Source organism: Thermobia domestica, chromosome 4 (assembly GCF_964235325.1).
Source record: "Thermobia domestica chromosome 4, izTheDome1.hap1.1, whole genome shotgun sequence".
Classification (NCBI taxonomy): Eukaryota; Metazoa; Arthropoda; class Insecta; order Zygentoma; family Lepismatidae; genus Thermobia; species Thermobia domestica.
Genome location: NC_137457.1, coordinates 77,637,773 through 77,709,861, shown reverse-complemented (window position 1 = coordinate 77,709,861; position 72,089 = coordinate 77,637,773).

Sequence of the window (72,089 nt, the reverse complement as noted above, 5' to 3'; positions counted from 1 at the left end):
TGCCCGAGTGTATCCATCACAGTACTCACATTATTACAATATACTAAATCATTTTCTTGAGAACAGTAGTTTTGAAACTCTATATGACGGTTTCGAAAAATTCACACTTTAGTATGACGATGGAGCAGATTCCAGCCTTTAAGGCTAGAAGCAAGAAGTTCTGCCTGTATATTGGAAAGTTTTAAATAACGTACGAAGTAATTTACTTCACCCTGAGTTATCAGATTGGGAATCAATGTAAATGTGCTTCCTACGTAAGTAGGATCATCTTCTTCATTTGAAACTTCAGTAGTTGCTTACACTAGAACGGCGGTGTGTTTGATACTCTCTAGAACGGCGGGAGTGGGTCAAAAATGAATTATTTATATTCTAAACCACTAATATTTATTGTATAATAAAACGTGACTTTCATTCAATAAAGCAAACAACTTCTTTGAACTCCAGCTTAATATTTATTGATCAATGTATTTTTTGTCAACAATACAAATTTAAGAAACACTATATTTTTATGAATATAATATTGTTGGAACGATATTATTAAATGTATTATATAAAATGTCAGTTTATTATATAGAAATATTATATATCATTCTAATTCCTTGATAGTTATTATTCTTAGGTACTTTGTACAAGCGCGTTACCTAACTGAACTAAACTAACCTAATGTACACACATCTAAACTTGCAGTCTTACACAGAACGAAGTTTAGTCAATCCTCTACGAGGAGAAGGGTCATACAAAAACATTGTTCACAAATAAAAACGTGACGTATTACACAAAATTTTTTTTACTAATATGGTTGTAATACGCACCTGTGCATTTCTATTACTTTCCTCTCCCTATTTAGAATTGTGGAAAAACATAACCTGACATAACCTAAAATAGCATACACAGTCGTAAACTTGCAGTAGTTCATACCAAAAAGGTCATTATAGAGTGATTGTTTTCTAAATAAGATATGCTATGTTCTAATCATGAAAGCTCTGACATAAAAAGAATGGTAAACTACCTGTTTTTCGAACAACTTCTTTAGAATTTCTGAAATATAAGTCATTCAAACATACGAGATAATAAGCTGTCTCCAATTTAGACCACTATACTTTTTGGTTTCAGTAGCTTTGAAATTTCTGGTTACGCCACAGGCTAGTAGTCTAAGAGTTCTTGGCAGAGCCGGAAATCGAAGCCGGGATCCCTTAATCCGTAGTCAGCCACGTTGACCACTAGACCAGCAGGGCGGTCACATAGTGACGGTCACAGTCAGGGATTCGGCTTTCCTCTTCCAAGCCGTCTGGTATATAGAAACCTTGTTCCAAACCGTTTGGTCAGCGTGGGAGCAGTAGACCCATTCCTTCCTGCAAGGAGAGGCCTCATCCAATATTGGATCGAATATGGCTGTGATTTATTTATTATTATTTATTTGTGCTATAGAGGACTTCTCATGAAACATTTCAACACAGTGATACCAACAAAAAAAAAAAAACAAAAAAAACACTAGCTATATATTTTCACAATATTGCTATATATTTGCAAATTGTTTGCAATTTTTTTCTTAAAATGATTGAAATTATTATGAATATTTTGTTACGATGTAAGACATATAATTTGTGTTTAATAATAATAATAATAATAATAATAATAATAATAATAATAATAATAATAATAGTAGTAGTAGTAGTCTTACCTATTTTAAGATGCTTATTTGCAGAAGTATGGTTTTCGGTTCTTATATCTTCCGATATTTCATCCGAATCATCATACTTGTTGCTGTTCGGCAGGTATTCTTCATCTGAAGAAATATCGGCGCATTTAGCGTCAGACTCGACCTCACTTATTGAAATTTGCAACTAGTTCATCCGGTGTTATCAGTCACTTGCTCATAACGAGTGTTTGAAGTAGCACATCAGTCCGAAAATAATGAGATTCTCCTAATCAACAAACTCTCTAAAGTATTACTAACTCCAACTACATTGACAAAATTGCTGAGAAGCTGGTCTTGAACAGAGCTGAAATGGGAGAGTATTATGAGAAAGAACGGTCGCAAGATAAAGACGCAGCCAGCAGTGTTGCTACAATGCAACAAAATATCACTAACGAAAGAGTTGGGTCAAAATTGACCCACGCCGCCGTTCTAGTATAATTGTTTCGTATTTCGAAAGGCAAAATATGGATAACAGTAAAACTTAGTACAAATATTTCTTCCAGAGAATGAGAAAAGTCACAATAACTCGATCCGATTCGTAAGAAAATAGAGAAGGTGTTAAAACGTAAAGTTGGAAATGGGTCAAAAATGACCCAGCCGCCGTTCTAGTGTTAAAGTACGTAATCCTCATTTACCGTCAGATGAGCAGGAGGTACTGGTACAAGTAATTCTGCACTGTGTGGAACTGGCCTAATATCTGATCGCAAATTAGGTTACTGTACTGTTTGCTTAGATTTACTGGTTATTCATTTTGTATGTGCCATACAAAAGTAGCAGTCTGAAAAATGATCTTTCGGTTCCCTGCAGATCATCGATACTGGGAAGTTCATGTTTCGTTCACCATTTGCCCACCCAGTCAGACGTTTCACGTAATCTAACTAAGTGAATCACCACACAACACAATCTGTTCGAACTCCACAATGCACAAACACTTCAACTTACACGTGGCCACATCTAAAACACGTCCAGGTTGTACCGTCACTCAACGCTACTAAAAATCATCAGGCTACGTGAGTCATCAAATTTTTATGCATTGTTGCCAGATCAAAATAGTGAAAAGTGAATTATTTTCCACAGAAAGCATGCGTGTATTTTTGCTTGTATTTTAGTATCCGTCTATGTGCCAACAATAATACGTCAACTTTAGGTTTTTGTGTTTGTAAAAAGTGTTGCATAGTATATTCCTTACTACCTATAAATAGACACAATAGTTTATACCTCTAGACAAAATAATGAGATTCACTCAATGAAGTCCACAAATGTAAATTAATGCAGGATTTATTCAAAAAGAAGAAAATGACTACTACGATGGGAAGTTCCTTTCTTTTAAAGTTGAGCCCTCTTTTGTTAAGGAATAATAGAGTATGATTGTAAACGCAATACTATAGGTCATGGAAATAGCTAATTGATTTCTTAGAAATCCGTTATGCCTGTACAATTAAACGTTTTCAAATTATGTTAATACTCTTAATTGACCATTTAAGTTCCTGTTCGGTTACAAGTTTTTCCTTTTAATGAAAAGATGGATTGCGTTGCTTACATTTCGAAAGTATGAGTTTTAAGTTATAACCGTTAGATCAGCTTTGCTATTTCAAACCTGATTCTTTTATATAACATTTTCTTGTAACCTACTACGACATGGAGCTATTCGATTCGGATTCCATTTCCAGGAGATTAGGATTACATTGGAGGAGAAATTGCATGAAAATACATGCAATCTGTATTGTCTGTGAAGAGTTTTCATCACACTTCAAGATCGACCAAAAAAAAAAAAAAACAACGTTATTATGGATTTGTAACTATGAATGTGCGTATATGTTATGCATCAATTCAATTCGTCATGTTAAATATACTATTACTAGCTAGTGGATTAAATCACAGTGCATTATTCAGAAACCATTTTAAGAGGGTTCTTGCTTGAAAATGATTACATTTGCATATTTTCCTTCTTCTGGAAATCGTTGTGAATACAGATCCATTCAGAATTAAATACATTGGGTTGAAATGTATGTTAGTGACGAATGCTACGGATAAAATTTTGATATTTAGTCTTCCTACGCACTACCACATCATGTTCTATTGTTAAAACTTCGTTGTATTCCTTATAAATATATCAATTGAGGGTATTGAAATACAAACTTTTCCCTCATATCAAATCCCTTTCCAATACAAATCTTGGTATACACATTTCTTATTTTACCCCAATACTATTTTTGAAACACCTTTTAATTGTGTGTGTTTACCGGGGACCACTCTAGAGGGTTCCAAAGTTGATGGGAGGGATTTCTGGAGGGAATTTTCCGACATTCTGCAATTGTTTGTTTTCAAATTCTTTATGGGCCCAATACGTAGAACCTCTGGAAAGCTTGTTTAATTCTAAAGATAATGAACTATAATCCATGACTTTCCAATGAACAGTGCTGATGCAAAAGCTATTTCACTCCGATTCTACGATTTTATTTATACTAACAGGAGTAGAGTGGGGACACTTGGGGGCATTTTTTTCCTACTGCGCATGCGCAAACCCTTGACGCTGATTGGCTGGCGCACGTCACGTGACCCCGCCACGCCCCTTGACGCTGATTGGCTGTCCACGCCCCCTTGACGCAGATTGGTCGGTTCCGGCCACGCCCCCTGGCCACGCCCCTTCACGCTGATTGGTCGGTTCCGGCCACGCCCCCTGCCAAGCCCCTTAACGGCAATTGGTCACGCTCTTTTATGACCGCCATTTTAGGAGTACCGCGCTGATTGGTCGGCGCCGGGCCCCACCCACTGGACTCACGTACCGCGCACATGCCACATTGCGGTAGAGAATACGAACACATAGCATAGCAGATAATACATAAGATTCGTTCCCTTTTATGAGCACTTTACGAACACATAGCAGAGCAGATATCACATTCTTCATTAGCCTATATAACATAGTGCATATTCGAACTAATAAAAGAGTCTGTCATATTTTCCAACCCAAATTTAAACATAGCAGAATTAATAAAAGAGTATGGCTTATTTTCCAGCCCATTCATTCAACATGAGCAGTGGAACCCCTTTAAGCTGTGTTAAAAATTGCGATTTTCGAAAAAAAAGTTGAAAGTTGGCTGATGTTTACCAAACGTAGGCAGATGATCCTAAGTCGAATGCCGTTAAAATTTTATTTCTATCTCTCACCGTTTTTGAGATATGACGATCCAAAGTTTTTTTTGGCAACTTGGCCCACCCTTGTCGTACAAGTTTGAAACATGGTTCCATGGGTTCTTCATGTGTAAAATCGGCAAAGGGATTTATAAAGGGGAGATTTTTTTCGATTATTTTTTCGATATTTTTGACCGTTTTCGAGATATGGGCCATTTTATGATTTTTGGACACCCAAAAATGGACTTAGACGATTTGTCTGGAGTATTTCTAGCAACGACGCCATGAAAGACGAGAAACAGTGCTTCAATATGTTATGTTTTTTTTTTTGGCTCACCGTGGCTCCCCACTCTTGTCTTACAAGATTGAAACATGGTTCCATGGGTTCTTCATGTCTAAAAACGACAAGGGATGAGGTACGGGGGGATTTTTTCGATTATTTTTTCGATATTTTTGACCGTTATCGAGATATGAGCCATTTTATGAATTTTGGCTACCCAAAATGGACTTAGAAAATATTTAGCACATATCTTAGTCGTTTGGCTGATGTTTACCAAACGTGGCCGGATGATCCTAAATCGAATGCCGTTAAAATTTTATTTCTATCTCTCACTGTTTTCCCGATATAACGATTCGAATTTTTTTCAAAATTTCGACCCGTTTGGTTTCTGAGTTTTTGAAACTCTGTATATGTGTACTCCGCTGGAAAGACCGCTCAAAAATGTGGCTCTATCTCTTACCGCTTTCGAGATATGACGGTTTAGAGGCAAAAAATTTCGATTTTCGAAAAAAAACGTTGAAAGTTGGGCGATGTTTACCAAACTTGGGTAGATTATACATTTGATGATCCTAAATCGAACGCCGTTAAAATTTTATTTCTATCTCTCACCGTTTTCGAGATATGACGATCCGAAGTTTTTTTTGGCAACTTGGCCCACCCTTGTCGTACAGGTTTGAAACATGGTTCCATGGGTTCTTCATGTGTAAAATCGGCAAAGAGGTTCATAAAGGGGAGATTTTTTCGATTATTTTTTCGATATTTTTGACCGTTTTCGAGATATGAGCCATTTTATGATTTTTGGACATCAAAAATGGACGTAGAAAATATTTAGCACATATCTTAGTCGTTTTTGTTCGGAGCCAATAGTAATTATTTTTGTTTTAGCCAATGAGATACTTGACTTGTAGATTTTGCTCCAATGAAAATGAGTTTTATTTTAGCCAATCAGAGGAAATCAGAACACTATATAAGGGGTGAGGTTCGAAGCAATTCTCAGTCAGTTATTCGGTGGAGTGCAAAAAGATAACATCGTGTGCAGTGTGTGAGAACATTGAACTGAATTTTAAGTGTGAATTAAGGGTAAGTATTTTTTGAACTTTGTCAAAACTTTCGGTGGTGATATTTAAGTGTTCCTCATAACCTCACCCCGGACCAATTATTTTTTGAAATATATGTTGTGTTGAGTACGTTCGTGAAAACCCGGTGTCACAGCGGTCAAAAATAAGCCAATTATAGATTTTTTTAAAAACAAGCATTTTTTGAACTTTGTGAAAATTTTCGGTGCAGATTTTAAGTGTTCCTCATATCCTCACCGCGGGCCAATTATTTTTTGAAATATACGTTGTGTTGAATACGATCGTGAAAACCCGGTGTCACAGCGGTCAAAAATAAGCCGAATATAGATTTTTTTAAAAATAAGCATTTTTTGAACTCAAAATTTTCGGTGCAGATTTTAAGTGTTCCTCATAACCTCACCCCGGACCAATTATTTTTTGAAGAATATGTTGTGTTGAATACGATCGTGGAAACCCGCTGTCACAGCGGTCAAAAATAAGCCGAATATAGATTTTTTTAAAAATAAGCATTTTTTGAAATTTGTCAAAAATTTTCGGTGCAGATTTTAAGTGTTCCTCATAACCTCACCCAAAACCAATTATTTTTTGAAGAATATGTTGTGTTGAATACGATCGTGGAAACCCGCTATCACAGCGGTCAAAAATAAGCCGAATATAGATTTTTTAAAAAATAAGCATTTTTTGAACTTTGTCAAAATTTTCGGTGGTGGATTTTAAGTGTTCCTCATAACCTCACCCCGGACCAATTATTTTTTGAAATATACGTTGTGTTGAATACGATCGTGAAAACCCGGTGTCACTTACCATGAAAGACGAGAAACAGTGCTTCAATATGTTATGTTTTTTTGGACCCGCCGTGGCCCCCCACTCTTGTCGTACAAGATTGAAACATGGTTCCATGGGTTCTTCATGTCCAAAAACGGGAAGGGGTGAGGTACGGGGGGAATTTTTTCGATTATTTTTTCGATATTTTTGACCGTTTTCGAGATATGGGCCATTTTATGAATTTTGGCTACCCAAAATGAACTTAGAAAATATTTACCATGAAAGACGAGAAACAGTGCTTCAATATGTTATGTTTTTTTGGACCCGCCGTGGCCCCCCACTCTTGTCGTAAAAGATTGAAACATGGTTCCATGGGTTCTTCATGTCTAAAAACGGCAAGGGGTGAGGTACGGGGGGATTTTTTCGATTATTTATTCGATATTTTTGACCGTTTTCGAGATATGGGCCATTTTATGAATTTTGGCTACCCAAAATGAACTTAGAAAAGATTTACCATGAAAAACCAAGCGCTTCAACGTGTTATGTTCTCTTTCAGTTTTCAAGAGAAGTTTTTGTCGTACAAGATTGAAACATGGTTCCATGGGTTCTTCATGTCTAAAAACGGCAAGGGGTGAGGTACGAAGCAATTCTCGGTCAGTTATTCGCCGGATTGCAAAAAGATAACATCGTGTGCAGTGTGTGAGAACATTGAAGTGAATTTTGTGTGAATTAATGATAAGTATTTTTTGAACTTTGTCAAAATTTTCGGTGCGGATTTTAAGTGTTCCTCATAAGAGCACCAAAGACCGATTATTTTTTGAAGAATACGTTGTGTTGAATACGATCGTGAAAACCCGCTGTCACAGCGTCCAAAAATAAGCCGAATATATATTTTTTTTAAAAAATAAGCATTTTTTTACCTTTGTCAAAATTTTCGGTGGTGGTTTTGCAAAGTAAAATTCCGTTTTTTTTTCTTTTTACAGGTTTAGAAAGAATACGTTATTGGGAAAAACACTAATTGGTGTTCTATAGTTGGAACAGCCCCAATTACTTTTTTCTTGCAAACACCTGATTTTTCCGAGAAGAATTTTGCAAAAAAAAAATATATATATATATATATATATATATATATATATATATAAGCATTGCTTTACAGTGAATAATTGTTGATCGTTAAGAATAATAGGTTATTAGGAAAAACACTAATTGGTGTTCTATAGTTGGAACAGCCCCAATTACTTTTTTCTTGCAAACACCTGATTTTTCCGAGAAGAATTTTGCAAAAAAAAAATATATATATAAGCATTGCTTTACAGTGAATAATTGTTGAACGTTAAGAATAATAGGCTATTAGAAAAAACACTAATCGGTGTTCTATAGTTGGAAGACCACAATTAAGATAAAACAGCAAGCATTAACGATTTTACAATATTCTAAAAGTTAGATAAACAGCAAAAAAATGGAGCGATTTACTATAATATCCGAATCTCAGCAATATTATAGACAGTTTAAAGATAATGGGAATTTACTGACAATTGAATTAACTCCTCCCCAGAGGGAGAAAACCCCTTGAATGGTTAGAAAACGGTATTAATGATCTGGCACGGTATGTAATGAGAGGTGTGCTCCCTTATCATCGTGTAGGGTTGACTTTTATAAACCAAAATCACCCAGATAAACCATTCTATTTGTCGTTTCGAACTGCTAATAATATGACTGCTGAAAATGTGTGGGGTGCGTTAGAAAAAGTAATTCAATCCAATACTTCATTCTTATATCAAGATCGCTTTATTCTCTATTTTCACCACGTCGAATTACCTATTGCTATGGGACGAGTGAAACAGAATTTTTCTGACATGAACGAGTACATAAAACATAACAGAGGTATTATAGTCATTAAAAACCCTGAATACTGTTGTTTGGGTCAAGCTCTGGTGGTGGCTATAGGGCTTATTGAACATAAAAATGATAAAAAAGAAAGAGATAGATATCGAAATCAACGCCCAAAAAATATGTTTCAAAAGGTATCCGAGTTAAGTGAAAAGGCTGGTGTTAGCCTAGAGAACGGCGGGGGGATACCGGAATTTAAAAAATTTCAGGCATATTTAGCGGACTATAAAATCACCGTGTATGATTATCGGGGGTAAAATATTTTTTGAGGGTCACGGTCATGGCAAACAGATTAACTTGTTATATATTAACAATCATTATAACGTGATCACTAGTCTGACAGCAGCCTTTTCATGCGGATACTTCTGCGAAGAATGCCACAAAAAATTTCAGACTAAAGACAGGCACGTAGGGAAGTGTAAAGCTTTATGCAATAAATGCCAGAACAGACCACCATGCAAAATTACGAAAAGTGTAGTATACTGCCGGGAATGCAATAGATGTTTTTTATGGGCCTCAGTGTCTCAAAAACCATAAGGCTTCATTGTGCGATATTCTGAAAGTGTGTCCTCAATGTCGTAAAGCCTACGTCGTGAAAAAAGGGCGGAATCCACATGTCTGTGGGGAGGTATTCTGCACAGGGTGTAATAATATGATGCCGTCAGGACATTTATGTTATATACAACCATGCCGAACGCGTACCCCACAGTGTTTTACGATATTGAGTGCCGCCAAGATAAAGAAGTAGCCGGTGGTATTTTTGAGCATGAGCCCAACCTGATAGTCAGCCAACAGGTTTGCTACTGTTGTAGAAACAGTGAGACTGACCGGTGTGGTGTATGCGGCGATAGAACACATGCATTTTACGGGGACAAATGCATTGGCGAATTTTTAGACTATTTAGCACAAAGGCGTTCTGAAATAAATAAAATAGTCGTTGTAGCTCATAACGCAAAGGGCTACGACACCCATTTTATTTTACGTGCAATGATTCTTCATAAAGAGTGGACGCCGCGAATAATTATGCGGGGGTGCAAAATTTTATCGATGGAGTATTTATATTTAAAATTTATCGATAGTCTAAATTTCTTGCCGATGCCTTTGGCCAAATTAGGCGACGCGTTCGATTTACCCGTCTCGAAGGGTCATTTCCCTCATTTATTCAACGCAAAAGCTAATCAGGAGTATAGGGGTGCTTTACCGGGTATCGAGTATTACGATGTGGGAGGTTTGAAAAAGAAACAGAAAGAGAAGTTTTTGCGTTGGTACAATGAGGAAAAGGAAACACTTGGAGAGACGGGTTTCATTTTAAAAGAACAACTTATAAAATACTGTGTGAACGATGTGGACGTGCTGCGCAATGCTTGCGTAAAATTTATGAACGAGTTTGAGGCTATATCTGGCGTCAACCCGTTCCTCGAGAGTATAAGCATTGCCAGCGCGTGCAACTTAATGTATCGAAAAAAGTTCCTGCGAACAGACACCATTGGTATTATCCCGCATAGTGGGTACAGGTGGCGTGATAATCAATCTGTCGGCGCCGTTCAGTGGCTCGTGTACGAGGCCGACAGATTGAAAACACGAATCCAACATTCTGGTAACGGGCGAGAGGTTGTGGTGTGAGGTGGGTATAAAGTGGATGGATATGCACACTATAACGGTGCAGAACACGTTTGGGAGTACCAAGGGTGTCTATTCCACGGATGCCGGGAGTGTTACCCCACAGGCCGTGACAACCCTATATATAATGACGCGTACACTACTTTTAATATGCGTTATGAAAGTAGTGTAAACAAAATTATTCGATTAAAAGAACTGGGGTATATAGTTCATGAAATGTGGGAATGCCGGTGGCGCGAATTTTTAAAAGAACACCCGCCGGTGAGTATATTTGTAAAAAACCACATCATTTCTAAAAAAGCCCCAATTCACCCGCGGGATGCCCTGTATGGCGGTAGAGTCGACAACGTGAAACTCTACAGAAAGGCGAAAGAGGGAGAACCTATCATGTATACCGATATAATCTCCCTCTATCTTTACTGTTGTAAGGTGAAAAATATCCTGTGGGTCATCCGAAAGTTTATGTGGGTGATGACGAGTGTCCCGATATTTCAGCGTTTGAGGGAATAATAAAGTGTTCGGTTTTACCCCCGGCCGATCTCTACCACCCGGTGCTGCCCTATCGGAGTGGTGGAAAATTATTATTCCCCTTATGCCGAACGTGAGCGGACACTCTGAATGAAGAAGAAGAATGCACCCATTCGGAAGGGGAAAGAGTTTTGACAGGAGTGTGGGTTGTAGACGAAGTGCGGGTAGCTGTCGAGAAAGGATATAGAGTGCTAGAAAAACACGAGGTATGGAGCTATGAGGTTGTAATGTATGACGCTGAAAAGAAAGAGGGCGGTCTTTACACGGAATACATTAACGTGTTTATGAAGATCAAGACTGGGTGTAACGGTTGGTCTGCAGGATGCGTCACCGAACAACAAAAAGACCAGTTCATACACGAGTATTATGAGAAATAGGGTATCCAATTAGACCGGGAAAAGATTATGCGCAACAAACCTAAGAAACGAATTTCAAAGCTAGGAGTAAACAGCCTATGGGGTAAGTTCGCACAAAGAGAAAACATGGAGCAAATCGCTATCATTAAAACTCCCGAGGAGTATTTCGATAAATTAACAAATCCGAATATTGAGGTTAATTCGTGTATTCCAATCGGCGACAAATTCCGTGTGCTCAACTGGAGTGTTAATGAGAGCGTTATTCCTCCTGCTAAAAACATTAACGTGATAATCGCAGCATACACCACGACACACGCTCGCCTCGAGTTATTTCGTTATTTGGATTTACGTGGCGAGCGTGTGTTATATTATGATACCGATAGTATTATTTACACTCAATTGCCTGGTGAGCCGCAGTTAAAAATAGGAGTGCATTTAGGGGAATGGAAGAATGAGTTGGCAGAATATGGTCCGGATGCATATATCGAAGAATTTTGTGCTGGTGGTCCCAAATGTTACGGCTATTCTGTTGTTAACACTCTTAATAGTAAAACAAAGACAATATGTAAAATCAAGGGAATCACACTGAATAATAAAACATTAAAATATGTTAACTTTGAACAAATGAAAGATATGATTTTAAATAATTCGCCTTCTATTAGCGTTCCTCTCGGTCGACAAATTGTACGTACTAAAGATTATAAATTGATTACTAAGCCGGAGGCGCATAAAATCTATCAGGTTACTGCTAGTAAAAGGAAACGAATAGAAAATTTTGATACACTTCCCTACGGGTATAAAAGAAATCGAATAGGGTAAATACAGTATTAGTAGAAACGATAGTTTTTAATTAAGTAGAGATAAGGAGAGAGTAAAAAAATGGATAATCAAATTTTAAATCATTATTATTATTATTTCAATGAAATCGAGGTATGTGTTGGTCTAGCATACGATGATGAGGGAAAATTTTTCTGTTATTATCACTTTACATAATTACTATGATCGTATTCGTCTTTCACCTGATGAGTGGTATACTTTTCTATCATATTATTCATATATTGAAAACTACTTTAATGCTGTTAAAAATTCTTCATTGCCTACACAATTTTTCATTAGTGAAAATTATAAAATATCATTGTCAGATACTCTTAAAGGTATTCGTCAGTGTTTTATTCACTCGTCAGATGACGATAGTAATGGTCAGGTAAATTTCTGTGTTTGTACATGGCGAAAACTCCAGCTTCATTTGCCGTGCATTCAGCGGACCATAATTACTTGTTCTCAATTATGTAAAGCTGTAAACATGCCTGAATTTACTACTACTACTGCTACCAATCTACCGTCTGAAAGTATTCACATTTTGAATCGTAATAATAATAATATGTTATTATATTCATAATTATTTTGTGGTGTATCAGAATATGGAGTTTCAACACCCATTTACTTGTATTATAGCTGGCCCCACTGGGTGTGGTAAATCATATTTTGTAAAAGAGTTTTTAAAACATTATGCCGAAAAATGGAAAAATATAGTATGGTGTTATGGTGAGTGGCAACCTCTGTATGAAACTCTATCCTCAGGTTGTACATTTAAAGAAGGGCTCCCCAAAATAGATGATTTTCCAGCACAAGCTGGCCCCGATCTGGTAATTATTGACGATTTAATGCGAGACGGTGATACACGAATTGTTGACTTTTTTACTAAAGGTAGCCACCACCGAGATTTAAGTGTTATTTTTATAACACAAAATATGTTTCATCAAGCTAAAGGTATGCGAGACATATCATTAAATTGCCATTATATAATATGTTTTAAAAACCCCAGAGAGCAGGCTCAAATTAATTATCTAGCACGCCCATTATATCCTGGTAACACAAAATTTGTACAGGAAGCCTATCAGGACGCAACACGAGATCCTCATAGTTATTTGGTTTTTGATTTAAAACAGGGCACTCCCGACGAACATCGTGTTCGAACAAAAATTTTCCCCTCAGATTCTTACAACTATGTTTATGTACCGGTAAAAAAATAATCTCAATAACTGATATATTTTAATACTCAATTTTAATATAATAGCTACAAAAAGAAAAATGATTAGCAAAGAGAGTGCACATTTACTGAAACTTTTAGCAAAGGCAAAACCCAAAGTACGCCAAGCAATTTTACAAAATGCTGATCCCGAATTAATTCGTTCTGTTTGTGAATGTTCCTATAACGTATTACAAGGAAATGTTCCGTTAAATAAAAAAGAGAAAAATAGATTAAAAAGATATAGAAAGGAATTGAGGTATTTAGTGAAAAAAGGTCCATCATTAAAACAAAAGAAAAAACGAATAATTGTACAAAAAGGTGGGTTTCTTACTGCTTTGCTTTCACCTATTATTGGAGGTATACTATCTACTTTAATTAAATAATTATGCAGCATGCACAAGAGCTTGTTTTAATTGCACTAGAAAAATTGCACCAATATCAAACTATATCTAATTTAGATGATGAGATGAAAAATATTTTAAATAATAAAATATGAGTGTTGAAGAAAAATGGATACGCTATAAAGAGGTGTTACAAAAATATTTACACATTGTGCAAAAACCTACCGCAACAACATCAACTAGTGTTGGTACTAAGAAGGAGGAGGAGGATGAGGACGGGGAGGACGATGAAATACTATCTACTCTCCCCGAAAATTGTCTGCGTAAAGCAAGACCTTTATTATGTAAATTAAAACAAAATACTGACATTCATTGGGATGACAATGGTAATGTTAATATTTATAATAAATTAATTCCTGGAGCTAATATAGTAGATCTAATAGCAGATTTTGTCAGGTATCGCAAGAAAAATATTCCCCCTACAGGTTGGGAACCCTTTGCTGTACTGTTAGCAAAATCCAATATACATTTAGAGTATATAGGCAACCCACAGCGTATAGAATATATTCCTAAGCTGACATCATCTGCCGCTGCTGCTGATCCAAAACAGGAAGAAGAAGAAGAGGAGGAGGAGCCACCACGTAAACGTAAAGTTGTCAACAGATGGTGTGATTATAAAATATGAAGAAGCTGGCCGCTATTTATTATAACCCTTCACACCCTGCCTCGTTTTCAACCGCAACGTCATTATGGAAAGCTGTGAAGAAATCTATTCCTTTACACAAAGTGCAACAGTGGGTAAAAGAACAGTCGACTTATACTCTGCATAAGCCAGTACGTAAAAAGTTTCCACGTAATCCCTATTTAGTGTTCAATATCGACGATCAGTGGCAAGCTGATTTAAACGATATGCACAGTCTGCAGAAGTATAATGATGGTAATAGGTATATTTTAACAGTAATTGATTTGTTTAGTCGTTACGCCTGGGCTGTGCCTGTACGTACAAAAACTGGTGAAAACATTATAAAAGCATTTAAGCAAATATTTGCATCTACACGTCGTAGACCCTTACGTCTACAAACAGATAAAGGTACAGAGTTTGTTAATAGACCATTTCAGTTATACTTAAAAAAGCAAAATATTAAATTCTTCACAACACAAAACTCCGATATTAAAGCAAGTGTGGTGGAACGTTTTAATCGAACTCTTAAAGAACGAATGTGGAAATATTTTACAGCCAAGAAGACTTACCGATACATAGATGTGCTATCGAAACTTATTCAGGCATATAATTCTAGACCACATAGAGCTCATCAATTACCACCCGCCAGTGTGAACCAGGACACTTTTCAACAAGTTTGGAATAAATTAATAAAACCAATACGACATACTAACATTGCAAAATATAAAAAAGGTGATACTGTGCGCATTACTAAAGCCAAACGGCATTTTGAAAAAGGGTACAAGGAAAAGTGGACTGTAGAAATATTTAAAATAAAACAGGTGATACATAAGGAAAAGAAAGTGGTTTATGTGTTGGACTACTTAAATGGTGAAGTAATTGATGGTACATTTTACGAGGAGGAATTACAAGGAGTGCCTCTGCCTAAAGTTTATGAAATAGACGAAATTTTAGAAGTTAAAGGTAAACGTGTACTTGTTCGTTGGCGGGGATATCCCCCTTCCTTTAATTCATGGATTCCTGTGTCACATTTAAAAAACATTTAACCACAATACAATATTATAAACAACTGTTATATCTGTATATATAGGAAAAAATAGTAATAATGAATGATCCATACTTTAAATACTATACTTACCAAGCAGGAGGTGGTTATAACGTGTATAGAGGTGCACCATATCAAGAAGGATATGGTATTGGAAGTTTTTTAGGTGGTTTATTTCGAAGTGTATTTCCGTTAATTAAACAAGGAGCACAAACTGTTGGTAGAGAATTGTTACGTACAGGAATTAATGTAGCTGGAGATGTATTAGGTGATAATAGATCTATTGACGAAGCTTTAACATCACGTTGGCAAGAAGCTAATAATAATTTAAAAACTAAACTCAAAATAAAATAAATCAAGTGTTGGAAGGATCTGGAAGAAGAAAACGGAGAAAAGTTCATTTTGCAAAGACTGGTGGTAAAAAGAAAAGGAAGAGTGATATTTTTGATTAATATGGAACAGACTAGCTTTTATCTTACACTACCGAGTAACAGTTCTATGGAGTATTTTCCACAAAATACTTTGTCATGTTATACTACCAAATTATATCATCCATTGGTGCTAGAGAAAGGTGAGTGGGAGACGGCAGTTGTTGAAGTACATTATACAAATTCATTTCAGAATGTTTCTAAATATACTAATAATATTTATTACCGTCTCATGAATACAAAAAGCTGGAACATAACTAAAATCTTACCAGGACACTATTATAATGTCGATGATATTCTATCTCAAATTAATCATAAAAGTGATATATTAAATTTACAATTAAAAGTTAAAGCATCAGTAAAACGAATTGAAGTCAGTAGAGTAATAAAAGATCAAGAGAGGCATATAGAAGTACGTCTATCTCCTGAACTAGCCAGAATACTAGGTTTTGATCACATACAACAAGAAGATATTGCCGTTGTGCATCATGCTCGTTATCCACCTGATTTACAAAAATCGCTAACTACGCTTATGTATATTTACAGTGATATTGTAGAACCACAAATGGTGGGTGACACAGTAGCTCCATTGCTACGTATTATAAATACAAATATTACAGAGTATGGTATTAATAATGTACATATTTTTGACAATCCTCACTATGTCACCGTGCAACGTAAACAATTTGATCAAATTATTATTGATTTAAGAGATAGTACAGGTAATCCACTTCCTTTCCAACATGGCAGTGTATGTGTAAAATTACATTTTCGCAAACGTAATACGGTATTATAAATTTTACCATGTGTGAATATTAATAGTAAGAAAAGAGAGAAAAATGCTGTGTGAGTGTATGAAATCAGAATTAGATTTATTTGCTGGTTTACCCACTCAAACCAGTATTATTGGTAATAAAGTAGTTCCATATAAGCCTGTGGCTTCGATAGCTGATAATGCACCAATAGAATTTGTTGTCCCCGGTCATGGAGATGACTATATTGACTTACCGCACACAATGTTTTATATTAAAGGTAAATTTACTAAATCAGATGGTTCTAATTTAACTTCTGCCGATAAGAAAATCGGCCCTGTAAATGATTTTCTCAATGCAATGTTCAGTGAATTGCAATTATATTTAAATAATCAACTTATTTCCCACTCTTCACACACATACCCATATCGATCGTATATTGAAAAACTACTAAATTATAATGCTGAAGCTAAATCAACGCATCTTCAAACATCAATGTGGTTTAAAGATACTGCAGGGCATATGGACAGTGTGGCCGATAGTAATGTAGGATTTAAACAACGTTTTCTTCTCACTACTTTAAGTCAGTCATTTGAATTATTGGGTTATATTCATGCTGATATATTTAATCAGGAGAAATTTTTACTGAATGGTGTACAACTGCGCATTAAACTAATTCCAGCTAAACCTACATTCTGTCTAATGGGTGACGCAGATGCTGATGGAAAAGTTGTAATTACAGATGCAACATTGCTTGTGAAAAAGGTTGATGTATCACCAGCAGTTAAAATAGCGCAAAATAAAGTATTACAAAATCCTAAATTTAGAGTAAAATATCCTATAACAAAAGTGCAAGTGAAGGCTGAAACTCTGCCACAAGGAATTATGGATAGTACACTTCCAGATCTATTTTCAGGCATAGTGCCTAAACGTATTATTATTGGTTTTGTTACTAATACTGCTTTCAATGCTACTTATCAGACAAATCCGTTCAATTTTCAGCATTTTAATATGCCATTTTTTACATTGTATGTTGATGGAACACCTGTGCCTTCCAAACCACTACAACCTGATTTTGATAATAAGCTATATATACAAGCATATTCTACGTTATTTACAGGTTCAAGTATTTATTATTCTAATCAAGGTAATAATATTTCACTAGCCGAATATCCTAATGGTTATACTCTACTGGTGTTTGATTTAACTCGCGATTCTAGTACTAGTGCTGCATTTCATACTAGTCCGCAACGGCAAGGAAGTGTACGCCTAGAGGTTCATTTTAAAGAAGCACTGCCATCTCCTGTAACAGCAATTATTTATGGTGAATTCTCTTCAGAATTAGAAATTGATTTCCAGAGAAAAGTATATATTAATTAAAGGGAAAAAATGTTAAATACAATTGAGCTTTATGAAGCATTACAACAAAATTTGCCTAAAGATCATTTTGTTGGTGTGTATGCCGCTGATGAGTTACCTCTGTTTATTCATACATTTCCAGCCGCCATAATTATAAACACTGATTCTAGTGATAAGCCTGGTGAACATTGGGTTGCTGTTTATATATCTAATATGTGTGTGGGAGAGTATTTCGATAGCTATGGTATACCTCCCTATATACAACATCATATAAGGTTTTTGAAACGAAACTGTCTGTATTATACATGGAATAATAGACGTATTCAAGGTGATTTATCTCAATTTTGTGGACATTACTGTTTTCTATATCTAGCATGTCGTGCATCTCGTTATTCACTGCACGATTTCTTAAACAAATTCTCACTCACCACTATTGATGCTAATGATATTATGCTTTATTCATTTATGAGAGTATGATGGTATTATTTTTTAAACTCCGCCATTGCCGGTCCCAAGCCCTGGATGAGAAAGGAGGAGGGTTGGGGGTTGCTACCCCCGTAAAAGAAAATAAGCCATACTCTGCTATGCGCTAGGATGAAGAACGTGATATCTGCTCTGCTATGTGGTTGTAAAGTGCTCATAAAAGGGAACGAGTCTCTGTGTAATATGTGCTATGTTAAATAGGTGGATGAAGAATGTGATATCTGCTCTGCTATGTGTTCGTAAAGCGCTCATAAAAGGGAACGAATCTTATGTGGCATGTGCGTGGAGGGTGATCCGGCGCCGGCCGATCTGCGCAGACCGTGCGCGTGGCCGACCAATCAGCGTCAAGGGGGGCGGGGTCCGACGCCAGCCAATCAGCGTCATGGGGGTGGGGTCTGACGCCAGCCAATCGGCGGGGGTCCCGACGCCAGCCAATCGGCGTGGGTCCGCCGCCAGCCAGTCAGCGCGGTAGATAGGAGGTCGTAAAAGAGCGTGACCAATCAGCGTCAAGGGGGCGTGGCCAGGAGGTGTGGCCGGAACCGACCAATCTGCGTCAAGGGGCGTGGCCAGCCAATCAGCGTCAAGGGGCGTGGCGGGGTCACGTGACCTGCGCCAGCCAATCAGCTTCAAGGGTTTGCGCATGCGCAGTAGGAAAAAATGCCCCCAAGTGTCCCCACTCTACTAACAGGTTTAATGGGACATAGGGACTTAGTGCATGCCAGAGAGTGTTTTTTTGTGGATAAACATATCTTTGTTATGTTTATCGAATGGACTAGATTTGATTTGGATGTCTGGACGCCAAGTTCATGTTATTTTTTATTACTAAGCTTACAACAAGTACTAAACATAGACTGTAAAGAATTGTATATAATTTAATTTTTTTTAAATTTCTACCTGCATTTTGTTGAGTGAAAGAATTATTGTTTTTTATATTTTACATACTCAAAATTTCCTCTATATTCTGGTTAATCACGATTCTTCTTCTTTTGATCTATTTCGTTATCAGAGAATACATCGATTATATCATCTTCCTTTTCTTGCATTGTTGCTGAATCAAGTTATATATTTCAGCTATTTTCTTGAAACCTTTTCGAAAACTCGTACACATACAATATTAGGTTTCAGTGGTTGTTTTGTCAGTTTCAATGCACTAGTTGGCTTTTTCCTGTGATTATTTTGTTCGAAGACCTACGTTCAAAGGTCAAATACAGTAGCATATAAAATTTGATTTTTCGTTTTTTCTCTTTTTCTTTTTTTTTACTTAAACAATTTCACTTTTATTATTCACGTTTTTTTTAAGTAACGAGATTTCACTAGCTCGATCATTGTTTAATATTCATTTAGTATTTTTGGAAATTTACTGGAGAATCAGCGGCTAAGTTCTAAGATCGTTGAGATGATCCGTTATCCTTCCAGGCCATCTATAGAGATAGATTACTACCCATAGGAGTAGGTACGGCTTAATAGCAGTAGGATGAACATGAAAGATGGCTTAATATCACTTCTATTGAAGACTCATTGTTCGTGATCGGTAACGGCGCTTGTGTTACTTTTACATGATTGTTACGGTCCTACTGAACATGAGACAGATTGAATATCGCTCTGATGTGAACTAATTATCAAATAGTTCCACTTTGTAGAGTTTGACGATTGGTAACAGAACTTGGTCCTAAATACAACAGGCTTCAAAGGCCACTTCTCCACCTGGGATGATCTGAAATGTAAAGGGCTAAGTAGAATTCTAGAAACTCAAAGGCTGGGAAAATTAATTATTTTAAATCTCGTAGATATGCAATTTGGACAATTGATATTATTTCTAGTTTATTCAACCTAGATGTCGTGAAGCAGATCGAAATCCCATCTCAACTTGAGCTCATGAATGAGACTCCTACTTCCTGGAGATTTCAGCATTAGTAAAATACCTTACGCGCATATATTTCAGACTTTTAAGGCCATTATATGACCTGGGCTGATTTGATAGCCAAGGAATAGGTATAATGGTAAATTAGCAGGACATTATTTGTCACGCGAGAAGAAAATGAACATACTTTCACGGAACCAGATCATGAATAAACTGTTATTTACTAGAGATTTCAGAATGAGTAACAAACTATGATCATAGGTAAGTCGGGCTCTTAAGGAGATTATGTGACTTGGGGTAAACTAAAACCCAACAATGTGGTAGAATTATAAAATCGTATAGGATCATAATACACTCCAAGCAAGACGAAGGTGTACCTGTAATTATATACAAACTTCTAAAAGAACTTAAGAAATTGATTTTCTAAATATTTTAAATATGTCAATAATATTTTAAATGTGGCTTATACCTATATCAACACATGGAGAATTTTCAAGGAAAGAACGAACGTAACAGCACGGATTTAAATACTGCCTTGCATGCCAACTAAATCAAAGAGCATTTCTGTTATTTTAGTATATTTTAAATGAGCACAATAGCACAAATTAATCTGATAAAAGAGGTCAAAACTTGTACCTAAAAATAAAATTTAACGAAAAACTTGAATACTAACTTTTGTTTGGTCGGCACCATACGTAAACCAGCGAGAAGAAATATTAGAAGTTGCTAAGAAGAGACAGCAGTATTCCAAGCTACCTCCACCAAAAATTGTTATACATCTATGTTTTGATATTTGTTTGGTTTGATTTGTGTATCTGTAAATGTAGAGAGAAATGGTTATGTTCGTGATCTTATCACATAATGTGAGTTAACGTTTTTGAAACTTCACACTCTCCCACTTAAGAAGGATTTCGGATGGGATAAATAATTCCTTCTATATGAGGTTTCACCTTTTACTAGAGATGTTAGTACTGACTGCTTTTTCGCTCTTCTTCGAAGCTGACAAGTATCGACCTAACGTGAAACATACGGTATTTTGCTTGAGGGAGAAATGCTTTTATTGGCTTGATAGTTTGAAAGCGACTATTTTTTTTCTTTCCATGAAAGCGTAGACTCATGGGAGTTTGGAAACTTCCCGCTGAGCTTACCAAAAATTCGTATCAGTACGTGTTCAAATATTACACCTAGCTATAGCTCAGAAATCTAAAGAACAATGCGAACATTTTGAAATAAAATACCTTTACTACATTACAATATCAAAATGGTTAACGTTGAATACCACAAACAGATTTTGCAACGATACTATATTGCTTTTACAAATGGGGTAAACTGTTTTCAGATTATTGCTGTAGAAATTTACACTGTTAACTGCTCCGGAAAACTCTAAGTGTAGGGATTATTTTTGCATTTCATAAAGAAGACTATTTGATCATACTTTTGAGACAAAAAGAACATGGAGATAGTTTAAGAAAGTTTCGACCTCTAGTGAAGTTTCAGGATGATGTATCATGTTTACCCCGCGCTACTCCTAATTATGATGGTGCTTCACTAATATTATAACGTCCGAAAACGTTATAAGTGTGGAACTTGAAACAAATAAAAGTCCCATGAGTGATTATTTTGCTTTTGGTTGTTGTACTACCCAAAGACAGAAGATGCTCCTGCTGACTTTGCTGATACGCGACAGACTTTAAACTCCAAATCGGATTCCTGTACGATTTTTTTTACGTCCCACTCATTAAGCTTGAAGAAACGATTTTAACATACTGGGGAAACGGCGATGCTGTTCTGCGCTTGTCTCCTCTAGCGCCAAGGACTGGCCTGGCATTCAAATATTTACAACCATCTTCATTAAGCTTCAAGACGATGATGAGACACTTGTATTAATACTGATGTTTTTGTATATATCCTACTTTCTCTAATTTTAATGTTTGATGCTATGCTAATGGACCGGTGGACCTAATGTTTAAGATGAATACAACTTGACCATTTACATAAAATCATATTATGCATGTTTAATGCATGCGTCTTAGGTACCTCGTTTTTCACCCTTATATTTCTATTGGTTCTTTGCGTATGATGATGCTGAAACAAAATCATAAAACCTTATCTATTTTCAGTTTAAACTTTTCTGTTAAATTGCATGTTTACTTGTCAGTTCTACAAGTAAATTTGCGTTCATTTGAATCAGACTTCTCTACCAAAAGTTCTTTTGAGTTAGCTAGAAACATAGTAATATGTAAATCAATTGTGCAGTGGTGTATATTTTCAGTGGCAATGCTCCTCATTGAGATATAGACATAGGGTTGACTTAAATAATTGAAAATAAATTTCCTTGCTTCTTTTAAATATATTACGTTAATACAGCTTAAGTTTCGTCTTCCTTTGCGTGGCACATGATTCCCATCTTGTTTGCCATATTCCACATACTCAAGTTTCATACCATCTCAGGTGGTACTGCGGCTACGAACCAGATTTACATAGTCCAAGATCTGTCAATCAATGCAAAATTTTTACAAAGTAGCATATTTGGTTTTGGATCTCAGGTCCAAATAGGGTGTCAATCTGTTTTGCGATATCCGGGTCGCATAGGTGAATAACAATAACACTTGTCTCCGTCGTATATAAACTGAATTTATAAAATCAGGTTTACAAGTTCCTGAGATTTTCCCGCGAAATTAGAGTTGAATTTTGTCATGATTCACGTGGTTCATGTTCTATCATTTCTACAATTCTACTTAATTTCTTAAGGAACAAGACAAATATACAGTAAGGGGCATTTCTGGATGGTACACCCATATGGAGATTTACGGCAAAAGCGCTTCACCAGTTGAGTCCGAAGCATTTGCAGGCAAGTATTGCAGCCGAATTAACTTTAAAAGAAGGTGGGTGGAATAAGAGACCGACAGTGAAAATTCCAGTACACTTGTGCAAAATTGACACTACCGTCTACAGCATCATTTCTCCAAGATTAGATGAATCTGTACGTATAGTTTTTATGGCAAACATATTACTTGATATTTGTCCTATTCATGAAGATAAAACACAACAAAAAGTGAAAGCCCAATCATGTTGCTGTTGCAATGAACACTCCTTCTGTCGGTTGATCTTAAATGACTGCCGAGCTTGAATAAGTATTCTGTCACTTCAAAGGGTAGGAAGAGCGAATCCCCTATCTTTCTGTATGAAAACAAACATTTAATCAAGTGCATAGTGAGAGTGAGCTCATTTTTAAATCGCTCTTATGATTTTAAGTTTTTCATATGTGCATATGTGCAAATTTAGAATTTGAGACAAAATGATCAGATAACCTGTATATTTGGTGGGAAATTCTGATTTTCTAAGTGCACATGTAAAAACTCGCCCGTACCTGAGAGCATCTCACTACCAATTTGTAGAATTCAAGTGGAGAACTCAGTTTAGAGCATCAGATGATTACGGAGGGGAAGCAACATCTTAAGATATTGGAAATAAACCATGAAAAAGTTCAAACGCCCTTTACGGGATTCGATCCATGAACCTCACGATTACCAAGAAACCACTCACACTCAATTTAGTATTTATTATACAGTCACTAATATTACATGGGAGAAGTAATTAGATACAAAATATTAGTAATCTTAGACCGACCACTGGTAACAAATGTCTAGTTGTAGTTCTGTGTGTCTCTACTTGTCTGTATGATGACGTTGTTTATGTATCGCTGCTATGAAAACAAGCACAGCTCGTTGCCTTCCTGTCCTTCCCGACAGATGAGACAGAGCCGCTTGCAAAATGCCACTAAAAGAAGTTCTTTCTAGAAGGACTGAAAAATGTTTGCGATGTTCCCGTTGTAAAAACTCAAAATATAAGCATTCATCATTCCACGGTATGGAACGATGAATATATAACAATGTGTTACCAACTAATCACAGGAACGTCCTGGGTTTGGTTTTAGGGCAAAACTGAAATGCAGGAAAGAATGGGAAAACTACAGAGTGCGGGAGATCAAGCTCATCATATGAAGGAGGAATTTCCAAATAATGTCAGAGAACATGACTTTTAGCGATGGAGTAGTGGCCACATAATTAGCAGGTGAGGGTTGTGAAACGTCCAATGTTGTGAAACATAAGTAGTTCTTGTGTGACGGACAGTTGATGAACAATACTTGTCCATATTGCTTGTGTTTGTGCAAATGGAGAACATTCGTCCGTAAATATTGCCAGATTTGGCACCATTGTTTAATGGAGAACAGATCCTGTAGGGAGACTGTCAAGTTTGCAACGGACGCTATACAATTGTCAGCATAAGGTTTGGGGAGTATTTGTGGTAGGGGTATCAAGCTCACCAAAATTTGTCCATGCTTTAAAGAGATTAATTAAGTATATAGGGCATAATTTGCCAAGTCGGCAGAAGGCGGATTCCTCAGTTGAGAGTATTCGACGCCAGAAACATTCGTTTCACACCCGTGTATAATCCATGTGGGGCTCAACGTCTTGATACGCGTCTAGCATGTATAATACTTGAATTTTAAGGCGAATCTTTACGAGTACAATGCCTCCTTCGCTGCGAGGAAGATAAATAATGTCGTGGCAGAGGCGGAAGAAGTAGCCCCGCTAAAGAAACTACATAAATAGAGATTCAATTTAGCCAGCGTAAACAGAAGGGAGGGAAATGGTGCGCTCCTAGTACCAAAGTTTAGCAGCAAGCATCCATTTGTTTCCTTGCAGCGCTATGAAAATTTATGCCGAGTACTTTTAAACCATCAACCATCGGAATGTGAATATTTCAATCAGGGAATAAGGGTAAAGAGAATCCGTAAAACGAAACGAGTTTTTTCTTGTACTTATTGTCTGCCCAGCCGGAGCACTTCGTAAACTCGATATTTATGCTAAAGGCGGTTAACATATCTTCGGGCTTAGTTCCAATTAAGTTCACGTCATCCGCAAATTGGAATACCTGTAATTAATGATATTCTCTTATACCGGAAGAGGTAATCTGACCCAGGGCCCGGAGATTAGTATCTATTACTATCACAAAAATGCTCGTCAAGATACTATGGTCTTGCTTCAATCGGCGTTTGGTAGAGGTGTCTGCAGGACGAAATTTGTTGAAATGCACGACGAAATTTCCGAGTGTCTAAAATTTGAAGAAGAAACTCTGATCAACACAGTCATATGCGGAGGAGAAATCTATGCCAAGGACCCCCGCTTTAACGCGTCGAGTTTTTACATACGCTATAAATTCCATAAGAAACGTAACACATAGTATATGTGTGGTGTGGGTGGTTGCCTGTTATGGGCTAATATACTTTTGTAATATTGGTTTTAAACGTGTCATCAGAATTCTGGTGAACAGCTTCACATTAGTAAGCGGTAAACTGATGGGTGTGCACTCCTGTACAGTCTGGGAATTCGCGGATTTTGGGATGAATGTTGTAATTCTAGCGTTACTGCGGATATGGCCTTCCGTTAAATATGAATTAAACAAATTGACTAGGTTATCTGAAAGAAGGTCCTCTATTGTTTGACGAACGTATGTGTCAGACTTTCATATCCCGGTACTCCCTTTCATATTGTTGACTGGAGGGACATCCAAGTTGCTGGAAGTTATGGAGTGCATGAGATTACGTCCCTCTTCATGCATAATCAGGTTGGTAATAAACGACAAAAACTGAGTTGTAACATTGGTGTCAAAAGGGTGGGGTTAAACAAAATTATGGTAATATTCTCGAAAACCGTTTAGGATCTGAATCGAATCAGTAGTAATGTCACCATTGGGGAGGCGGAAGATACTATTGTAGCCTGTTTCCATCTTTCCAGCAGACGTGCAACTTCGTAAATAGTGAGAGTTTCTTGAGCAAGCCTATAATATGTGGTTTCATTGATAAAGGAAGGCATGAGTGTGGGAGCCTGGAGATTTTGTATCGTAGTTTTAGCTGTTGCACAGTGCGTTTGTTCTGTAGTGAGGGGGCGCACACCAAACCTGACGCAATGCCTGATAGAGGAATTCAAACAGCAACTGCCGATTGGCTTATGTTTCGCGTCCTTTGCCTTGCAAAAATCGATCTATCTTACGTTTAAGAAAAGTTGTCCACGAAGAAGCGACATCGAGAAAATATTGTTGCATCGGTTCCCAATAAGAATGTTGTACCAGTTCGTCCCGATAACTTTCGTGTTGAAATAATGACTGCCAGTATTCTCTCCTGATGAGGGCACGAAGCGGTTGGTCTGCTTTTTATGTGGAGAATGAGCGCTGCATGATCGCTGAAAGTTCATATAATAGCACTTGTCGGCATGAAAATCCTCCCAGGACGGTGAAAGCGTGCAACGGATAGATTTCGAAACGGTTTTAGGAATATCATATCAAGAAAGTTCCGGCACGTAAGTTTTTTTTGGCGGGATGCTGTTTCCATAATTGACAGAAAAATCGTATATTTCGTATTTAATATGCGTTTCTCCGTGTTTGGAGTGCAAAATTCTGAAGGGTAAAAGGATGTACCGGATAGATTTCGAGAAGCTGATTACGAATATCTCATTTAATTATCTCAGAAAACTATTTCCAAGGCTCAGCGAAGCCAAGGTGAAAGAAGGTGTTTTTACGGACGTCAAATCAGAGACTTTTTTAAGTATACTACATTTTCTTCTAAACTTAATGAAGTGGAAAATGAGGCTTGGGAGACCTTTCGAGAAATGTGGATTAATTTTCAAGGTAATTATAAGTCACCTGATTACTAAAACATTGTGGACCGGTTAATTACTCCATTTCGAAACATGGGATGTAATATGTCACTAAAGTTACACTTCCTGCATTGCCACCTGGACTTCTTCCCTGAAATGTACAACTTGGGGGAGGTCTCTGACGAACACGGGGAAAGGTTTCACCAGCGAAAGCTACCACGGAGAGGCGATACAGTGGTAAATGAAGTGTGAATATGTTGGCAGACTTCTGTAGGAACGTGACACGCGAGACACCCTGTAGTAATTACAAGAGGAGTATGAAAACCATGTGGCACGTAAGTGTTAAACTTTAACATTTTATGTAATATTGATATTTAAATTATAACGTGCAATCTATTATGGGTGGAGAATATCATCTATGGGCGAGTATTGAAACAAACCCTCCACCCTGAAAACTGGTACGTTCTGGACACAAACGGGTTACGGATTCGAACTCAGCAGCTCGACAACTATAGCAATCACCTATTTTCGTTCGTGTGATCAAAAAAGTTTCATTTTGCCGACTAGTGTAGCATGTACGTCAATAATAGTGGGAAACGAGAAAACATATTTTGTCAATCCTACTTCTCGAATGTTAGGTGTAATGAGTAAATATAGTAGGTGAGTTGGAAACAATGACTACATTAAGTAAATTATAACCCCGGGAAAATTCCAAAAATGAGGGACAAGTGGGGTGGGCGAAATTGAATCTTCGCTGGTTTCGCAGTGGTATAGCAATCAGCCATAATTACCATACGAGAAATATGAGGAGCTCGAAATTGTTTCAAACTTTGACCATAAATTTCGGCCCGTTTCTTCTTAGCTGTTTACCAAGTAGGAACGTACAGTTCGACGACCAGATGTCTTTGTATGACAATGTATAAGACGTCCAATAGGGGAAAATAAGATTGGTATAACACAATGTCTTTCTGATAAACATCCCTACTCCAGTGGTGGGTCCTAAATTAGCATACACATCATAGTCCAGCATATTGTTAAATGAATCATGTATAAATTCTCGAACACAGACGGTACCCGGTGTATGGCATGTTAGAAATTGTTTTAAATATAGTGTTTTATCGTCACTACTTTCGCGATTTAAATTTATAGTGAGAAAGGATAAAGAGTTTATCACAGTCATATAGAGGAAAAGTTCGTAGTGTAATACTTCTGTGGAATGTCGAGTTCTATGTAAGTGTGCTATACTGTAATTTAGTTGGAGACTTAAAACTAAGAATTGAAACAAAATATAAGTTACAAAATACATAGTAAATGTTAATTAGTAGACTAGGCAATGCAGATAAAGGAAAACTCATACAACTGTGTTAGAATTAAACACAGCAAATACTTAAGGATTTCGTGGTGGTGGGAGAAGTGTTAGCTAGCGCTATTCAAATTACCACACTTGCACTATGGGATTTGGAAGGCACTGGTAATGTTGACACGTGACGAAGAAAAGATCAAAACCAACCAAACAGAATCAAAACCATTTTGACGAAACAAAAATGTCAAATCGGTTAATTATACCGTTATGTTACTTTTAAGAACGCCAAATGCTAAGCAGATAGAATGGGTTCTGTTTGGCTTGAAAGAATAAAATTACGGCTGAAAGTGTAAGCAAACAGTGACTGGTGATGTTTAGGAACAATGGATACCAACTAGCAATGGCGTAGCACGAAGATCTGAAACCTCCAACATTTGTACAAGTTGTTTAAATAAGGCTTAATTGTAGAAACACACGGAGCAGACCTCGCGATCGAAATAGACGTTTATGTCAAGGTGGCTCCCTCGATACTGGCACAAACGCATGGATTCGAATGGGTAGACACATGCTGGAGACGTACGCTGTAACGCGACCGTCGACTGTGAGGGTGAAATAGTAGTCGTGATTATAAACAACCAAGTTCATTTTTGCATCTATGTTCACCGAAAGCAACTCTGTGGCTCGTGTTCTCTTTGGTTCTCCTTGAGCTGCATGGAATAAAGTATTAATTGGTTTAGGGTTTTGTCTGCAGAGGATTCTGTATGCATATGTAAGAGATTTTGCGACACTAGTAAATTTGATTATGATAGACATATTAATAGATCTATTGAGAATGTCCTACCAATGTGGGATGAGAAGCACAAACAACATAGAAATAGATACGTTTTAAATATAGAATGGACGAAAATAGCAAATAAAATGTCAGTGTGAGATTTGTTATTCAAATTTATCTGAGGAGTATACGGCAGCTTTTTTTTATATAAGGCCGTGGCGGTTACAGGGAGCTGCCTGCAAGCTGAAGTCCGTAAATTGTGAAATTTCAGAAGAAATAGAAGCTACTGGCAAGTATGCTTAAAAACTGCACTTCTTTACCAATTAATAGATTAATTAAAAAGGTTTCTTATAAATTTGTTACTGATATAACTTTAAGAAATACCTGTAAAGACAGACACATATCCATAGGAAGAGAATGCCGGATAATGGAATTGCAGTTACGAGACTTCATTGGCTCAAGTTAATACCGTCTCCAAATCGAAACATGAAAACATAACTGTTTTCTTTTTTCTTTAACTTAAGTGGGAAGTGATTTCCCCTCCTGCATGCTGAAATAGGGCAGTTCTTCACTGAAAATTGAAATAATGTAAAAGTCTTTGATTTATTGATATAGATAGTCAAGAGATGAGATTTAAATATTTTTGCGAAACAAGAGACGAGGCTTAAGCGTTTCTCATATCACGTCTCGCATCCATCCCTATTTATAAACTGCTTCCTCCTTTCAATTTCAAAATTTTGTTTTGCAGTGGTTTTTATGCTATAATTTAGAAACGTTATTGTATTGTTTCTCTTCAAACATAGGAATTACAACGAGGGTGCGATTTCCTCACTATCTGTGCCCTTCCTCCATCTAAACATAGACATCGAGGTAGCGACTCCTACTTAAACCTCAATCTCCATCGAGAGGTCTCATACGTATAACTATATTAAGATTGCGGTTTTATTCAAAAATTTTTCTGGGTGGGCACGGGACTGCCCCAAATGAATGTTTGGCATGCAACGCCCCGAAATTAAATCCTGGTTAAGCCCTGCAATCAAGTGATGTACTCTCCTATGGAATTTATTGGAGGAAGGTAGAAATCTCGCTAACAATTAAGGTACTCTTTTTTCTGGTGGGAGTGGAGAATGAAAATGTGTGAGAAATTTCGTTCAAGCACTTGGAAGAATTGTCACGCTGGCCCAGGAGGGAAGCTGCAATTCTTAAGCTGCTAAGAGCTAGCCAAGAATGTAAGTTCTTCCCCTTTTGAAAATAATTAAACGAAACATTGGTTACTACTATGTTAGTTAATTTATTTGGAAGAACCGTCTGCTAAAACCTACTGCCAAATAATCAGACACAAAGCATAGCTAATATTCGAAAATGTTAGAAACATGTTACATTTGTGAAACATAAGAGATAGAGAGAAAGAGAGAGAGAGAGAGAGAGAGAGAGAGAGAGAGAGAGAGGAAAAAATAGAGCTGTACATAATAGTGTTCCTTGGTTTCAAATTTAAACAAAGGAAAGCTTTCCGTTAGGTTTCTTAGATGAGTCGTTAGCATCCTGGACTTCTACCTACAGGAGTCCAAACAAAGCTCATATTTTTTGCAACATTTATTCTGAGCATACCACAAGTTCTGTTGAAACTTATATGCAGTGTCAGGCACTTTGGGCCAAATTTATTTTCAAATATGAGACTTCTTATTACTTTTCTTCTTTTACTTGAACATTGCAAATTTAATTTCTAATCTTACAACTTTAATTCCACTCGTTGTCCTACGTCAGATTATGATGAAATTTAGAAGTGTTATAGTAATGTTTGTCTTCAAACTTAGGAATTACAACGAGGGTGCGATTTCCTCACTATCTGTGCCCTTCCTCCATCTAAACATAGACAGTTATTACAGTCGGTTGGTACTATAATATTTCATTCTTACTCTGATACGTTCATATTTAGTGCGGAAAGGTAACTAAGAGAACAGTGTTTTATCTCGTAGGATACATCACAGACCGCTGGAGGAATTTCATACACATTTAGCATACGTATATTACCAACGAAAAAAACAGTAAGGGTAATAGCGTCTGTAAAATTACTGTAAGGGTAGGTAATAAGGGCACTAACTGCGTCTGCGGGAGCAGGAGATTACCAGGAGAATGGTTCTGGGTGTGTGGACCTCAAACTTCTTTAAAATATTTATAAGAATTGACGTAGGGTTTTGTTGCATTTTCTGTCCTGAGAATAGTTCCGAGACAAATGTATTACAAATCCACACATTCTGAGAGGCACTTTTATAACAAATACCTGAAAGTTCCAAATGTGGTATTGAATTAATATTATAGTCAATAATAAGAATCTGTAAGACCACGAAACTTGAATAGCTTAGGAATGCCTGCGGAATTAGCATAAATAAAGGCGAAAAAAGTGAGACATGGCTTGCCCCAGCCGGGCAAAGGGTTGAACTTGCTCCCATTCCGGATTTGCAAAACATTTCGCTTCCTTCCAGATACGTGTCAAAACACATTAGATTTACTTACATATTATACTATTGAACATATTTACTAAAAGTTATGCGATGTGCATAAATGATTGCTGTTTTACATTAAATATTGCGGGGCCGCTATGGCACATTGATAGAGCGATCACCCCTTATAAGTGGAGTACCTAGTTCGATTCCATCTCGCGCAAAGTAGTATATTTAGTAGACAAACACAGTGTGATGGGTTTTCGTAAGGTTCTACTGTTTCCTTCCACCCTTTTGATTCCACAGTTTCATTATTTTCATGATCACTGTCTCCCTTAGCCTACTCGGCATAATCATGGGACGTAACCTTCAAGATTTCATTTTACATTAACTATAATGTGATTCAAGGTCTGTGCATTCGCAACTTAGGTTACGTCACGTTTCTCATTAAGCACTTCCAGTGACCATATTTCCTAATTCATCTCTTCATTGCGTTTCATGAGATAGAAATGTGTATCACAGTTAAACCAAGTCGAATTTTACTACTCAATTGCAAAATAATAAAATAATGAAATTAAACTCGAACCCGGGACTGCTGCGTGGACAGCAAGATTTTCAATACGCCATTAAGACACTCCGCGACACATTTAATTTATATTCGTTGTAATTTGACCAAAATAGTGTACTACTTTCCAAGAAACATAAAGACAACTTGTTGCCTCAGAATTGCAATTCACGTAGAAACGGACATCTTTTTTCTCCCGAACATGAACAATGTCAGAAACGTTTTTCGATTAGAAAAGACAGATAGACGCACATCCAGAATCAACATAGGTCCTACGGAACTTGAGACAGCCACTCTAGCCACACGCCTACGATACAACTACTTCGTAGCGTCCTTATTCAATTACTTCCAGTAATTATTTCCAACCACAAAATTATCTACTACACGTTACAAACAGCGAGGAAACATTTTGTATATTGGGCACTTATATTCATAACATATATTAAATTCACCATATTAGCAATTTTATGTAAGCTATTTTAGCATATTATACACTCGTTCTTTTAAAACGCACTAAATTTTAATGGGATAGAAAAAAACGAAACAGTATTAAAGAAAGAGAATTATCATCAATTACAATATACAAATCACAATGAGAAAGCTTCTTAAGTTCATAATATAACAATGAAGATTCTCGCTACTCAACAAACTATGAGTATAGTGTAGTTTTTCTCCACATTAACCCTGTTCGGCGGACTCGGATTCGAATCCACTGTAGTTTAACTTGATTTTTTCCGAACAAAAAGACATCTTTCCTTTAAAATAGCTGCAACTTATTGTAGAAATCCGTCAGTTCGATGCACAAAAATAATGCAGGATTCCGAAGTGTCCCATACTACAACGATAGTGTCCAAGCCGAGCTCACTTACAAGGCAGTTCAGACATCTTACCAACATACTGGAGTGAGCTATTACTGTCCTCCCGTCTAGCAATCTCACCAATAAAGTGAAATGACCTAAAATGAGCAGAGTCAAGAATACTTTCACTTAATTTATTAGACAATGTTTTCTTTGTAAAATAGTTAATGGACAGTTAATTGTAAAGAATATTACCCATATAGTTTGACATATTTTCATCAATCCGTCATTGTAGTTAATTTACGTTACAAAGATGCAAGGGGTGATGGTGCATTTTGTGTTAACGAGTTCGTCAATGTTCACAATATACATGTACAAAGTTACAGTAAATGAAATATATATATGTTCTGTACTTTTGTAGCCGTTTTATGTCTTTTTCAGGCTCGTTTCCAATTCAGGTAACGTCAAAAGAAGCCCCTCTCTCTCTCTCTCTCTCTCTCACACACACACACACACACTTACTCTCCAGTACCTGGTTTTACTACTGCTTCATGTCTGAGTGCAAAATAACTATAAGAAACTATATCTGGTAAGGTGTGAGCAAGCTACAATTGTCAGGGACGACATAATTATCTTTTGAGAATACGAAAACAACATATCTGCCTCTGCAATTCCATCAAGACATTACCTCTAGGTTTGAAACATTGCCCAAATGCCCTTGATGAAACGAGTGTAATACAAAGATTTGCTCCATTTATATATGACCATTTTGACAGGTACTAACCCCTAGATATACCGCGCCACCACAGCCCATCATGTTCTATTGCACCAATAACATTGTGGACTATCGCAAGTCATCTTCGTTTTTACTGCTACAACTTGCAGTACAAGCATGGGAATTCTGTAAAACTCCTTGCCACGAGAATTCCATAGATCATCCAGGGTGTTCAGACGCCTCTGTCAAAATGTCGTTTCAGAAGTCCAAATGTGCATATAATCCATTGCTCTGGTATCTAGGCTGTTTATAGAAATGTCTCCAAACTGAATGACACGAATTCCTGAGTCCCCGGCTACTTTCTGATAAAATGTAGTAAGGTTCTGGTGGTTTGGCTCGAAGTATTCTTCATACGGCTCATAGCCCGGTCCGCGTTCATCCCATACAATTGTGGGATGACTCTCCGATTGATATGTGTCTGAATGGAGTCTTGGAAGTATCTGGCATCCACCTTCATGTTTTTGTCCACTTTACGTATCATCAACATATCTTCATATCCAAATACCGTAACAACCACAAAGAAAAGAAGAAAATTTTCCCTTTGCGGACAAACAATTAAGATGCACACTTTGTCGTGCGTATCACTGCATGCGATCGACCAAATGTCAGGACCAGCAGTGAGATGAAGAAAAGATTCATCCCTTTTGATGACTTTCTTCTATTTGAAAACCGTCAGGTATTTGTTCATATGGTTTCATGCAGTTCGACTTCTGTTCTGCAATGCGGTAGAAGGTGGTATACATAGGCCTTCGACACACACTTCGACCGGAGTCGCTTGGGAATTGTTTTGTTCAAAGTTGATGGTGCGAGGTGAAATTCTTGACTCATATCACTGAGTTTGGGAATTGTCATAGCACTTCAATCGACCCATTTAACACTATGGGTGTCACTCTGCTTCCAACCCTTCTCTTGATGGTTATCGTGGGTGAATGTTTCGAAAGGCGTTCGTGTTATGTGTAATGAGCCACAATAGCTTTTGCAGTAGTCTCCCCGAGTGCTAACCCCATTCTCCTGACACATTTGCACTATTCGTTTGGACGAAAACATGGAAGAGAACAATAACATAACCCTGCGAACACTGGTTGCTTTTCGTGGCCATTTGGTAACACTCTCCTCCACTATTGAAGCACTTACAAAGTCAAACACAACTGTGCTCTTCCCAGCAGACACATAGTTGCAACATGAAACGCCAGGTGCAGCACCACATCACAAATTGTTAGATGTAATGTAAACACACTTCTTTATTTAAAACAAGAGTAATGCTATGCATTCGCAACGATGTAATTAGACTTGCAGTTGTCTGTGAATTCGTGTATCCTTTATATTTCTATGGATTTCACAAAGAAAAGTGTAAGCTGATGTGAACTGCTTTGGGTTACATATTCTAGTTCACTATAAGACTACTAGTTGGTTTAGTAAATGCCGGTGGCAATACGGAGTGATCGCGGACGTATAAAATTAATAATAATAATAATAATAATAATAATAATAATAATAATAATAATATCATTAACAAGTTTCCTGTCTTGGGGCGCCTTTCCGTACTACCATACCGTATAATAATTGAGTAATTGTCCACATAAGACATCACTGGAGCAGTAGAAATGTATGATAGCAAATGATTTGTTGTTGTCGTTATTTTTATTGTTATACATTTCCATATCAATATAATTATTTCCGTCAATCACCTTTCTTCTCTGGTCAGCCAAACTTGCACTATTTAACAACAAATGCGACGTGAAATAAAACAAAACTTTATTAAAAATATAAACTACAATACTATGAGATTGTCTGTACATTTGTATAAATATCACATGCTATGCATATTGAAAGAAATGTTTTTTTCTACGAAATATGTACTTCTTTTCAGTTGATTTTCCTTTGTTTTTAATTTGTGTACTGACGTCGGGAGATTGAATGTTTACTTTCTACAGATGAAAAGAATAACAAAGATGATTCATATGTATCCTACTTAATAATGTGTCTAGCGCCTATCTTTCTCCAAAATGTCTTGCAGTATCTGCCACATACTGCCAACTATCCTGCTTCAAATTTCGGGGCGACGTCACAGCGATTCCCAAACGTCAAACACATGTTCTTTCAATGCTACCCTAGTTTGTCTTTGACTTGGATCCCAATCTCTAACCATTATGGCCCAAAGCTTTTCAATGGGATTGAGGACAGGTCAGTTTGATGCCCACTACAAAACTTCGGTTTATGGATGTTGTAATACCAAAGTCTAGTGTGTTTCGCAGTATGCACATTGGAGTTGTCATAACACGAGATGTGAGTACTTCTTCTCGGGGATATATTGTCTTAAAACTATGAAGTAATTGTGTTTCCAGGATTGAAGTGTATTGTTCGCCATTCATCCCTGGAGATGTTACGATCAATTCTACGACTCCATATGCATGCATCCAACCCAAAAAGACAGGGATATTATTTCCTGTCTATGTTGTTGCAAAACATATCCAGGCGATAATCTTCTTTTACATTGACACCAGACGCAAAGCGAACCTCTTCGTCCGTGGAGAATACTTCTTCGTCCTTTTAAAAAAAGTCCCAGTTACCCTGGTGGTTCCTTACGTCTTGACGAGCGAATTCTAATCTTCTTACCCGGTGACGATCATCCATTGACACCTGGGCCGAAAGAGAAAGTGTACTACTATTAGTGAAGCTGGTCTCATTTGTATTGAATGGTAGAGATGCTATATTACAGAACCGGAATGTGTATAACAACATAGACATTTATAGATGTTCCTGTGAGACATATGTGCACTCTCCTCATGGCAGTTGTTTTGTATTTTTAGAATTTTGGTCTTGTAATTTTCTACTAGAAAACAGGGTTTATTACCATTGAATGGTACTGCTTTCTTCAATAGCCACGGTTGTTGGAATTATAACTTGACGGCCGAAGTGTAAGACGAAGTGGAACGAAGTCAACGAAACTCTGCAGAGATATCGTAGACGAAAAATGAAGGAATAGTGTTCGGTATATTAATGGAAAAACACATAAAGAATCGCAGAGATCCCCGAACTTTTGATCACGAAATATCGAAAGTGCAAATAACACTATTTCAGAAGTACACTTTCGGTAAGAATTTCTGTCGCATGACTTTAGAAATTACATAAATGAGAATAACACTATTTCTTATGATCAAAATTGTTTTCTTAGAAATAAGAAGGTTTTTTACAAAAGTGATTTCAACTATTTCTTTTCTTGAAGATACCAGTCCGGTTGGAAAATCTGACAAATACAACCGAAAGGACAAGGTGTTAAAATGTGTGGACAATGAATACCACTGAAATATCGCAACACACTATTTTATTGCGGTAGTATACTTGGCTGTATGGCCTTCACGGTGCAAAAGAATGACAACACAGTACGCATACAGTTGACGTGACAAACCTGGGCCTAAAGACCCTCAAAGTAGTCCCCTGCTACTTGCACCACGCGCTGCCAGCGATGTGGGAGGCGTTGAATATCATCCGCCTCAGCGTTTGCCTTACCATGTGTGAATCGGGTCACCAGTTCGCGCACAGCATTAGGAATGTCCTCGCGTGTTGCAAACCGCCTACCAGATAGTGGTTACTTAATCTTTAGAATGAGATCAAAGTCACGGGGCGATATGTCAGGAGAGTACGGTGGGTGCTCCTGTTCTTCCCATCCGCAATGTCGCAGTAGCTGCCTAGACACTCTGCTTTATGTGGTTTTTGGATTGTCTTGCAGGATTATTGCATTGTCCACAAGATCCGGACGTTCCTCCGAGCGCCACGTCGTACCTGTATCAGCAGGAAGTCCTTGTAGTACTGTGCAGTCACTGTTCAGCCCTGTGGAAAAAAGTGGCAAACAATGACACTCCTAACGTCATACGCGACGATCGCCATCAATTTGACTGGGGAAGGATTCTGACAGAACTTCTGCCTCCTTGGTGATCCAGCATGTCTCCACTACGCGGACTGACGTTTCAGTTGTGGTTCATATGCCATGGCCCAAAATTAATGGATGGCGATTATTCGTGACAAGAATTGATCGCCGTCCTGTTGGCAGCGTGGAAAGTGATCGGAGCATACTGCATAGCACATCCACCTTTCAACTTCCGTCAGTGCATGCGGTGCCCACAGCGATGCAATTTTGCGTAGTTGCAGCTCATTACGCAATATCCTGTGGACGGTGCGTTTCTCGATGCCACTTGCTTCCGCCAACTCCAGTAGTGTCCATCGTCTGTCTTCATCAATGAGCTGCTCGATGACAACACGTTCCACGTCGGTCCGCATACTGACAGGTCGTCCCGAACGTGCTCATTACTGTATGACACACGTCCTTGCTGAAACTTTCCAACACACCGTGCTACAGTCCACTGTCAACTGTCCGCTTCCACTAATTCAATGTGACATTCCATCGCATTTCTCCCTCGGATAACGGCTACTTTGATGTAAACGCGATGCTCAACACTGGTTACTTCCATCTCGCACGACACTCACCAACTGACTGATTTCACAGCCCTAGCTGTGCTACTACCAGCTATCACAGAGCCATCTGTTGTTCTGCATACATTCTATGCCTGCAGAACTTCCACACGACAAATAGAAGTTTGTGATCCGCTCACATATCTGCAAGAAAAAAATATTGTTGCAATGACTTTTGCCCCAACCCTCGTATGTAGAAGAAAGAAACATATTTTAAAAAGTATTCAATAAAAATTAAAAAATAAGCAAGATATAATTAAAAACACAAATCTCTTAAACTTCGTCAAATTCAAAGTTCCATATTCATAAACGTGGCAAACGTACAGCGAAATTTGTAAAGAGAGATGGAATTTTATGCTCCATTAGAAATATAAAGTAAATATTTCATAATGTTAGTTACTTTACATATGGCAGAGCTCTAACAATCATAGTTATTAATGATTTTACACGTAAACAAACAATTAAATGGAAATAAGAAAAAAGTGCTAAACGATAAGACACTTTGTCACATGGTCAATGGTTTCCTTATATATGTCTACCAAGTGAATGGGTCTTAAGGTGCTTTCATTGAGCACGTGGTTAACAGTTGTTCGTTGGGTGTTCAACTTTTTGCATGACCGTCAGTTTAAATACCATATCTTACAGTAACATTTTTCATTCTCTCTCTTCTTCTTTCTACCTATTATTAGAAAAGCTTGATTCTGTCAATTCGTTAAACAATAACGTTTTGTTCTAATAATGTTTTTAGTATTCGTCTCTTAATTCAAGTTTTTTTTAGTGTTTGCATATAATTCGAATGATGTCTTTAAAACAATGATTTAGAATTTTATAAAAGGCGTGGATTAGGGTGGGCCGAAAACGGCCGAAAATTTTTTTTTTAGAAAATTAAGATTGAGTACCGTGCAAAAGTTGTATAATGTTATATTATGTTTCCTCACCAAAACAAAGCCGGATTAAAAAATATTTATCCGGGCCCCGGGGTTTCCAAACAACGTTAATTTTGAAAAAAATAGTTGCGAGTAGTGAAAATATTATTGAAATACTTTTTTTAGAAAGTTAAGTTTGAGTACCATGCAAAAGTTGTATAATATTACCTTATGTTTCTTCACCAAAATAGAGCCGGATAAAAAGATATTTAACCGGGCCCCGGGGGCCCGAACGAACGCAATTTTTTTTAAAAAAAAGTAGCCAGCAATGAAAATATTATTAAAATATATTTTTAGAAAGTCAAGCTTCAGTACCGTGCAAAAGTTGTATAATGTTATATTATGTCTCCTCACCAAAACAGAGCCGGATTAAAAGATATTTAACCGGGCCCCGGGGGCCCCAAAGAACGTTAATTTAAAAAAAAATAGTTGTGAGTAGTGAAAATATTATTGAAATATTTTTTTTGAAAGTTTAGTTTGAGTACCATGCAAAAGTTGTATAATATTATGTTATGTTTCTTCACCAAAAGAGAGCCAGATAAAAAAGATATTTAACCGGGCCCCGGGGGGCCGAAAGAACGTTAATTTTGAAAAAGAAAGTAGCCAGCAATGAAAATATTATTAAAATATATTTTTAGAAAGTTAAGTTTCAGTACCGTGCAAAAGTTGTATAATGTTATATTATGTTTCCTCACCAATACAAAGCCGGATTAAAAGATATTTAACCGGGCCCCGGGGGCCCCAAAGAACGTTAATTTTTAAAAAAATGTTGTGAATAGTGAAAATATTATTAAAATGTATTTTTTTAGAAAGTCAAATTTGAGTACCGTGCAAAATTTATAATGACATGTTTTCTCGCCAAAACAGAGCCGGATAAAAAGATATTTAACCGGGCCCCGGGACCCCAAAAGAACGTTAATGCTGAACAAAATATGGTTGTGAGTAGTGAAAATATTATTGAAATATTTGTTTTCAGAAAATTAAGATTGAGTACCGTGCAAAAGTTGTATAATGCTATGTTTCTTCCCCAAAACAGAGGCAGATAAAAAATTTTCACAAGGCCCTGCGGGTCCGAAAAGTGTTATTTTTTTTAAAAAATATATAGGCCTATACCATTATTTTAAGTATGTATAGAAAATTGGTTAAGATTCCTAATACTTTAACTTGACCCCAGGATTTTAAATGTTCTGATCTGATGTGCAGCTCTTCGCCTGATTGGTGTTTAGTAGATATAATAGTACGGACACAAATACATAAGGTAAAGTTGAAAAATTGACCAACAAACACCAAACCAGCGCAGAACTCACCACGTGAAGATGGCTACACAGCGAGTTCCTCACACCCACCCTCCTCTTACTTAAAGCTCTTTAGCGGAATCTTGGAACAAAATATTGAGATTTATGTCCGAAGCTTGGTAGATACTTTCGTGCTTCCTGTTTTGCGCGAATATAACCGTCTCGTGCAACACTACCGCATACTTCTGAAGAAGATTCTGTTACTACCTTTAGACAGTTCTCCAAAGCCTGTATGTGGAAGGGGAAAGTGACAAACTGAAACCTCCTCTTTTCCACAATCATTTCGGTTGGTTCTTTTATTGATACGATAGCCGAAATTGGAGGTTTCGTTACTATTACTTCTGACCAATCGGTCAAATCGATATAATCCGCATATTCTTCAGTGCTTTGCCTACTGCAATTGTCAATTAGAACTATAGTTTGGTATTTTCGGCCATCAAAATAGAGACCCTTAAAATTAGTAACCTTACACTGTACACGGTTTCTTTTTTCATTTTCTTTTTCGCTAGTTTCGTACGGATTTTGTTTTTATCTACTACCTTGTCTTAGTTAGTTTTGTTCAGTAAATTCATATCTTCTAAAACAGCCGATACAATTTTAGCAGCCGACGTATTCGATCTATATGTTACATCTTTTGCGGTATTCATTTGTTTAGGGCTCACGTTTGTTTATTTAGGTTTACTTTAGATTTTATTCTCTAAACGATAGCTCCATGCGAACTCTTCATCGTCTGAATTCGGGGTGGAAGCGCTTAATATATGTTCCAAGTACGGGATTGAGGCTAACGATTGTAACCCTTTTCTAATTGGTACCGCAGCATCATAATCGATCTGTGTGTCATGCTTTCTTTTGAGCCTATGGGTTTCTGCTTCATCTACATTGCAACTCGACATTTGTCTTTGATTTATCTGATATAATATGAGCTCCCACTCCAAACGCGGTATATGATTTGATTTACAACACTTACAGGTTAATCTATCGCAGCATTTGCAAGAGAAAATATCAAATAACTTCTGAGCAACGTTCTTAAATTTCTTTAATTTGGCTCTTAATTGGTATATCTCATTTCTTAATGGGGTTAATGATCGTTTTGCATTTTGAGTTGTAATTCAAAATCATATGCTTAATTCGAAGGCAAGACAATACAGGAAGAGAGGCTCGCAGCCATATCGTGTCTAGTTTATTTGAATTCAGCAATGTAAGCGCCGCCTTCGGAAAGCCAGTGTTGTGCATTTTGCATCCAGATGCGAAAAAGTGATATTCTCTTAAAGTTTGAGAGTTCTGAGCTGGGCTCAATACCAAGGTTTTTCGTGTGTTAATATAGTAGTTATGCAAGTTAGTTAAGCTCTTAATAGTTATTTACGTATATTGAAACCATGTATTTCATGTTTTATGTATTAATAGTATTGTCTGGTAAAATGTTCTTATTACCTAAAACCATTTTATTTGAACAAAAAATTAGGAACTTTAGGGCCACGGGGGCCCGGTTAAATATTGTTTTAAAATCAACATATTTGACATGGCTTCATTTCGTACCAATACACAACTTTTGATAACTACTCAATCCTGAATATCTGAAAAAAAAATTTTCGGCCCACCCTAGCGTGGATCTTCTAGGGTTAGCCCGTTTTCTCTATTTTTGCATTCCATCATTATCATGCGTCTCATTATCACCGTCTCCCTTAGCCCCAGAGTATAATCGTGGGACATTAAACCTTCAGAAAAATGAAATATATAATCAGATAATTATATTTTTCTCATTATATAAACATGGACTATAAAGTTGTCTACCTCATGATCACAGCTATAAAACAATTAATCAAATATTTCTAACCTTCGTTATATCTATCGACTACATATAAATAAAGCAAAGAGTAAAAATTATCAAGAGGTACGATTTGGAACACAATATCATTGTAAATCATGTCCTCTAGTAGAACGGACATGTAGTGTGGAAGAAACAGGTAACAGGAGGAAACCGGTAACAGGAGGAAAAAAATATAAACATATAATGTTAAGAGCAAAGATGCCAAGGGTGTAAAAGTCACGATAATTTTTTTTATTCATAAATAATTATATGTTACTCCTACTACCTATTGAAGGGTGTAAAAGTCACGATAAAGGCTTTTTGATTCATAAATAATTATATGTTATACCTACTACCTATTGTACTGATTTTCTTAATTCTAAACTCATTTCCATCTGGTTTATCGAATCATGATCGAGAGTGTCTTTTAGGTCCTTTCGTAATAGTAGGTGTAAGAAGTCCATATGATTATGGAAGCTTGGAAAATCTACAGGCATTTATTCTTTACTATTAGAATACATTTGAATGTGTTACATTTGTGGTTATTTTAGCTTCCTTCCTCGCCCTCCTTTTTATAATGAATACCGCAGGCATCCTGTTTTAAGACAGTCTCTCAGACCGGACATTACTGTTTCAGCCCTCAAATATTCTTTAGCAGCTATTGTTGCCATTTTCGGCCTATAAATCTCTTGTGCATTGACTAAAAACTATTAGTTAGTTGTCTCACGATTAGAGTAAAAGTATATCTTGAAAAGCTGTTAAGTCCTTATCCATATGATCTTGTACACAATAACCATATTTATAACACCTTTTCAAGTCTCGGGGTCGTGTCGGCTCAGTAGTAGAAAGTTCACCACTTCTGCATGAGGTCCCTGGTTCGATTCCAGCTCGCGCCAAGTGAACCTTTTATTGAACCAACACCGTGCATGTCAGTTTCTCTCGTTTCCTCCCACTTTTCCATTCCATCATTTCATTTATTCATCATCACCGCAATCACCTTTAGCCTAACCTGCATAGGCATAGGACGTAAAATTCATAAATTTCATTTCTTATTAAACGTCAGATATTTTATTTCTTTTCATGAAACTGTAGCATCTTTTTCCACGAATTATTCCAAGGCCTTTGAGAAAATTTCCCACAATTATCTTTTCAAAGTTTTAACTAAATACGGAATCACTGATAGTTTCATTTCTCTTATCTACGCGTTATATTCGAAACGAAAGCCAACGTTGAAGCTAAATGTTCGTTTAAGTGCTCCAATCTAAGTTTATAATGATATTCTACAAGATGATGTAATGTTTAGTATTTTATTCAGTTTATATTTAAAATCACTTTTATATGCAGCACACTGCCTACTCCCTGGTATTTCTGTGTATAATAACTGTCTAGCTGTACAATCATAGATAGACGATACTATTGGTCAATGAAGCATATCTGTGATGTATACAGAATGCGCTAACAATATATTAATACAGCTCTGACGCGCAACTTCATAAAGCGAAATCCGAAATATTATGTATACATGAAAAATATCACTCCCTGTATAGATTGGCTGATCGAGAGCCACAAATAATACTGAATAGAAAACCACAGAAACGTTTGCTGAACTCACGTTTATATGTGCCCTTCAGCGATGTATATCTACTCTCAAGGTTAATCGGGTTATAATTCTTTTTCAGTTTTGTTCTTATTGCTTGGAGTAGTTTCACCGAATTTTTTTTTATATCCCAAACTTTATTCGTGTGGGAAATACAGACAGCAATAATTTACTTCTATTTTATTTTCATGTATTGGTATCTTCTTACAACAGTGAAGCTCTATGAGGGGAGTCATGACATGTGAAATTTTACTTCATGATACGTAAAAAAATGACTTTTCTCTTTCCTCTTCGCAGAAATTGACAGATGAGTAAGAATATACTGTATATCATGACGAATTTATGAATAATCATTTGAAAATGAATACCTTTTAAGTAGAATACATTTCACTAGATTCTGCTTCTTTGATGATGAACATACGATGCGCTTAAGTCAAGGTAAATTCAAAGAAAATAATAAATGTATTTGTAAGAAGAACGGAAATAAAATATAGAAAAGAAACAATTAACAATTAAAACACGTACGCATTATTTACTCTTTAAGAAATTTCATTGTGTATAAATATATTTCTCATTCAATCAAAATATTGACAGCACCGAGAATAAATTACTCGTATTATCAATCATTTTCCACAAAAAGGTAAACGTAAAGTCCAATACTTCACGGTTTTTATGAATTGTTTGTAGGTTAACAAAATAGCACAGGTGCTTAAGGCATAGTACTTCTAAAGTCACGGACGGAAGTTCGAGTTTTGTTATAGTATAATTTCCGTTCTTTTAATTTAATGTAGTAGATTTCTACGTCTTACGAAATGGTCATTGACAAACGGAAAGCCAACTGAAGTATCGGAGGTGACAGAATTTACAGGTGAAACGCAACATATGGTTGTTTCATGATGCAAGTCTTGAACCAAACCAGTCTTTGAAAACTTTGAACACTTTACATTGTTTGATGTGAATGTCTGTAATACATTCGACTCACGCATAGTGTGGACAATTACTGTTATTTTTTCTAAAAATATCTTTTCTTTACGCTTTTAATAACTTCATTGTAGATTAGAAATACATTTGTTAATTTCTGCATATAAAATATATACTAATTTTATTACGTTTCTCTTCTGGCGCTCATGAAATTAAAATAAAGTAGTCTCGTCTCCACGTTAGTCGCTATATTCCTAAAATTGGAAGTGCATAACTAAATTGAAAGTGTTTGAAATACGATCTCTGTCAGGATTTCACTACTTGTTCATTCAATTAAAATTTTCGACGGTTACTGATGTTTAAAGTTTGCCTAGGACAGAGTAACATAATTTCATAGTGTGACCGCGGTAGATTACAGGGTGTTTCATCTGGTCTCGTGCAAATGCCATGTCGTCTAGAAAATTATACAATTGTTTTGTCTCGAAGTCTCGTTATTTATATTTATATATATTTATCAAGACGATACATGAGAAATATTTTGTCTCGTGGAATCACTAGTATTGTCACGGGATGAGACAAAGCAGTTTAAAATCTGTACTAGTTTCGTTTCGTGAGAGTGATGTCTCGTTTTAAAAATTATATGACTATCTCGCCTCGAAATATCAGTACTTAATGAACTATGTAATAGAACTTTAGCTTAATTAATATTTGCAGAGAAAATTAAATATGTACTAGGGAAGTATATGAAACAAGTAGATCGAGGGAAAGGTTCTATAATGCATGTAATTAAGTAGTGCTGCCAAGGGACGGAACATTCATTTAATTTTCGTGACGAGACGTAATGCGAAAACTCATTAACAAGTACCCTACATTAGCGCCTTTAAGAAATAAGATTTAGTGGAATCCTTTCTTTAGGCACAATGAACACACAGGCAATTCTTAGGAAACCTTTGCAAACAAAAAATGATGAATAGTAATAAAGTTGAAAGATGACACTTTTTAATATTTTGATATTGTGATGAGTCTTAAACATAGAAGTTTAATTTTTCTGTCCTAAAAACAACAAAAAGTTATAATAGTGTGGCAATTTTTCACTACGAACTCCTAACAGCTTACCTAGATAGTCACATTTATTGATTGACTCCACAATATCACGTCAATCAATTTTGATATGGATTTCTTACACGCGATCTGCCTGTTCTACTAGAAAACATGATTTCCATTTTTATAATGATCCAATTCGCCCCTTTTTAGTAGATAATTTCTATTCTTTGCTTTATTTATACGGAATCTGAAGATATAGGAAATGTTAGAAATATTTCATTAAGTCATTTATTTGTGGATATGAACTCACACTGTTCGCACTGTCACTGGCGTGGAGGCATCCGTTCTACATTGAATTACAGAATTCTTCCTCAGTCTAGAAAAATTGCAACACTAAAGTTGATAATTTTTCCACTATCGGTCGAATTAAAGTATTTTGCTTATAATTTCTTTATTTTAAAATAATATTGAATATAAGCATTACTAATGTTTTTGGCATTACCCTTTCCTGTTGTGGAATCTCTCCAAACATTCGAACATATAAAGAAAATGTAGATATTTTTGATCAACGTTACTTTGAAGAGACTCATCACTAATTTTGCTCATACCTGAATAGTTAAACACTCCTTCACACCTTGGATCTCATTATAAATGAAAGTGAAATGAGGGAAAAGGCATGTTTAAGCCAAAATCTATTTTAAACGGTTTACCTATTTTTTGAATTTTGCTATTTGATAAATTGATAATGGGAATTCACAATATTGTAAAATTTGATCTTTCTCTAAAAATCAGATATTTCGAAGATGATGGGATTAGTATAAACTTGCTCATATACAAATGTTTGTTTTCTCTATACTAAATCGGGTTCTAAGGTATATTTTGAAAATGTGATCAGTGTTGTGACGTAGATTTCCGAAACTTCCGGTTGACATATTGATCTAAAAGTTGAAATGAAAAGTGTTTGTTTTTTCCTGGAACGTTTCATTGATTCCGAAAGACCTATTCCCGATGTCTCTTAGTATATTTTTGCTCTATAATTAGCAATATCTAGTCTGGAAGTTCTAGTAAATGTTTAGCACTTCATGGTTTTAGTAGAGTAATAACAGTGAGATGACCGTTTTACTTGAGATATTGAATCGAAAATCCTCTTGTCGCTTCCATTACAGTTTTTGTTCTTTGACGATCAACAATTTAACTTAAAACTCTTTATTTCTAGCACTTTTGGTTTGAATACAGATTGACGGAATAGGTGGAACATATGCTTAAAACGCTGAATCAGTTATAAAAAATATCGCTTCTCGATGTTTGTTTTGACAGGTGTCCAGAGACGGACTGAGACTTGTAATACTTAAGCATAGCTAGTTTACAAGTCTAATATCTCTGCTGGAGTCAAGTCATAACAATGCTTATTTCACACTGTTTTGCCATTTTCCTGTGGAGATTAAGAAAACAACTTTACAGTTGATGTTCATATAATGAGGAAAAGGTTATAGTTATCTAATTATACATTTTAATTTTCTTAAGGTTTAAGATACGATTATAATCTGAGGCTAAGAGGGACGGTGATAATGAGATGCATGATATGATAGAATGCAGAAATGGAGCAGGTGGATCGAACATAAAAGACCCATCCTTTTTATAATTTTTTATCACTGTAACATTCTCTAAGTCGTAATTTTAAATTATTTGAAAATATAAAAAAAAAAACTTGAATGATATGAATAAACAAAGAAACATTATTAGAACCAAACATTATTGTTTAAGAATTGACAGAATCTAGTTGTTCTTAAAAAGAAAAAAGAGGGAAAGAAAGATGAATGAAGTTACTGTAGAGTATGGTATTGAACTGACGATCGTGAAAAAAGTTGAACACCCAATAAACATGAGTTAGCCAACTACCCTACGAAAGCAACGTAAAATACAAAAACTTGGTACTTGCTAGTAACACTCACTAGTAGTGAATAATTCACTTGGAAGGGATTTGACCTTAACCTTTAGGCCTGCCTGGAAAAGTTTCCATGGGACCTAAACCGGGACGAAACAGACCTATGTTGCTATGCTAGAATAAGAATGTTCTCTTGGGCAGCTATTAGCTATAGGAACAAGAAGAAACATCATTGAGTCGTGTTCTTGTCGTGTATTGGCTAGTTATGTGAACCCTCAATCCACACCCCCTCTTGCGAAGAAAATGAGCGAAACGTATGTTTGTTTAGATCATTCCGTTAGAAGTTGTTGCAAAGGAAGAAACGTCAAATTCAAGATGGCGTCGCCAATGAAATTATTAGATAAGCTTAATATGCCATCAATGGTACTCTTTACAAAAATGCGAGATTTAGTGATTGTCGTACCATTTCGTATTGTAAGCTGTGAGATACTTACGACGATATATAGTAGGAAGGTATGAGTAACATTTGGCTAAAAAGTGACTTTACCAGGACGCCGTAATGAAAAATTAGTAGCACATAATGGTGCATTATTAAGGTATTTACAGAGCGAAAATTATGTTTATCATATAAAGGAATTAAGATTTATGTACCTGGATATAACATGCAGGATGTTGAACTACTGAGTGATATATTCATCGTAAGTGTTTTGAGGCACGTAGAAACAAGATGGAACATGAATTTTCCTCTTCGCCCCCTCCTCTTCATGCATGCACAGTCATCTGTATGCATATTGTAGTTATTCTGTGTTGATCAGCTGCTGAAATAACATGTTTTTGAGTGCTTGTGCATCAACTATGGATACCAAGAAAGAGTACTTGTTAAATGTGGAATATGGACTTAATTCAATGAAAACTAAGGGGCCGCGGTGGCTCAGTGGTAGAGCGTTCACCTCTGGTGCTTGGGGTTCCGGGTTCGATTCCAACCCCCGCCAAGTGAACTTTGTGGTGGACAAACACCGTGTGCTTGGGTTTTCTCAGTGTTCTCCCGTTTCCTCCAGCTTTCATCATTCCACCATTTCATTCATCACTCATCATCTCCGTCTCCTTTAGCCTAACCGGCATAAAGGTGGGACGTAAAATTCAAAGATTTCATTTCATTTCATTTTTCAATGAAAACCAGATTTTCTTGTATTGGACTGGATAGTGATACATTTGAGCCAGTGATTTGTGTTGGTAAAAGACTTGTGTTTGGAGTGAAGATAAATTTGGCAGAATGGGAGAAACTTCTACATTTGACCCCGCTTGTTTCGGACTATTTAAATTCTCAAGTGGAAATTACATTTATAAAGCCTCTCGGCCGAAGAAACGAACTGGTAGTGGGAGAACTAATGGGTGAAAAATTGATGATGTTAGAGAAGAAAGAAACAGGTCGTGCTCCTCGAAACACTGTGCATTTAACTTCAAGTGATTCGCTTTATTTCTTGGAAATATTACCTTGAATTGAACACGCTGTGAAAAACAGTAAAGTTTGCAGTGTTGTGCTACGTGATTATTTTTACTTTTGTACAGATACCATTCGCAATCATGTACAATCTCCGTGTTTTACATGCAGAGTACATGCAAGAATGCATACATGTGTAGATGAACAGAGTATTATTAATTGTATGAACATCAATTTTCCAAGTAAACGAAAAAAGATTTATACTGGACTGTGTAGTTATAAATCCTAAAATAAAAGAAATATAGTGAAAATGAAATGTTTTATTTGTGTTTTGTGCTCGTGTCATATATTTCAATATGATGGGATATTTTATTAGTGTACTAACTTTTTATAATAAGAACATCCTAACATATTTTCCTGTATGCTATAAGTGTTACGTATAATAATAATAATAATGAATTCAAATGCATGAAATTATTGTTAAATAAAAGCTAGTATTTGAAATCATTATTATGATACAACACTGTCTTAAAAATATAGGCCTTGTTTATTTTGAAAAGAAAAATAAACTTTAAAGTAATTAGTATTAATTTTTAGAAAACAAATTCGTATCATCACCATCATCATAAGAATAATATTGAATTCACACTCTTGTTTTAATTTACGAAAGAATAACTGATTAAGTATTTGAATTCTTCATTATTATTATTATTATTATTAGTATTATTATTATTATTATTATTATTATTATTATTATTATTATTATTATTATTATTAATATTATTTATTTATATGATTACATCATTGGATTTAACAAATCAGTGCTAAATTCCGTTTTCAAAACAGTGTGAAATTCTTTAACTCAATGAGTTTAAAAATATGTTTTAGGACATATTTATTTAATTATATAATTGATCATAAAACATATTTATTTATTAGGAAACGAAAGAAAATAATTAATAAAACATCTGATTTCAAAAAGAAAAAAATAACAACACAACGCATTTATTGATGATGATACTGTTTACACTAGAAAAACGAAGGTAAGTATAGTACATCTTTTTTCTAACAAAGGAGTTTCATAAGTTCTTTCTTCTTCTTCATATTCATTTGCAAATGATTATTAAAAAAGTCACTTTCTTACACAATACAAACAGTTCTTGTCTTTTTTGGCCACTCTCTGATGACTCCACAGATGTCATATATGACGATGCTGCTGCTACTGATGATGATGATGATTATGGAACGTATATAGAAGGCATACTGCACAATGATGCTGCCCATACACTCACTGACGATCTTTCCTCTCAGAAATGAAAAAAATGAAAAAGTTTGCTTAAAATTTATTTTATCTCTAATAAAAAGTATGCAAATTAAACGAAGAAGAAAAAGAAATAATATCCGTTATAATAATAATAACAATAATAATAATAATAATAACACGACAATATGTATACAGGAAAAATGATTACATGTAGTAGTAAATACAACAGTTGTTTGTAAATTTTCTCTGGACTTGATAAGAAGATATAATGAAATTCATTTCAGGACTTTGCCTTGAAAGTAAAGCAAAGGAATAGGCATGAATAATGTCCACAAAGGGACGATTTCATACTTTGAATTTCTTTATTATTAAATGTATAAGAAAGTGAATTTTACGTAGAAATTGAATATGTTGCATTACACATGGAGGAAATACAAATGTATCGAAGTAGCAGGCACGTTCATCAGTATTAATATATACCGATTTTCTTAGTGGGATCTGTATTTATGATGATAGCTGCACATAGTGGAACATGCATTGGTAACTCATTCGCCACATATACACCTATGAAATGATTATGAAATATAGAATTTGTTTGAAGTTCATGCAATAAATGTAGTATAGGGGACATCATGTGTAAAAATGTAGACATGTACATATATGTTACAGTATTTGAATAAGATACTATTAAAAATACACGATGATTTTCCTTTATGATCCACTTTTAAGAGGGATTTGAACTTGCCATATGTGATGCATGGGCCAGGTGCTGATAGAGGATTCTTAAAATGAACCTCCAGACGAACACATACATATTTGATGAAATTCCAAACGCTGCTGCCCAACGCTGGCTTCTCCATCTTGCGTGTGTCGAAAACAAAGATAGTATATCCCTAAGAAAAGGCAAGGCTAAGAATATTGTTGCCATGATTGGAAAACAACTGATGCACAGAGTAAGGTATGATATGAAGAAACATAGAGGTTGTTTTCGTAATTTGGTTGTAAAGGATGGAAAGTTCAAGTTTTCCATCAATGTATAATGAGAAGAAATTGATGTCAAAATGTTTGAAATGTAGTGGATTTGAAATTATTCTTCCTGTATAGGCATCATTTTGAGTAAATGCCATAATCACTCGAGTTGGTAATACACCCATAATTAATTATGAATTATTTTTATTGAGATCCTTTGGAATGACGAATGGCTCCATTTTACCATTGTGAGAAGATATTTGGCTGTTTTTGATTGCAGAAGCTTGTTACGTGCTAGTTTTATTGTAGGACTAACTTTTTAATATGTAAAGCAGAGTCTAAAATATCCACTTTAGCCTCACACAGATGAATCACTAGCGATGAGACAAAAGTTTGGCTTTGAAGGAATTAACTGGATGCGTAATTCTGCTCCTTGGATTTAAAATTATCCTGATTAAAAATAACAAACACCGTGTGCGTGGGTTTACCCGGGGTTCTTCCTTTTTCTCCCATTTTCTTCATTCCACCATTTCATTCACTACTCATCATCACCGTCTCCTTTAGCCTAACTAGCATAACCGTGGGACGTTTCATTTCATTTTCTGATTAAAAATATCACAATGGAAATGTCCAAGCATGTCGAATTTCGCAGTGTTTTTTGTTAATTCATAACGTTGTTGAAATCCTCTATTACCACTAGATGTTGCATCCATACGTCCACCAGTATCTTGAAGCCAGAATGCACATTGTAGCTGAGGATTTTTAGCATAATTATCATAGCTTAACACATTTTCGATGTATAATCGAATGGATAAAAATGAGATGGTAATGAAATCAAATTGTTATTTAAATACACTTTCACTTCTCTGAACATAGAATGTAAATAGTTATTAATAGGAGCCACAGCTTTATCACTTTCACAAAATGCTGATCCATTATTCTTAACGATTTGAGCTTCAATGTGAAGAAGAGTATGTGGTAGTCTATGCATTCATCATTTGTTCTTGACAAGGGAACCTTCCAAAAATGATAGTTGCAGTGAAAGACGTGGCTTATGCCAATTGAAAGAGCTGTAACAGAGATGTTCATTCCCAAAAAATTAGCTGCCCATAGCAATAGGTTCAAGAAATATAAGTTGTGGAAGTTCGGGAAACAGCTAGGTTGGATAAGGGAGGAAAAGTGCAAATTCCGCAAAAAAAGGGGGGACAATGCAAAATACAATGCTGACAAGTGATGTATAGAAAGAGAATTGCCACAATAGGGAACAAATGAAGGCCACCAGTGGGGTTAACAGTGTGGCCAACTGCAATGAAAAGTACATGTTTTGCAAAGAGCACTATAAGAAGTGAGTGCAATATTCAGTGTCAACCTGTCATGTAGAACATAAGATATGACGTGTATAATCAGTGGTACTATCTAACAAAAGAGAATAGAAAAAACAAAAAGGACGAAAAATACGGCAAAGACGGAGTTGGCCATAATGCGCCACATTTGAACACGAGCTGTGCATATTAGGATAAACAAACAAGAAGCAACGACTATGCAGGAAACCGACGTACCTAGAGTCGAAAAGAAAAACGAGTTCCAAAGCTGGCAACACTGGGCATGAGGCCACTCGCTTCACAAAAAGAAAATTCCGGCAACAGGAACCTTCACTTATTAGTCTTCGCATCATATGTACATTCTCGTCCACATTGTACGTGCAGTTCTTCGATGAGACAATGGTCCAAACAGAAGATGCATTTGCAGTGAGCACAGCGGAATACGTCACACATGGTACAATGATCACCTGTAAATGTCTCAAAACAGTACTCTGGAGTTATCGGAACCTTTGGTGGTCTTTCTATCACATATCCACACCTGTAGAAAGAAAACGTAATCAAAGGCTTGATCTGCTGTATGTTGTCTGCAGTACTACCACCGCCTATATGATCCAGAGTATCCCACCTAAATCTGGGACTGAAGTAGTTTCAAAGCGAAAAAATGTGTCACATCCACTTGTGCAGGAATGTACCCATGTCAGCGGGCGACAAACTTCTGTGAGACGCAAGTGCCCCCTCGTCTCCCATCCTAGGGTCCAGGGGCCAACTTCAAAATTTCAAATAATCCCATCGGTCGAGTTATATTTCTTTCGATAAATCTTGGAATATGCAACAACGCATATCAGAAATATTTCCTATATGGGATTTCAAAATGGCCACCAAAAGTATCTGCTCGGTGACAAGAACAACGTGCATTTTTGGCGGCCATTTTGAAACCGGTGCTTCATATAGCAAATGTTCCTTATAGGCGGTGTTGTATCTATCCAGAGAAATATAATCTGCCCCCTGTTCCCATTTGAAATGTTGCGGTTGACCCCTCGAGCCTTATGATGGGGACCCTGGGAGCTTCTTACAAAGTTTTCTTGTCCCTCGACATGAGTACATTCCTGTGCAATTGGATTTGAAATATCTCTTTTCGCTTCTCAGCAATTTGAGATCACAGTGTTGATCCCATGTTAAGAAACAACATATATTTGTGGCGGCCATTTTGAAAAACATGCTTCATATAGCAAATTTTTCCTATAGATGTTGTTGCACATTCCATGATCTATCGAGAGAGGTACCACTCGGTCCCTGTTGCCATTTGAAAATTTGAAGTTGGCTCCTGGGGCCTTATGGTGGGGATCCTTTTATCACCCCGTGACTTTGGAACATTCCTGCACAACTGGATCCGTCACATTTTTGTTCGTTTCGCAAATCTTTCAGGCCACAAAGTTTGGTGGGACACCCTGTATATTTCCACATACGACCCAACCATGACATAATGTTCACTACTTCTATTATCGGTTGTTAGCTCAACCCAACAATTTCATGTTCCCCGAATTGACATTGCCTCAATCACTCTAGCATTGATGCATTCCGAGTGATGCCTTTTGCCGGAATTTTCTTTTTGTGAAGCGAGTGGCCTAACTATATTAGAATTGTCTGGATTTTCATGGCCAGTGTTGCCAACTTTGGAACTCGTTTTTCTTTTCGACTCTAGGTACGTCAGTTTCCTGCATAGTCGCTACTTCTTGTTTTGTTCATCCTAATATGCACAGCTCATGATCAAATGTGGCGCATTATGGCCAACTCCGCCTTTTCCCTCTTTTTCGTACTTCTCTTTTTTCTATTCTCTTTTGTTAGATTGTACCACTGATTATACACGTCATATCTTATGTTCTACATGACAGGTTGTCACTGAATATTCCACTCACTTCATGTAGTGCTCTTTGCAAAACATGTATTTTCATTGTAGTTGGCAACACTGTTAACCCCATTGGTGGCTTTCATTTGTTCCCTATTGTGGCAAGTCTCTTTCTATACATCACTTGTCAGCATTGTATTTTGCCGTGTCCCACCTTTTTTTCGGAATTTGCACTTTCCCCCCCTTGTCCAATCTAGTTATTTCCCGAACTTCCACCCCTTATATTTCTTGAGCCTATTGCTATAGGCAGCTAATTTTTTGGGGGGAATCTCTGTTACAGCTCTTTCAATTGGCATAGGCCACATCTTTCACTGCTACTATCATTTTTGGAAGGTTCCCTTGTGAGATGACAAATTCTGTAGGTGCATTATCAGATAGTGAACTGATTGGCTTGTATGTACCAACATGACTATCCAATATACTGGTTTGCGTTTGTCTTGTAGAAAAAATATCTAGTTCACTTTTACACACTCCCAAGATTGATGATGTAAGAAAGCCATGATGGTGATTATTTAATCAAAGACATTTTGTAATAATTCTTATTCTTATAAAATTGATTTTCCTTTGTTTTCTACGTACGTTTACTCTTGCTCTTCTTCTTTTTCTTCTTCTTCTTCTTCTTCTTCTTGCGCTCGATGATGTGGAATGGTGAAGGATTAAAGATGGAATGAGGTGTAATTCTTCTTTTCCTTCGTTGATATCTAGATCCTAACATAGATTTCAGTTTATTTTCAGGTTTCTCTTATAAGATGGACTTCGCTTCTCACATTCGTAAATGAAAGGAATCGTTAATACGTTCTTTATCAATGATGACATCAGTAATAACGCTTGCTCTAGATTTTAATTATTCCTTTAATATTGTTTAGCTCCTTGTTTTACGAATGGCATGATAAAACGAAATAATCCCCAAGGAAACTTCCAATATCATGTCTAACTTGATAAGGTGATCCAACAAAAATGTTTCCAGTTCCAGAAAAAGCTTATGTAGTTTAACGGATGTAGTTTAACGGATGTAGTTCCGAAAGTAGATGCCAATGGAGAGTCTGTACCATCTCATATCCATTTTGATATGTTCCAAATGCATTTTCTCTATAGGCACATAATGTGGAGGAGTAGAAAATTTCAATAACACTACTTCCAAATGTATGATTCACAGGATTCATATTTATGATACGTAATAATGATGATACTGTATCTCCAACAAATACAGATTGAATTATATCACAATACACATATATTGTAGATGGAAGTCCTAAACGTAAATTTGGAATGCTTTGGCCTTGTTGCGTATCCTTTAAATCAAAGTTTGAATCAAATTCCAAATCGCACTAACACTTGGTGATAATGCAACGTCTAAACCTATGTATTTAAGAAGACGTCGTGTATAACCAGTATTACTCTCACGAGTATAAGGAATATGTAAATTTGTGAATCTGTTGTAGTTTTAATTGACATTGTCATGTCTGAAATGTTAGTGTAATAACGTACACGAATAGTTACAAATTTCCATTCATCACCTTCTGCTGGTTTGGAAAAAATATCATTTTCTTCAATAATATTTACTATTGAATGAGGATAATGAATCTCTACAATAGCCACTCCCTACATTTCTGGAGCTCCATTCCTTGATGAAGTTTAGTAGTGTATGATGTTAAGGCGTTTTCAAGAAAATGTTCGATAGAACGATTACTAAGAAGCGTTACGTAAAAATCTCCGTCAGGCTCCCTTGTATTTCTCAATCTTCTTTACGGATGATACAGGAATCCAGGAATCGAAAAAGGAAGGATATACATTCCAATCAGCAAAATATTCTTTGCTGCTACCTTTTCTTCTTGTATATATGATTTTATCTATGTAAACGTCTTTGGTAACGTCACAGGTTGTAATTAATTTTTATAAAATAATCCTTCCAGTAGTTTCTTGTTCCAATCTTCAATTTCATAAAAAGGTGGATCTATAAGATTTATACCCTTCACTTTAAATATTTCCCACGTCCAGGTTTGCATATATTCTTTATCAAATTTACGTTTAGTTTTACTAATTCATACTGTATCACCAATGCTAAGAGAAATCTGGATTTTTCTTCTTCTTTATTTTATTATAATACTGATTATGCCGTACTTGTAATACGTTATTTGGAGTGACATCTTAATTCTTGAGTGATAACCTTCATCGTATGATTTTACAAGAAGAGGTAGTACATTTAAATAATTATACTTTTGATACTTTGCCAAATACTTCCACATATTTTCTTTTAGATTTCTGTTAAAACGTTCTACAATACTTGACTTTATATCAGGATTTTTAGTTGTAATATGTTTTATTTTGTTTTCCTCTAACACTTCTGTATTGTTTTATTAGCAAATTCACTTACTTCATCTTCTCGTAGTGTAATTGGTTTTCGGTCTTTGAAACCGATTTGTAGTGCTTTTAAGACATCATTTGTACATCTCCCTTTAATACATTATAACAACATTCGCAAATACTACGAGATACGGAAAAGTCTGCATTGGTCACAATAGCTTTACGTAATTTCGGATTTTCTTTGCTCACCGTATGAAGATCTCCATGTTTTACTCTTGCAGACATATTGCCAGAATGAACAAACATAGTTAAATACTAACATTATAAACACATATTCATATCAGTGGAACATAAGGAGTTGATAAATAAAATCAGAAAATATATTTGTTTGAAAACGAAGTTCCTCTGGCGTGTCCTGTTTTAAATTAATAAATATATATCCATATGCTAATTTTGTTGCGTCGTTAAACTTTCTTAAAGATGGTTTGGATTATGAGAAGTTAATTGAAAACACACATTTTAATTTGTGATTTATCTCTTGGATTTTTTAATATTACGAGATAAGAACAATTGAAGCTCATATCTCTGCTTACTTTTCCCTAATGAAATATGTTTTGTGTAATAAATAGTACACCAAGATTTCTATGATGAAAATCCTTTGTAAAGAAATCAACTATATTGCGGTTCAATTCACACAATTTATCATCAATAATATGAAGATGAGGTCCAGGTAAAACGATTTTGTTTGAGGTAGTCCTTCAATAAACTATACCATTTTCAAACTTTCTCTGTATGCATTTTGCTATTCTGCTTAGTACCAATAAACATCACGAAACGAAGTATTTACCATACGTGATATATCTTACAGGAATCGTATTACAAAGGAAGTTTTTCCACATCCACTTGGTCCTGCAACAATACGTGAAAATGGATATTTCCACATCGTATCTATGTTAAGAAATATGAGAATTCTCTCTTAATGTGTATTTTTATAGAGAGCCGTATTACATTTGTCTTCTTTTGTGATAAGGAGTGTAGCCATATGGAAGAGTTTCATATGAAATTCTTCGTCGTTTTATTTAATTTATCTTAGAAACTTTTGTCTCGGGCATGCTGACGATAGCATGATCTTTTCTGTGGCATTTTTTGTCTTTGGTAATTTTGATTTCAGTGGAACGATATTCTTCTTCTTCTGCGGCCTCTTCATTAACTACTATGATTTTCTTCATTACGTCAAAATTTAGGTGTTTAGATGATTCATAGTTTAATGAAAAGCCCCATATCTTGCATACTTGAAACTCCTTCTTCGTATTGGGATCAAAAATACGTAACGAGTAGTTTCTGTGTCTAGCCGAAACTTATTCTGAAATACAGGCCTCTTTACCATATTTGGACAATTCATTATCAAATCACCTACAAAGTCACCAGTTGGAATTGTTCTTTCAACCGGTTTTTGCGTATAAATTACTGAATCAGTTTCAAAATACAATACTGTTTCTTGTAGTTGATCAAAATATTTATATAATGCTAATCTTGCTTGTGCTGTTGTGTATGCGGCTATGACGACGTTTACTGTTGGCAGTGTAACAGGGATATCATCTGTGTACTGCCAATTTACAAATATCATGTCATAATTTACTGAAATATTTGATGTACGTCTATATCATAAGATGTTAATTACTCATATAATTCCTTGGGATCATTAATAATACTAAAATGCCCCATGTTCTCACGTTGACAAATTTTCTTCAAAATAAATTCAGCCTTAATTTAGCTAAACTCCTAAATCCTGAATTATGCCTAATTTTCTTTTCATCTAGACGTACTCCTTTCTTTCCGTAGAATTGCTGAAAGTATTTCTGCTTTAGTACATCTGTTTCACACCATGATGGCCACCCACTATCTTCCATTTTTGCCTACAGGTAGGTGTTTATGTACTCTGCTAATAATCCGCCACTTTTTGTTTCTTCATCATATTGAACAACATCATATGCCCAAATTTCATGAATATCTATTACTTTGTATCCTTTTTCTATTGCTCTTCTTCCTTCATCTGCTACTCATGTACCATGTAGAACTCGGTCTTCATCGCTGTGATTACAAGGTGTCTGGATTAATTCATCACAACGAGTACGACAGAGTGCAAACATCAATATATTATTTGATTTGTAAGGTAAACCCGCATGAAAAACTGTTTTGGGAGGAAGAATTCTTAGCGTAACTAATCCTTCTACTTCATCAATGCTGGGAATATTTGAATCTCCAGGCAGATAGATAGTGAGATAACGAGTTGGAAATTTCTTAGTATGAGAGATATACCGATAAAGGGAAATAACATCCTTGTATGAAAATGTTTCACCTTCAGACTTGTGCTTTATGATACAAACATGTGGCAGTCACACGTCCTCCATAAAATGGGCCACGAGGATTCAACGGTGTTTTCTTTGTGTGCGGATGATTACTTCTTCATCTCTTCAGTTCCTGCCAATTGCTTTTTAAATTCACAGCCCCATATCTCGTGCATTTCACAACCAAATTCTTTTAACTTTTGAACCTTCTTCTTTGTTGCTTCATATCGTAATTCCATGGTATCTGTAACATTGTGATATATGAATTTATCTCTGTCGTTAGGGTAACAGAAAACTCAGCTGTGGGTCCAACAGCCTTCATGCTCCCATACGTGTATTCTTCCTATATCTGAATATGTCCATTCACCATCTACTTTCATTGATACAATTCGTTTAACCTTACTACGTGCAGCATTGGTGATTTGGATGTTTCTTGTTTTTTTTCTTGCCAAGCTATCCATTGTACTGCTTCAATTCATTGTGCATCTCTCCATCGACACCCGATTTTTGTATGATACCAATCGTGCCTTCCTTTAAGAAATTTCTTCGATACAGTAAGTTACACGCACCAGCGATTGTAATGCGTTGAAATAAGAAATTTACACTTGTTTCAGATTCAATTGCATCCATAAAGGAAATACTTGCTTGTTGTAAAACTTCAACATCCTATACAGAATATTTGATTATTACTTCTTTCATTTTAAACGTGTCGTTTCTATGTTCAGTATACCATTGCAAAACTTGCGTTTTTTGTCTACTTTCATGGTATCTGCTCCATAATACCTAATGACTGCAAGTGTGCCTTCATATGTTTGGTTCTCACGTCGATTGAAAAAGTGCGGGAAATATTCTTTGCAGGATTGAAGACTAAACGCACCAATTAATTTACTTAAGGGCTTAGAAAGAAAACTTATTGAATCAATAAAGATTACGTTCTCTACTGTGAGAGATACATTTTTTGCCCCATTCGTGATCACATCTGGAGTCCAATTCATCTTCTCAACTATGGCCTTGATGATGAAATGTGCATCATAGCCCTTAGAGTTTTGTGCAATACATGTTACTGATTTAATGTTTAGACGTAGTTTTTGTAAATGTTTTAGAAAGTCTTCTATTACATTTTATTCATCAAGTATATTTTCACGTTTTCCACAAATGATACAATGCATCTAGCTTCAATGGTTCTTTGGCACTTTTATTTATATTTCATACGTATATGAACGAATGTTCATTGTAAAAACGCTCAGGAGGTGATAAAACAATTCTTGCATGAGTGTTGTGGTTTGACGTCTCTCCCGTTCCATTGGGCTCTCGTTGGCTCAGTGGTAGAGAGTTCATCTCTGCTGCATGGGGTCCAAGGTTCAAAACCCTGTTAACATCAAGTGAACTTTGTGGTGGACAAACAACATGTACATGGACGGTCCCAGGTTCAAAATTCTGTTCCTACCAAGTGAACTCTTTAGTTGTAGTGGGCAAACACCATGTACGTAGATTTACTCTGGGCTCTCTCGTTTCCTCCCGCTTTCTTCATTCCAACATTTCATTCATTTCTCATCATCACCGTCTCCACTAACCTAGCCGGCATAAGTGTGAACGTAAAACTTAGCCTAATCGGCATAAACGTTGGACGTAAACCTTCATTTCATTTTTCGCACCGTCAATGTTTGCTGGCCTCAGCAACACGGGGGCCTCGATAGCTCAGTGGTAGAGGGTTCACTCTGGTGCATGGGGTCCGAAGTTCAAGGTACTGTTCTCACCAAGTGAACTTTGTGGTGGACAAACACCGTGTAGGTTGATTTTTTTTAATTTCTCCCGTTTTCTCCCACTTTATTCATTCCAAGTTTTCATTCCTTTTTTATCATCACCGTGTCCATTAGCTTATCCGGCATAACAGTGGGACGTAAAACTTAAGATTTCCTATTAAATTAGCACGTATAACCAAACCTAGCACGTCTAACCAAACCAAGATCTCATTTCATTGTTCACGCCGTCAATGTTTGCTGGCCTCGGCATGAGGGGCCTTCGGTGGCTCAGTGCTAGAGGGTTCACCTATTGTGCATGGGGTCCCGGGTTGAAGCACCCCAAAAACGCTTCGTCTTAGTGTAATAGTGACCAAATTTTGATAACTTTTTGGCTCCCTTGTCTGACTCCAGATTACAGAAGTCAGATATACAATTTGTTTAAACTATCATGTAATATTATCAATGGCTAATACTCACATATCTTCGGTTCGTCTTGTTCTGAGTCCATGGCCAAATGTTGATATCTTTTCGGCAGGGGGCCTTGGTGGCTCAGTGGGGATTTCCTCGGGGTTCCCCCTTTTCCATCCACTTTCTTCATTCCAACATTTCATACATTTGTCATCACCACCGTTTCCATTAGTCTAGCAGGCATAACTGATGGACGTAAAACTTAAAGGTTTCCAACCGTGGGACGTAAAACTCAAAGATTTGTCATTAAGCTAGCAGGTATAAGCGTGGGACCTAAAACTCATTTCATTGTTCTTGCCGTCAATGTTTGCAACCCCCGAGCAGAAACTACGGACAGTTAGACAGACAGGTAGACATGATATTATCAAAATTAAAACACATAATATACCTCTTCTTTTTATAATAATAATTTAACATTGAACTATAAGTCTTTACGTTCACTATCTGCTTTATACAACCCTTCAGACATTTTTTATGTCAGCTGTAAGTTAGATGCAAGAATTGTATCTTATAATTTTCTCGGAATTCAGTGTACAACGAGTTGAAGCATCATTCAGTTCAGATTCGTTTATATGCATGTGTTTTTTAACATTAGAATTCCATCTCATTATCAAATACTGAAACGCTAAGTAAATACACTGTCTCGATTGTCTTTATAGTTAAATGAATACATAACACTGATTTTTTACTTACCAATTTTAAGAAAAACGTCCGATGATAACCCTTGACTTCCAGCGACACAAGCACACATACACAATCACACACGCTATCGCCAGTTCAAAGCGAATAACGATGAAGGTTAAACACAGCTCTCTTCCCTTTCAGTCTTACACAACGCACACACCAGATTACCTTCGACAAACATGTAATAACTCGTTCAAACACGTCTTCCATAATCGGGGTTGCATACTAGTCATCGAATACATATCTCGTCACAGTTTCAATTCAGACATAAGAAAATACCTTTCATATCAAGACTTGGGAAAGTCGTTTTATTTTGTTTATACAGGCATCTCTATGAGAATGTATTTCAAAGTAATATCTTATCACGCGTTCAACATAAGCAGCACATTCGTAGGGGTAAGTGATTTTAATTATTATTCATTTCGTTCTTGTGATTCTTCATATAACACTTTTCACACGGAATACAAGTATCCTCTACCGAGTATGAGTATACAGATTTCATCCTACTTTGTGGAAACATCATCAAATGATATAGGAAGCTTACGTTATTAGATTATGTTCAATCAATGAAATCCAATAACTTTTCAAAGAATCATATCATCTTAGCAAACCAGGGAACGCTCCGAGGGCGAACATTTTCCCACATTGGTCCTATCACATAGCAACACGATTTTGTATGGGTATGTGTTTCGCTATAAGAGTCATATATCATTTCTCATCCCACTTTTTAAAGAATCATAAAATACTATATTCACCTTACCAGCTAAGAGCAATTTCATACAATCTGCTGACAAGTTTTGATCATTTGAATATCATAATCTACAGGCATTTCGTGGGAATAGAACCACGGGCAAAATAGCTTATGCTCTTCGGCTTTCCACGAGGAACGGGGGACGGTTTTTCAAATAACTAGACAATACACGGCAAGAACACGAAAGAGGCATGTTTCATCTTGTTTCTATAGCTGATAGCAGTTCAAGAGTATACTTCCTTACTCTAGCATAGCAACATGCTGGTTTAGGCCCCTTTAAGCACTGTTTATGTACCATGGGAACTTTCCCAGGCCAAACCTAAAGGTCAAAGGTCAAATCCATCCCAAGGTAATTATTCACTACTTCACTCACTTATAAGGAAACTACTGAGACAAAATGCCTTATCATTTCACTTGTTTTTATTTTTATTTCTGTATAATTATTTGTTTACGTGTAAAATCTTTAATACCTGTAATTGTAGAGCTCTGCTATATTTATATTAACTAACATTACAAAAGATTTTACGTTGTATTTCTAATAGAACATAAAATTCCCTCTCCCTTTAGAAATTTACATTTACGTTTGCCACGTTATGGAACTTAGTTACGAATATGGAACTTAGAATTTGGCGATTTAAGTTTCGAAGATTTCCTTTTTAATTATAACTTCCTTATTTCTTAATTTTTATTTAAATATGTTTTTAAGTATGTGTATCCTTCTTCTGCATATTTCCACAAAAACGCGGGAGACTTATGACCAAAGAAGTAAGTTATTTTCATTTACGTAATTTCTAAAGACAAGCGACGGAAATTCTGGTCATAAGTCTACCTACAGGACATGAGGAATTATAAGAAGACTATGTGAACGGACAATATGCAAACACTAAATAAATGCGTTCTTTTATATTCTGCCAGGAAACTGTCTTAAATGGAAAAGCCTCACCCAAAGGTCTTAATTTGATGTCCGCAAGGCAAAAAGTGAACCGGAGAGAATAAATTTGAATAAAAAAACAGACGTTGCACATGTAAAATGAGCGAATACCTGTTTCATTTTTCTGGGTTGGGCACAGACTCCTCGAAACAAGGAAATATCAACTGTAGTATTACGTAGTAATACGTGTAGGTCAAAATTGATCCTAGGACAAAGAGAACTACTACGAAACAGTGTTAGGAAATTAAGCTAGAAATAACAGTTTAGGGCCCAACCCTGTCCGAGAAAAATATCACCGCAGGAGCACGTTAATTGCACTTGATGTAAAGGTGTCAAAAAGCAAGACAACAATGTCCTTTGGGTGGACTCGAATCCGTGGTCCTCTACACCTACCTCTACTACATTAACACTCATCTAAGAAAGCTAACGGGAATAATTCCTTTGTTTAAATTTATAATCGAGAGACTCTATGACGTCCAGATCTAATTCTTTCTTTCTCTCTCTCTCTCTTTTGTTTCACAAATATCACTTGTATCTGACATTTTTAATATTAGCTGTGATTTGTGTGATTATTTTGTAATAGTTTTTAGGAGACGGTTCATCGAAATAAATTAACTAAAATAGTATTACCAATGTTTTGTTTACTGATTTTCAAAAGGAAAATAACTTAGCTCCTGGCTAGCTCAGGTCAACTTAAGAATTGCAGCCACCGTCCTCGGCTATTTCTCCAAGTACTTCAGCAAACTTTCTCCCAAATTTATCCCCACGAGAAAAAAGTGTGAGTAAATTGTTAGCGATATTTCTCCCTTCCACTAATGAATTCCACACTTATTTGCATGAAAAACAGAGAAGAAAGTTCATCACATGGTGGCAGGGGCGTAAGCGGGGTTTGATTTTGGGGGATCGGTGGTTAAACGTTTACTTGGGAGGATTTCGAGATTCCACCGAAATATTAGGCCTTACCTTAACAACTTTTAAAAATGTCGGATGTTCCAGACATCCTGGCTACGCCATTGCTTGGTAGCGTCCATTGTTCCTTAACATCATAAGTCTCTGTTCACTTTCACATTCAACCATAATGTTATTTTTTCAATTAAAGAGAATATATTTGTTCTCTTTCGCATTTGGAGTTCCTAAAAGTAAACCTATGGTATAACTAATCGTGTGGTTTTGCCATTTTGAAGGCAAATTTGTGTCCCTTCCTTCGCAAAACAAATCGCATGGATGCAACCTACTCTGTAAAACCGTTTAAATGCTCCCACCTGTTCCGTATAGAAAACTTGAATTTTTATATTTTCTGCAAGACTATTTACTAGATACATAATTTCACATCCAGTATTTCTGTATACTTGGTACTGGAATTAATAGAATTGGAAGTAACTGTGTCGTGTAAGTATAATTATGCAGAGCAGAAACGAATAAATGTTTTGTGTTGCTAAAAAATATGAAAACTGTCCGGAAAATTTCTAGAGGGGTAGAAAGTATTGTTCCCAGGCTATGACCACAGTAATTAAGTTAGTGCAAGTGAAAGCAAAACTAGAGACGGGTAATTTCCCTAGTTTCCCGGTTACAAATAACTTTTTGTAAGTTCCAAATGTTTGGTATCTACGTATGATTGCCTATAACTCTCTGCAGCTCCATGGTTGAGTGAATTGAGTTGTTGCTTGGTAATCGCGATGTTGATGGATCGAATCACGACAGAGAAAATAAACTTTTTTGTTTCTTTGTTTACCATATCTTAAGATGTTTGTTCCCCTCCGTAATCATTTGATGCTCTCCACTGAGTTCTCCACTTCAATTCAACAATTGGTAGTGGGATGCTCACAGGTTCCGGTGAGGTTTTATATGTCTATTTACAAAATCAACAAGATATGGATGCTATCCGATCATTTTACATCAAATTCCCAATTTCCACATGTGACTGTATGTCTCTTTCATCATATTTGCGTCTCTCGTTCTTTAATATCATCAATTATGCCATAGGTTTCTTGGGAGCAAAACTTCAAACCATACAAGCCCTGTACTAATCGGGTAACTATCACTAAGCATTTGATTATATGGATGTGTTTACACACTGAAGGAGGGAGGATCCGATCTTCCTACCCTACTGAAGTGACAGAATACTTATTAAGGCTGTGCAAGATCATTTAAGATCAAACGACGGAAAGTGTGTTCATTCCAACAGCAACAGGATTAGGCTTTCCTGTTTGTGGCATTTTATGTTCACGAATAGAGCAAATATCAAGAAATAATTTTGCCAAAATAATGTACCATCTGAGTTTCATCTCGTTTTGGAGAAACAATGCTGTAGACGGTAGTGTGAATTTTGCCCAAGTACACTAGAATTTTCACTGCCTGGTGATTATGCAAACTTACCTTACTTTAAAGCTAATTCTGTGTCAATACCTCCCGGCAAATGTTTCAAACTCACTCGGTGGAACATTTGCCGTAAATCTTCATATGGGTGTGACTCACAGAAGTGTCTCTTACTGTACATGACATATTTTAACGGGATTTTGTGTATATATTAAGAACACTACAATTTAGCCCTTTCACTGTGGAAGGCGACGGAAAAAAATTCCCTAACCTGCGAAAGTCGATTATAGTCTACGTGTTAAAATTTGTCATAATCTTGGTCTTGTCGATTGTAGTCGCCAAAGGTTTTCTGTGTGATTTCTATTGTTTATCGGAAACAATAGAACACAAACAAAAATGAACGGTACAACTTTGGCGACTACTCTCGACAAAGCCAAGATACGGACAAACAAATTGTAACACGGCGATTATAGTCGACATTCGCATGTTAAGGAAATTTGCTTCTATCGACAAAAGTCGACTTTCTCTGTGAAAGAGTTAAAGATATGGATTTATTCAGAATATCTTGTTCCTATTCGATGAGACAGATCGGTACCTTAAAAGATACACTGGGCTTTCAACGTATGTGGCAGTTTTCAACGGAACGGAACGGTTGTGGGAGCGGAATGTGGCAGTTTTCAACATTACATATACTCAAAATATCTTCTACTTTGTGTGAAATTCTCCGGAATAATCTCTTTCCTGTCATTGTTATAACTATCATTTTTTGCATTCGCAGACTGTTCTCATATGACGCAAGGCCCACCTGCAACGATTTGTAAATTTGGCGTCAAAGTGTCCAAATGGGCTAATGAGCACCGATTGTGACTAATTTGCTGCCAATTTATTGCGCCTATCTCCATACGTTGATTTTCGTTTTCTTGTTTACTTTTACTTGAGATCCTTATCCAGAGACGAATATTTCCTTTTCCTCTTCAATGTATGATACCCCGATAAGAGTAAAATACTAATTAAATTCCAGATCAGGTCAGCAATAACACTGAACTCAGTCTACTCACTCTGCCGATCGTATAGATTTTTCTGCTTGGTAATATGTTTAAATACTTCAGCGGACATAAACAAATAACATATTTCATAGAGTGAAATATTCAATTTCTTCCTTCATCTTCTGAAAGATATTTTTACCTCCTGTTATCCATTTACCCCCAATTTTTTGGCATATACAATATCTGTTTCTTTCCGCTTTGGGAGACGTTCAGTTTGCTAAGTTTTATTCTTCATACGTTACGGAACATCCTCTGCATTTGTGGAGTAATTATCCTTGCGACTTTTCAGACCATGAATTTCAGTTTCCCCTGAAATATCCTGGTGAAACTGTCTTTTAAGTTATCGTCTCCTCCTTCTTCTGCACAACAGCCTTAGGTTTGATGAAAATCACATCAATTGTGGCACACTCTTTGTCCAGATATACGGTTTCTAATTTGTCTAAAATTTCTTGCAATGACAGGTTACGATGTTGATGAGAAAATTGGCTTGTACTAGGCATTATAAAACATGAACTAAAGCGATATGAAAACTGCTGCTGTTAGTGTTAGCAAAAGTATTTGCAATATATATATATATATATATATATATATAAACAAAAGAGGGGAATATAAAACTGATATCGATAGTCAACAGTGTACCTTTCGAGGGACACTTCATTTGCAGCTATCTCATTAACACACTACACAAGTGTACGCTTCATTAACAAAACTAACACCGTCACGAAGATCTCATATATATATATATATTGATTACTGAAAGCAATTGTTCATATATTTTTAGGAAATTATTGTAAATTTTCTAAAACAAGATGACGAAATTGAAAAAGACTGACTGTTAACGAGAAAGTATCGCTTATATATTTTTCATTCCAAAGCTTAGAACACAGTTTAACAATAAAATCACGGTAATCCCATTTAGGAAAATTTGTAAGGCAGTAACATATATTGAGCACTCTGTGAACCGAAAGATAGCTGTACCTTTAAATGTACACTGCGAGCTAGCGAGTAAATCACTGGGTATCGGATCATTCAAGGTAATATGGTGGCTACTGGAACGACATACAGGTGCATAATGTCTGATACTTATTCCCAAACTCTAAAAAAATGCAGTTTTTGATCATTTCTTCACATCAGAGTGAGATCCAATATACTTCAAGCTAAGTAGAAAATATTACTAAATTTAGTGACGATTGCTGAAACGAGTGACTTAATGTCCGACTGAGTAACAGTGCAATTAGACCTTTCATGTTCATGCAAAATCCTATTAACCCTTATGTACTCCTGTAATATCTGTTGTTGATGCAGCATTGCAACAGACAAGAGTAGTCCGAACAACGCTAAGAGCTTGCTGCCTGGCTTCCTGGTAACATTTAAAAAAATGTATATGAACATAATGAATGTTATCCGTTATTTATATGCGACATAAAAGGACAATAATGAAAATGTATAAGTAAAACAGAAAATGAAAAAAGAACGTAAAACAAATGACATATGTTGCTACATGCTACTTACGAAGAAATTAGCTTTAATAAATAAAAATACATAATCAAAGCAAATAAATCAACTATAGCAATGTCACCACAAGGCAGCTACTCAAAAGTAATCTTGTATAAATCCGAGCTTTAACAAAGAGTTAACGAGAGTCGATAAGAGATAAAGGCTTTAGTCTCAAACATTGTCGAAAGCACCAGCCGGCAATGCCCGACTTTATTATATATGTATGATTGGGGGGGAAACGTAAATTGCATATATTGTATGAAAAGAAGTAAAAGGCAATTCCCTCCCGGTTAGTTTAATACCTAAGGTGAACTATCTGATAGCTGGAACTAGAAACTGTATCTTGAACAACCAAGTCACAGTCCTAGTTCTAAGCCAGAAGAACCACCAGGATCTGGTTGTGAAACAATTCCTGTAGGTAAGATCAGTGAAGTTTGATTCGAGGTAAACCCTGCATGCAGAGTGATGAACAAAGCGGAAAACCTATACCATTATTGCACAACTATTTTCGAGAATTCTGATAGGTAAGAAACACCACGTGGAATATACCCGAAAGATTTAGAAAATAAAATCAATCCACAAGATGTATTAGAAAAAGCAAAGTTAGTTACTGCAAGTCAGGTAACTAGGGCAAACTCTGAGTAAGAACCACTCTTGTCATTGTCCTCAATACAGAATCAAACCTCCTTGCACAAAGTGAAACGGAAGTAGTGCTAGTTGGAAAGTGAAACTGGGCAATTTAGTAGTAAAAAAGGAGGGTGAATCATCCAACAAATTTGAAATGATATAAACAATTCCAGGTTGTTCTTGAATGGGACATGGAAGGTACAATGTCGCGGCTGAAGATAGAACATCTTACGTACAGGCAATTTAATGAGACTAGAACCTAACTGTAATGGGCCAACTGGTCGCTTCTGAAAAAAATTTTACGTAAAAATTTCCGCAATATTATAATAGTTGTAAATCTGATAATTTATACCAACTGAGCAAATTAATTTATGGTTATCAATCAAATAATTGGTGGTCGTTACTAGTTTATTTTGAGTAAGTTTAATTATTTCACGTATATCAGAAAATCCTACCTATAGTTGTTCCAGTAGATCGTTATCTTACAGTTATATATATATATATATATATATATATATATATATATATATATATATATATATATATATATATATATATATATATATATATATAGATCATAAGAGTGCTCGCATGAAAATATTTAATATTTATGTTGCTAAACAGAAACTATTATAATTTCAAATAAATTTCAATTGGTAATAAAAGTATTTGCCATAGTGTAGTGGTAAAGTATTAGTTTAACCATATTTTTAATGCAATATTCCAGATATTTATAAAACAATTTTAAGGGTACATTCCAAATATTGTTATAGATATATTATTAGATGCATATCTCTGAAAGTAAAATAAAGGAATATACTAGTAATAGAATTGGATACTGAGAATAAAATACATTACGATTCACTATTTTAAGTAACATTTTCCAGTGCATGTGTTGTGAAATACTACTAACAACAGAATAATCTAACCTATAATATTACATCTTTTTGTGTGTCAAATTTCACACGATTTTTCCTCTTCTAAATCTTTAACCATTGTAATCATCTGATCTTGCCAAATGTTTAGCAGATGTTTTATTGATATAGAAACCTTATATTTATTGGTTATTGATTGGAAACAGTTACTTTTGCTATTCTTTTACTGATGGCAGTTACGAGTAAATAAGTATTCCCTGAATATGAATCAAAGTTGTAACTTGTCGCAGATTCTTTTGACCATAGAATTGACATTACCAATAAGAATAACTATCTTTACGGTTACGTACCAACTATTCGTTTAACTATTTGAGAATTGAAAAATTCTGAATTTTAAGTTTTATTTCAAGGTCAAGGTTCACATTGAAAAGTATCGGTGGATATGATGCTTATAATGCATATAAATTAAACAATCGTAATTACAAATGGTTTGTAGTTTTTGACAGTTCACTACTTTTTTGCTATTTGGCTTACTTGCGTTAATTAAGTATTTTAGTAATAGAAAATGTACGAGGAAATTAAAACAGTATTCCTTTTCGGAATCGATGTTATTAAGATTATGATATGTAATGTATGTTTATTTCAGTTGTAATCAAAAAATATTATTACGTTAATAATGATCTTCTTGAAGTATAATGTAATTTATAAATTGTAATATACAATACCTTTCAATGTCAAAACATAACAACTAAATCAAAGCAATGCCAATTTATTCCAAAAATATTAAGTACCATATACGTCTTTAATATTACATGTCCCTAATTTGATTTGTATCAAATTTTCCACTTTTGTTTTCAAATTCAAGAAGCTTCGCCATTTATGCTATAAATATTTGTTTACAACTTCGATTGACAATTAAAGACTCGCTTTCTGTAAATATCTTTTGTCAGGGAATTTGTAAGTTTCCATTATTCATTAAAAGATTCAAAAACAATAACAGCAAGTTTATTCAATTATCGTTTACAGTAGACATTTTGGAATAATGTCACTCAGATCTCAAGGGAAAATAATCAGGACTCAAACGAAGTCAACAGGTAGTCAACACCTCAAATATGCAGATTTAAATATTTTGTAACAATAAATTAATCTATTAGACAAACAATTTATAAAGATGATGCCTCTTTAAAAAAATCAAGATTCTAAACAAATATGAAACACTTATATATATCAACGTTAAAAATACCACGAGTTAAATTAGGCAAAATGTTCGAATTAGAATAGGGACGTTTTTAAGATTCTCCAAGACAAAACCGAAGAGATCGGTATAATCATGTTAAAATACGTACAGTCAGAAACAAGTAAATTCATTCATACGTCGTTCATGAATAGTTTAAGGAAACAATTACTGAAAACATAACAAGTAACTCTGCGATCGTTTACGTTATTTGAATTACAAGTTATTCTGGCTATTTTCAATCCCAAAAGAAAATGTATTATCTGGTGCAGGTACTACAAAGTCTAAAAAATGGTTTCGTTGTTTTTTCTGTTGTTTAAACTCATTTTAATATAGTAAATGATACACATTAGTTTACCTTAGTCTAACTTTGTGCCTAATATTACCCTGAATCCATATATTTTATTCTTTTTAATGGAATTTTATTTTCATGCATTTCAAATTCATTATAATAAATATATAATTTCCTATTGTCTTTTTGAAATATTATCTTTCTCTTTCTTTTCAACTATGTCTTGTTTACTGTACAGCAAACAAATTTGCTACACCACATTTTCTGATATTGATTTCTATTTGTTTGTAATGTTACACTTACTAAATCAGGGATGTCAAATTGCGTCGAGATAAATTGAGTAGCTTTATCAATCTCAGAGAATGTGCCCTTTACGGCTTTCTGAACTCACGTGTATATGATAAAAAAGGGAAAATCCTACTTGTCTATTTAGTATGCACAAATTTAATTTACCTTTTAAATTCAATTTACTTAATACATAATTTA